Source organism: Eucalyptus grandis, chromosome 3 (genome assembly GCF_016545825.1).
Source record: "Eucalyptus grandis isolate ANBG69807.140 chromosome 3, ASM1654582v1, whole genome shotgun sequence".
NCBI lineage: Eukaryota > Viridiplantae > Streptophyta > Magnoliopsida > Myrtales > Myrtaceae > Eucalyptus > Eucalyptus grandis.
The window spans coordinates 42,968,605-43,040,693 of NC_052614.1; the positions used below are offsets into that span (position 1 = coordinate 42,968,605).

The following is a 72,089-nucleotide window of genomic DNA, read 5'->3' on the forward strand; positions in this document are numbered from 1 at the left end:
GGCAAGGATCAACCCTCAACCGCCTCCTTCGGCCTCCCTTTTTATTATTATTTTTTAAATTTTTATTTTTTAATTTTTAGAATATTTTAAATAAAATTAAGTTTAAATTTAATTTAATAAATTTTTATATTATTATTTACACATCGGACACAAACGGCGTCTTTTTGCATTTTCTCGCCACGTCACCGTGCAAAACGACGCCGTTTTGGACCAAACTCGCGGGAAAATCACGTCGGCCATTTGGCCGGTTTTCGCCGGAGTGGCACATGTGTTCCATTTACTTTTTAAACGGCACTTAAGTGTACATTTTCGAAGTTATAGCACTTAAGTGTCCCCCGTGCCAAGTTATGGCACTCTAGGTGTTCCAAACTCCAATTGATCGGATAGTATTGATGCACAAAAAATGGGAGTCTAAATGCAAATTGCAATAATGACCTAATTAGGGGCAATTTTGTAATTTCATGAAATATAGGGTTATTTTCGCAAAATTTGGAAAATTAAGGGACGTACGAATAAAGTACACATGGCAAGGAGTCGACGGGTGATCATCGGTGATTGAAAATCGACCAACATAGGATAAAGTTGGCCTCCTCTGCCGGCGGCCAATCAGACTTGCCGGATCGGTTCAAGCTAGTTCGATCGGTTCTTGGTCAACTTAGGTTGGCCGGTCCTTGGGGGGCTAAATTTTATGCAATTTAGTCCCTCACTAATCAAACTTGGGGGGCTAAATTTTATGCAATTTAATCCCTCACTAATCAAATTGAAAGAAAAACTTACTCAATTTGAGGAAAAATGGTCCAAATCTAAATAGATTAGGCCAATTAAATCACATAAATTGCATCCATTGATTTTTTATTGGCCTAATTACTTGATTATCATGAAAATAATGGACCTATACCATGGGTACACATAATTGGATGTTAGGCCAAATTAGACAATTCCACATAATTTCTCGATCGAAATCGCAAATTAATTGAAATTGAATTCAATTAATATTGTGGGACACATAGTCAACTAATTGCCCATGCTTTGGATAACCTATCGTATCCAAATTGATTTCAAATTGATGTCACGACTCTTATGCCAAAAATGAATCAAGGTTTAATAATGAAATTGAACTTTGATTTGCAAAATTAACCCTTAGAGTCAACTTGAATTTCTTGAATTGAAGCTCATTAACTTGGTTTTCCTATATTCAATAAGGTTAAATTCTTCAAATTGAAAAGTTCTCAAGTGAATCTCTTACAATGGACCCTAGATTTAGACGTATATTTAAGAAAATGAGTGGAATGAAAGTGTCTGTTTGCAAATCATAAAGAATTGATTCAGACCCCCTCATTAGGGCTAAAAATGGCAATTGGCCTTTCGACACAACTTGTTCTCAAGATTGAAAAGCCTAATTATGACTAGAATGAAGGTAATTTTATTTTTGGCCAATTTCGAACCTATAAACGAAAAATTCGAAAAACAATATTCTTAATCGGTTTTCGGAAAAAAAAATTTACACGAAGTTAAATTGAAACTAAAATGAAGTGTTTTTGTTGATTTTTTATTTTTTCGATTTTTTAGTTAAAGGTTTGACCAAATATCAATCTTTTAGTTAATTTTTCCTAATATTTTTATTTGTGTGTCAAATTTTTGAAATTTTTGAAAATTAACTTGGCTAAAGTGAAAATAAGACCATTTAGCATCTTTTTGTGCTAAAAACCAACTTTTGAGCTAGGATTGACTTTTTGGTCAAGGGGTTGACTTTTAGTCAAAGGATTAACCAAAAAATCAACCCAAAATCAATCGTTTGACTTTTTGGGTGTTTCATGAAAATGAATAGGAAATCACTTAAATATGACAAAGCAAAAGAAAGAAATGAAAAACAACACTTTTTGATCGAAAAACGGGTTCCGTTGTGATCGTAGGGATAGAGTTTTTAGAGAGAGAAGCTTTGTGGGAAAATGTACTCCTATTGCCCGAATGTTTGATGATACAATTGAGGGGAAGAGTGCCCCTATTTATACATGTGAAGATCCACTCTTCTCAACTACCTTCTATCCTATGAAATATAGCACTATCATCTACCTCATTAAATATCTTAAATACACATAAACATTTTCAAGAAGTAGTTCAAAGCTTATTCCATTCCCCGGGATAATTTCTTGCTACTTCGAATCATGAGAAACTTAGGACCGTGACATTCTCCCCCATCCAATTGAGTGAGGCCCTTGGTGCTCTCAACACAAAGTCTTTCTCTTGCCTTAATTACATCCTTCTCTTGGATCGTCGGTTCCCTTGAACATTGGCGATTCTTCTATTTCTAATGCTGCTCGGTCTTTCTCCTCTTGACTTGTTGGTTAGGCTACTATCGAATCCCAACTCAGTCCTCAAACAACTCATTATTTTGTATGGCCATTTCCATGTTGCTTGGCAAGCTGTCCACTTCTAGAAAAAGCACATAGATTGTAGGGTTGGCGTAGGTTGTCCCAACTCCACCTTTGGCTCATCCAAAGGTTGTGGTTTTACTCTTGACTTGGCTGCGAGTTCCTCAACTCTTGGTCTTTCATCCACAAGTCGGATTGTGGAGATGCTCTTGGTTTTCATCAACCCAAGAATCATTGGTACCACCAATGGGCATTATGGGTTGGTAATGATAATTGATTTGGTTCTCAAATCGATCATGGCCATTTTATTATCAAAGAATTCCAAACCCAAGATAATATCATATTCATCAACTGGAATTACCTTGAATTATAATTTGTCATTCCAATCACCGATCTATAGTTCCACATTCCGAGCAATGCCAATGGTCAGTACATCATTTGAGTTGACCACCTTAAACCGATGTGCGGTTGGTTTTACTCGAAGTCCCAAACTCTTTGCCACTTCTCTTGACAAGAACATCTCACGCCTGTGCCAACCAAGGCATAGAATTGTGTTACTAACCTTTCACAAATGTCAAGCTAGTACTGGGAGGTTTCTTGGGTAGAGCTTGATTCTTTGCGAAGTTGAGAAGTTTTACTTTTCCAAGTCGCACTTCCCTCCTCTCTAGCTTCAGTTCCTCTTCTTCTATGATGAGTAATGCCGTGATCTTCTTTATCTTCGGATAGTCTCGGGTCCAATAAGGACTGTCGCAAATGAAGCATGGGGATGGTGGTGGCGTCTTCTTCCTTTCTTTATGGGAGTCACCTTGGGGTTGGTTCCACCTTTGATTGGGTTGTTCAAAAGGACCTTCTCCCCATGATTTTCTTTATCGATCTTTTTTTTACCATAGGTAACCTTCCTTGCCTTCATTGTGGTGGCAATCTGTTCTCCACTGATTTCCTTGGACTTGGAAAGTTTGCATTTGGTGAAATCAGTGAGAGACTCGGCTATAGTGAGTGCCTTTTGAAAGAGCTAGTATGAACACCTAGAGGAGGTGAATAGGTGTTAAAAGAAATTGTTGCGGAAAAGTTTATGAATACTTTTTCGTTCGAACTGGAATCTTCAAAGTAATGGACTAGAGCAAGTTCGGCAACTAAATAAATTTTCAAATGAATAAAAGAGTTCAGGGAAGAGAATAGAAACACAAAGTTTATAGTGGTTCGGCTTAGATCAAGCCTATGTCCACTCTCCCGCGCTGACAGCCTACTGGCTGGATTTCACTATGAATCAAAAGAGATTTTACAATCTCACGATCTTAACTTTTTAGTGTAGAAACTTTACTACACTCTTCCAAAGTCTCACATGTGTTTTTTTTTTTTTTTTTGGTAAAGCAAAGTCTCACAAGTGTTTGCTCTCTCTTTTGAGAACAAATTGAGCTCGACAATTGAAATAGCAAAGAACTAGGAAGTTTCAGACTTTGAAAATTTTCTTTCATGCACACACTCGAACAATTGGAGGGTGTGCCTTAAATACTCATTCATGCATTCACGACCGTTGGCACTTTTCTAAGGAATTCTTTCAATCTACCCATTGGACATAATCAATCAAGGAGATCTCGAGTCATTTTAGGAATGTGATGAGAGCCCATCAATCCTGCTCGCCTATACAATCAGGATCTTAGTTTCCATAAGTAGAATCTTCCAAGTATACTTCGTCTTTCAAAAGATTTGATTATTCGAATTGATTCCAATAAAGATAATTGATCATAAGGTGCTATATCCAGCCATAAGGACTTCCAAAACCATACGAAACGAATCCTTGGAGATAATCATGTATCTGAATAAGTCTTTATTCTTCGGTCTGAAAACTGTCAGTGAGGGAAGATTTTGAAACTTATGTCTAGCGGTCTTCAGACTTTGACAGTAGAGTCTGGAGTTCTTCAGACTATAACACATGAGTCTGCAAGTCTTCAGACTAGACTTTTGAAAACGTTTTGTCAACTTTAAAACAGTTAAGGAGTTTTCTCTAACACCTTTGAGATACTTTGGACATCTTGTCATTTAAGCTCGAGTTGAGCCAATGCTTCAAACCATCCATGAACACTTCAAGAGCTCCCTCCTCCCTTAAGTTGGGAATTTGGAGCTTGAGTTTGGAAACTCCTTCACGTACTCACAGACCACGCCCTTTTGTTCAAGGCAATGAAGTTTGCTACAAGCCTCTTGTGGGGCAAATTGGGGAAGAAGTAATCCCGAATTCTTTGACAAAATCATCCCACGCGTTGATGGGATCAGCACCTCGCTTGGTCTCATCGCACCAATTACACCACCAAAGCATGGCATTATCGATAAGAACATAAAGATGTTTCTTACCTCGGCCATCTCATCTTAAATGCCAATGTCACCAAAGTATTGTTCCATGCTCCAAATGAAACTTTCCACATCTTTAGCAGATTGGTTGCCCTTGAACTCCTTGGGCTTCGGTGCGTCCATCTTGTGTGCCGCTTGAACAGGTACAACACAGCTCGTGATACTAGTCTTGGACAAGAGTAGTTCGGTCTTGAGCTCTTGGACCTCCAACTTCAAAGCTTTAAACTCGGCTTTGTAGGAGTTGTGCACTTTGAGATCAAGGACTTCCATCTTCAGAGCCTCGATTATGGCTTTGAGGGATTCATTCTTCAAGTGTAAGGGGGCCATGAATATGTTCGCGATGGTCGTTAATTCGAGGAGGAGCATCTCTTCGACCTCGTGGATTCACCCTTTACCTCATTGAATCCATCCATGAACTCCAACATGGTGGTCTTCATTCTAGCGAACCTTTCTTCAATGGCGGACATGATGTCTGTCGAAGCGGCCCTCCTCTTGGCTCTACCGCAGGTCTCATTGCCAACTAAGTTCTACATTCTCCTAAGCTTTTTGCTAAATGGAGGGACAAGGGTTACAGTTAGTACAGATAAACTTATCTAAAAATTAGGTAACAAGAGATACTGATTCGAATTTGTAAAACGTTTCTTTTCTTTCTTTATCTAAACTTAAATAAAAAGAGACACTAGTTCATAAGGTCCAACTAGTAATATCCTTACTTGACAGATTTTTTTCCGCTTTTACGAAGGATAAATTCATTGGGAAAAGAACTTCATCAGTAACCAATTAAACATTAGTAAATTCATTATTATTTTTGTAACTTATTGACCATATCGACATAGTTTCAAAGATACCGGTAGCATCTGTTGGAGAATTCATGGCAATATTGTTAAATTATTTGGCACACTCCTAAAATTTGTAAGAAGCTTGTAATGTACTAATCCTTTTTTTTTTTTTAATGTAATGTCCGTAAACTACTAATCTTGCAGGTAAAATATGAGAGAAATTTGCAACTTTTAAGATATTGGTACACTCATAATGGTATTAACAGTTTCCTAAGTACACTTGTAAAATCTAAATTTTTTTTAAGCTACTAATTTATTTTAATGTTGGTAAAATTCTTATATGGTTAGTAAACAAGCTAGCAAAATTCAAAAGAAGTTGGTACTTTACCAATTTATTGGAATGTCTATATATTCATTACAATGTTGTTAATTTAGTAATCACACTTGTAAAACTTCGAAGAATATGGTAATATGCTAAATTGAGATGTGATTTCGTTATAGTGCCAGTAGTTTATTAACTACACAGGTAAAACTTAAAATTAGTTGTAAGCCTTAATCATTCAGACGTTGACAAATTCATTATAGTGTTTATAATTTTAATTGAATACACTTAAAAAATCTGAATGAAGTTGATAATTCACTAATTCATTAGGATGTTAGTAAATTCATTATAATGCTGGTAACTTACTGACAGGTTAGCTAACAAAAAAGTTGTGGGTCATACTCTTTTTGATTATGAAACCTTTATCATTCGGATGTTGATAATTTAATTATGGTGTTTATAATTTTGATTAGATACACTTAAAAAGTCTAAAAGAAGTTGATAATTTTTCATCAGGATGTTAGGAAATTCATTAAATGCCGGTAACTTATCGACAGGTTACCTAACAAAAAAGTTATGGGTCATACTCTGTTATAAACGTCATTTGCAATTTACCTACAACTTCAGAAATACACCGGCAAGGAAAATTTTCAGTTTTCCCAATGACTGGACCATAGACTTGTCTACAAAGCTTGTGATGAGGATTGCTCGGAACGATAAGATGAATCAACAGAAAAGGAGTGTGACTTACAGAAATGTAACTTTTGAAGGAAAGAATTGTTTTATCAATGTGCGAAGAATGAGCAGAGTATAGATAGCTGCAGAAACAGAGATGGTAGTGGTATTTCCTCCATAGGAAGTACTTCAAACATCAGGATGAGGTGAAGCAGAATTACTTCACAATGGCTATGAAAAACCACCGTATCTAGGCTCCGGTGGACTTGCTCCTGGAGAGATTTGCAATGACTGGAATCACATAATACCTGGCCACAGAATTCGACCTAGACGAGTTAGTATTGCTAAAGAACAGCGGGTAGGAGGGGAAGATTATAAAACAACAGGGATATCTCAATGACTCACTGGTGGTTCTGAGGTTGATAGATCGCCCCGGCCAAAACCTGACAAGGGGTTGAAGTAGTGATTCAGCATGAGGATTGTCCCACTCCAGAGACTCCCACCTTTCCTCATCATCCATCAGAATCTCCTGAAGAGAAGGCGGAGCTGATGGGAGCTGATCATTGTTGTTGAGTCGGGGCAGATGCAATGGGATCCTCCTCAGCATTGGACAACGGTACACCATGATCTTCTCAATGGAGTCGCAGCTCAAAGTCCCATCAGATATGCTCTGTAGCAGTGGTAGATCCAGCAAACACAAGGATTTTAACTTTGGGAGAGGGAATGGGGAGGAGGAACGCATGACGTTTGGACTGGCCCCTCCATGTTCTCGTCCTCCACATATAATCTCCTCCATCGCTTCACAGCTTTGGACTCTAATCCACTGGAGGTTTGGGAGGTGGAGCGAAGATTCAAGCGTGAACAGCTTCTTGATGTTACTGCAGAATTGTATTTCCAGGAAGGCAAGATGGAGAAAGGCATTCAGTGGGATGTTCGAGGATGATCCAGCAATTATTTCCTCCATTTTCTCGCAATTGTCTACTCTTATCTCCTTCAGATTTGGAAGGGAAGCCAGACATTCAGATTCCAACAATTTCTTCATCTCAGGACAACTAGAAGCTGTAATCTTTTGGAGACGAGGGAAGGCACCGGGTAATGCGACTCCAGTTATCCCCTCTAGTTCCTCACACCCATATAAACTAATCTCGCATAGATTTGGCAGGGAGAAACTTACCTCCGACATACCTCCAAATAGCTTCTTCAGTTTTGGACACCCTTGGATAGATAATCGCTGTAGGCATGGCAAGTGGAGAGGGGTGAAGCATGAATATGGAAACGGTGCTGTGGAGCTGTGGATTAAAATTCCCTCATCTGGTCCACCAGAGAGCACTTGTAAATTGTCCCATCTTCTTATGTCTAGCACCTCCAGGTCTTCAAGCGGGCCGATGTCACACAAATTTGTCATACCACCGCAGTTTCTGACAATCAATTCCTGCACATTTTTGGGAAGCAGAACGCAGCCATTGCTGCTTTGTCCTTGTCTTCTTGTGGTAATATGGTTGCAACCGCAAAGAACTACACGCCGATCATGATTCACATCATCACTGTCACCTTGTTCTTCTCCATTTACCTTAAGTAGGTACTTGTGGGGGCTATTTAGCCCAACGAAGCTCACATAAGTGTTGAATGCTTTGATATCTAGAAAGGAACAATGTAGTGTTTCCAGCATCTTCAGTTCTGTCAGGTCCTCTGCGTTTACTTCTTGAATTTTAAGGTGTTGTAGATTTCCAAGGTTTGCTAACATTCCTTCTGGTAATTTCTCAATTTCTGTGTAGAGAAGATCAAGGTATTGCAGGTTCAACAGCATTTCCAGGCCCTCCGGCACTTCTTCAAGAACTTGACACCCAATCAGGTCCAACTTTCTTAGAGATATCAGCTTTCCCACATAAGGAATACGGCGTAATTCCGAACACCAGCTAAGTGACAACACTCTCAAGTTCACCAAGTCCGAGAAGGAGTTTGGTAGTTTGGCGATTCCACATCCACTTAGCTTTAGAATTTTCAGCTTATGAAGACACATGAAGAAAGAGTCCGGTATCATCCCCAAGCTCTCATTTTTACTCAACAGCAAAGTTGTAAGCTTAGGACAATCAGGAGACATATCCGGTGGAATTTCTCTTAAATTATTCCCTGCCAAAGAAGCTTTCTCGAGACCATCCGTCCAGAATTCACTACCCGGTATGCCTTCCAACTCCATCTTCGCCTTTACCATGTAAGCTGTGCTCATCATATGCAGGCCCATGTCCCTAATCAAAGGATGCATCTTTACTATCCTTTTTCCAAAAGGAGACTGCTTTTCCAATAGGCAAGCATTTTCGAGTTTATTCAGTATGGCATTGCCCTGGCTGTACAGCTTTTCTCTGCTTGCAATTCCAAGCAAACCCTCGTCAATAAAACACTCTATCAGATCCTCTCGAGAGATAAATTCTCTGAGCAATAAAGTACACAAACCAAGAAGCATTGTTGAACTTGATGATCTACCAAATTCACGTAGCTGAGTTTCAGCCTCTCAAACGCCTCCAGTTCCATTTTCGAGTCACCTAATTTTTGGAGCACGTCTTGCCATTCATGTATATTCTCCACTCCCCTCATGCGAGTTGCGATCTCGACAATGGCAAGGGGTAAGCCCTCGCACTTGCCCACAACAAGCTTTGCAATTTGCTCGACTTCTGTTGGGAGATCTGGGTTAGACCTATTTGTGAGTGAAAACAAGGTCCAAGCTTCATCTGGCCAGAGAGGTTTTATTTGGATACACTCTTGGCAGAGCATCCTACGACACACGTCTAATGATTGAGTTGTCAGTACCAATTTAATCCTACCGGCTCCAACCAAAATTCCCACATCCTCGAGCGTAATGTGTGTCAGCAAACCATCTAAAATTAGGACCGATATCTTCTTCATTGCCAGATGTCTGGACAACATGCTTGCCCTTTTCTTCACATCCTTCTCCTTCGAGAGGTCATCCAGATTTACCATATTCGCAATCTCATTTTGCAGTTCATATACACTCATATTTTGTGGCACAGTGACCCAGAATACGTCCTCGAAGGCTGGATTCTCAAGCATTTTATTATGGATGTGCATTGAGATGGCTGTCTTGCCAACTCCTCCCATTCCATAAATGCCGATGATCCAAACCTCATCCTTCATCAGGTGGCCGCAAACCTCATCCACCATTACCTGACTCGTCTCTCCTACTAGCTTTGTGGTCATTAAAGGAGCTGTTCTGCTGCCTTCTGCTCTTACAGCAATCGTCCTGGACCTACTGGACAAACTAGCTTGGAGTTGAATCTCTTCAACTTCTTTGATCAGTTGTTCAACTCGCGCCACATGCTGAATCGGGAGAGATCTTCCTTCTCTGATTGCCCGCACCACCCCCCAGTATTCTCCTTTTACACTCTTCACTTTCTTCCACCGTGACTCCAACTCATTCATTTCCACTTCTCTGCTGCAGATAAACTCTTCCAGCTTTCTCCTGAGAGTTCTCATATTCTGGCCAACAAGGTCGCAACTGCTATGTACTTGACACTCGAAGGGCACATCATGGGTTCTTCTCACATCTAGCATCAAGAGGTGTCCACAACCACAAGCGAGACAAACTTAATTAGAGATAAAGAAGAAGGAAGCAGAAGAAAACTCTGCAATAAATATCCAATTGTATCATGATTAGTGGTTTAGCAGTTAGCTTGCTATGTTCTATTTTTTTTTTTTTTTTTTTTTTTTGGTAATTAATAGTGGCATTTTCTTTATCATCGGTGGCATCCTGGGATCAAAGTTTGCAGACTCTGTTTTTATCAATATCATGCTGTCAAAGTATTATGCAGAGCAGAGCTAGAAGGAGAAGGATTGGCTATAGAATGAAGAGACAACAACAGAGGCCAAGACAATAGAAGCAGACTTAATCCCAACGTTGTATAGGTTTAAGCCCAGTGCCGGCTGTTGGTGTATTGAACCCCAGTGAACGTGTAATAACTCCTTGTGAAGCTAGTGACTAAGAATTAAAGAAGAGAGGTTCTTTTGTCAACTTGGACCTGATAGGTTTACCTCTAGGGGTGAGCATGGTCCGGGTTGGTCCGGGCCACCCCCTAACCCTAGGACCAACCCGTACGGTGTCGGTCCTCAATTTTAGGACCAAGGACCGACCCTATTAAGCCTGGGACCAAGGACCGGACCAACCCAATGGGTTCGGTCCGGTTCCAGGGTCAACCCGGGACCGATCTATAATTTTTTTCATCTTTTTTTTTTCGTACTCCCTAAAAAAGTAAACATACAAAAGTATCTCAATCAGTGTATGAAATCGACAATGTAGCATATAAGACGAAAAAAAGTATCTCAATAATTTTTTTTCGTCTTGTATATACATAACTAGATCTAATGAATTTTTTTCATCATGCATATACATAACTAGATCAAACACAAAGCTTCCCAGGTTCTTCTCCAACAGTAGATAAGCCACTAGGACAGAAGGAAAAAACAGGCCTAACTCTACGGTCTATCTAAATGCCCGCATTCCAAAATTGCAAGAGCCATAGTGATTTGAATAGAATATACATTATACAGAAAAGGTATTAGTTTTACAGACAGATTATTCACCGGAGGGGGAGAACCCATTTTCGCATTGCAAGATCTACAACGCTCCTCGGACAGTACAACAGTGTCTCGGATGTCGCTGATAAAGCCTCGGCACTAGTCACAGGACATCTTTTCTGCGACAACTATAGCCTTGTCCGGCTGCTCCTGTGCTAAATCTTCCTTTTCAGCTTCTGCAGCTACTTCAAGATTTGCTCCCGAATGTTGTCGATGGTAACGCAGAACCACGACAGATATGAACGCTGTCAAGAGACCAATACCAAACTGTCAAGTTAAGTAGACACTGATGCTCTGAACAAGTTTAGTCGTCAACAACTACTTCACAAAAGTCTACACCGTGTCTTAAATTTCAGAGACTCGTCTTTTAAGTTCACCTGTGAGCAAGCGAGTTTTTATAGTCGTCAGGTTCCAGAAGGCCATGATTGCTGATGCGGCCACGATTTTCTTGTGGGAGCAAGCAACCCACGCTTCAAGAACCCACCATTTGGAGCACTCAACTATACAAACCGAGGTACGCTTAGTCTATAAGCATAAGCAGGTAAAATTTATATACGTTATCAGCAAACGTATGTACCTTTTTGGCTTATCCGAGCTGAATAGCGCAAGTATAGTTTCGGGGCGGTGAAGCTGACAAAGAACCCTGCTCAAAGTAAAAAGAATAAGGCATTAATATTCATTGCAAAACAGGTTCTCACTTTGGTGCAGTACAATTATGAGCTTGCTCTCACTAACCAATTGCGCATAGCCTCCGAAGCGTGATGAGATGGCCATATTCAGCTCCAAGAAGGAGAAACGGAGCTACCTGATCAGGAAAAAAAAAAAAAAAGTCGATCAAGGATGAACGACCTAAGCAATCTGCACATAAGGATTGAACATGAATATTGAATACTAGCCCACCACCACGACATACTTTTAGGGTCATGGATGGCTCTCCCGAGAAAAGCTCTCGCCTCTTTGAAATTGCGAGATTAGCAGCAGGAAGTATCAATCTAGCCACTCTCAAGATGTCATCTTCTTTTAACTGGATGTCACGCCTCTTCTCAATATTATTCCTGCATCAGCGCTGCACCTTAGCTCACAAATTTATCCAAATGGAGAAACAGAGCAAACACTAGAGTGAGACTATACCTTTGACAGATGGAATTGGAGAAGAAAGATAACCCCAACAAGAGAAGCCCCAGTTGGCAAATTGCAGAGAAAATGCTTATAACATAAGCCATCACGAAGATAATCAGATATCACCCTTCACCAGGTGCTCTTGCAATCAAAAACCCATGTAGACATAAGCCAAACAAACAAAAAATGACTTCATCACACCTGAAGCTGATTCCTTGAGCAAAGCAAGAAGACAAGAAGCAGAGAGACCCTACACCAAACCAGAGTGTCGATTTCGCGACATCTCTCCACAATATCAAATCAGTAATCCCCTGTCCGATTCGGTCCAGATTCTTATTGTCCCTCAGTAAAATCAGTTCCTTCACAAAAAGCAAATCGAACATCCAACTCTGCAAGATTAGGAACATCCATCAACAATGCGGCATTGTGCAACTAAACTATAAATACCATTAGGGTTTCTAATTAGGGATTCTTCTTTTTCCTTCTGATTTACTCGGCGATAAGCAAGGCGACCGGCGCGAGTGGTGAGCGGCAAGTGCGAGCATCGAGTGGGGCGAGCGTTAACTGGCGAGCGGCAAGAGTTGAGCGAGGCTAGCGGCGAGCGGCGAGCGTTAAGCAAGGCTAGCGGTGAGTGGCGAGTGGCGACTAATACCTAGCCAAACCGGTCACGTACACGAAGCAAACATGGAAAAAACAAATCAACACAAATCAAGAGCATACATGAGGTTGAAGATCTCAAATGAAGCACAAAGTAGAACTCACTAGCCAAGTTGTGTTCGGAAAGCAAGGGCGAGCTGAGCGTTAGGGTTTCTAATTAGGGCTTCTTCTTTTTCCTTCTGATTTCCTCGGCGATAAGCGAGGCGACCGACGCGAGTGGCGAGCGCGAGCGGCAAGTGCGAGCATCGAGTGGGGCGAGCGTCAACTGGCGAGCGGCAAGAGTTGAGCGAGGCTAGCGGTGAGCGGCGAGCGTTAAGCAAGGCTAGCGGTGAGTGGCGAGTGGCGAGGGTTGAGTGAGGCCAGCAACGACAGCAAAGGGCTTGTAGCAAGCGGCGAGCGGCGCGAGCGGTGAGCGGCGCGAGCGGCACGGGCAACCAGAGGCGAGCAAGGATGCTGTTACTTTTGATTTTGGCAAATTTGAAGAACAAAGAAGACAAAATGGAAGAGAACATACCTTGGGGAAGGAAGCCGCGAGGAGATTTACGGCGTAGACTTTCCACCGTTTTGGACGTTGCGAGTCCGTCACTGTGAAGACTCCATGGTCTTCACGGTGAAGAACACTCTGGATTGTGGACTCTGGAGAACATTCTTTGGAGTTTGGACTCTGGAGGACGCCGTGAAGACTGAAGACCTTGACGGCGTAAATCACGCCTTTTGGATGCCGTTTGTCCAAGACAGTGAGCTGAGGAGTCAACTTTAACCTAATTTTACTTAGGTTTGACCGTTTTAATATATAAAAGAATTATTCCTTACCAAAAAAAAAAAAAAATATAAAAAAACATAAATAATATAATATAAATAATAAACGGGGTTGGTCGGGTTGGGCCAACCCAAAACTTCTGGGGCCAGGGGCCAACCGCGCACATGTTGGTGCTGAAATTCGGGGCCCAAAGGGCCAGACCGTCACCCCTTGGAAACCGGACCAGGGACCAGCGGGGTTGGGCAGTCCGGGGTGGTCCAGGGGTCGACCCCGAACCGCTGCTCACCCCTATTTACCTCCCACTTTTCTACTTCTGCTTGGACAGTGTTTGGGAAGGACTTCTCAGAGGCTATTATGGTGTTTTTCAAATTATGAAAATTGCTGAAAAAGGTGAATTTTACTATCATAAACCTTGGTTCCCAATGTTGCAAATGCCTCCGAGAAGATGCATTATGGACCTACCTTTTTAACATCAGTGTAAGTGTATTACCAAAATCTTGGCAAATATACTCAAAGCAGATTTTGCCCGGTTTTATCGGTATCAACCTAGCTGTTTTTGTTGAAGGCAGATCTACCTCTGAAAATGTGCTCCTAGCCTCTGAGTTGGTTAAAAATTATCAGAGAGCAAAGGTTTCTCCTTGAGGCATGGTAAAGGAAGATCTCAGGAAGGCCTTTGACTCTGTCATTTGGGATTTCGTAATTGTTGTTTTGAAGATAATTCAAATGCCTGGCCAGCTATTGCGGGGATTAAATCTTGCATATCATCTCCCTATCTTTCCTTATCTGTTTGTACATGCTATGGAAGTTTTCTCAAAGACGTTAGATGCGGCAACAGCCTACAGCAAAGCACTTGTCTCATGCAGGAGGGATACTTATCCTTTCAAGAACTTGCTAAACATCCTAGGATAATTTTTGGTCAAAAATAGATATGCATCAATTAGGGCTGAGTAGTTCTAAGATCAGTTTAAGTTCCACCTAGAACTTAGAACCTACCTATCAAAATCAGTTTCCAAAATTTTTGGAATTTGAAACCCGCATTACATACTTTAGAACTTGAAACATATCCTATCACAATTTTAGGGTCTACCAGAGTTTTACCTATATTATTTATTAAACAATTATGGTGAACCATCCCTAATCACCACCATTTGCTGCTATAATCCACTAATCGCAACTCATTTAGACATATGAAAAATATGAAATATTAATTAAGTAAAAGTTTCGGTAATGGAAATCATAAAAAATGAAAGCTCAAATTACTATTTCCAAATTACACACATCTTTAGACGTCAAGAAATAATGCAGGATCTTACCAAAAAAAATAAAATAATAATAATGCGGGATTGTGTGAAGACATAGAACAAGAAAAATACAAAGATTTATTTGACCTAAAACCTGGAACCTACCTATTTAAATCGGTTTCCCAATTTTTGGAACTTGTAACCTACCTTGCATATGCTGAAACCAAAACCAAAAACCAAAACCAAACTCATTTTCATCAGTCCGGTTCTTCAGTTCCTAATTCTATCATAAAACCATGCTTACCCTTCATGTCAATTGTGGATAGTTTCAGACTTGTTTTTGTGAATAGAAGTACTAACAACATGGATAGGATTACCCTTATAAATCGAATGTCTTTTTTGTAATCGAAAAACTTACTGATCACCTCCAAAAATCACTTGTTACAAAAACGCAAATACTTACTTTTCCAATAATGATGAAAAAGATAGCTACCATAATTAGAAATTACTTGACGTGGTAATACTTTTTTATATAAAATGTTCCTATGCACATGGATGAGCATTTATTTTTTTAATAGGTTTCTATCTGCTTAAATCGGTTTCCTAACTTTTGGAATTTAGAACCTACCTTGCATCCCCTAAAACCTGAAATTGGACCCATTTTCATTGGTCTAGTTCTTCGGTTCTTGATTCTGTTCTAAAATCTTATCCTTGATGACTTGTTTTTGTGAACAGAAGAAGTACTAACAACGTGGATAGGATTCCCCTTATAAATCAATTTTTTTTTTTTTTTGTAATGAAAAAACTTACTGATCACCTCCAAAAATCACTTGTTACAAATACGCAAGTACTTACTTTTCCAATAACGAAGAAAAAGATAGCTACCATAATTAGAAATTACTTGACGTGGTAAATACTTTTTCATATGAAATGTTCCAATGCACATGGATGAGCATTTTTTTTTTCATAGGTCGACAATTACATTTCCTCATTGAAATATATTGATCACTTAAAAAAACCACCAGTTACTGGCAAGAACAAACTAAGAGCGTTTATTTTTTACCCGAAAATTGAAAAACGCTGTTGGGCTGCTCAACCTATTTTCAATTGGCTAATTTTACGTTTTATGTTATGAACTTTAAAAGGCTTTTTGGTAAAGTTTATTACGAGCTGGTTCTTTCTAGCAAGGGCCTGATCATCTTAGGCCTGATATTTTGCACGGAATTTAATTAAGTTTCCAATTTTCTAAAAGTCCAATCAAATCCTAAACATTTTGAGATTCATTCAATGTAATCCTATCTTCATCTGCAGAGACATCCAGTATCTTGGACCATTTTGATTTTCTTGATATATCAAGCATGATTTTGACCACAACTAAACAATTATCTAACTTGATTAGCACAATTTATTGGACTTAAAACTCGACTTTTTGCTAAATCAAGTGAGATCCAATTTAAATTGTATCCTAGTACAGGATTGTAAATCTCCAATTGAATCATGAAAAGATTTGTTATCAAAGCTTGACTAATTAGATACCAAAACTCGTCAGAATGATATGAAACATGAGTTTATTTTCAACAAAACAATCAAAATCAACAAAATTGAAGTTGTAAAATCAAGTCACCAAAATTCTAGAGCTTTAAAACTTAAATTGTCATTCACTCAACGGGGAGATGATAGGCCAACTATACTCAATATTCAAGAGCAAACTATGCATGATTGATGGATTGAAATTGTAATTGAATGTCAATGATTCAATTTGAGATTTAATGGCTGAATTTAGGTATTTTACATAAAAAAAAAAAACTCAATTTTTTTTATTTTACGTGAAATTTAAATTTTATTTTCAATTGATTATCGTGATCAATTCACATTCAACCAATGATGAATAAGCTTATTATCTTCTACATGATTATGATTGAAGTTATGCTTAATTTTATAAGTTATTCAAGTATCGGCAATTTTCAGAAGTCACTGGTAGTAAGATTAGGACATAATTGCATGGATTTCTAAATACTTTGGTTGCTCTTTGTACAATATGTTTAAAATTTTCGTGTAATTTTTTAAGCTATAATTAACATCAAATTAGTCAAAACATTAATAAAGCCAACATTAATGCAACTCCACTATTCTAATCAGAAGAAAATGTTGAAGCAACATTTTAACATAGGTAAAAAAATATAAATGGGGTATATCATAGAAAATTTACTCTGTAGCTGCGTAGCTCGTGGAAACTCCAAACTGCTGGCACCTAATTCAGCTTCTCTTGAGTAGCCCTGATCGCTGATGGGATTGTCGTAGCTGTGCGTCTGAAGGGAAAAATCTGCATCCGATGGTCCTGCACCAAGCGAAACAGCGCCCATTCGATCGGTTGATCTTCGAGAATCCAGACACCGCGGCATGCCTTGGTTGCTTGTGTGTCTGGATGGGACTTGGGGCATGACGCTGGGATTAATCGCATTTCCTTCTGTCGACTCCGTGGGCGACTCGCTGTCTCTGGTGCTTGTGTCTCTGGAAGCCTCGATGGCTATCCGGAACTTCTCCCTCTCCTCGTCGTTGATACCGTGGCAAATATCGATGCCTTGTTTCCTGATCCCGGCCAGATGAAACTTCATCCTGGTGACGGTTCCGCTGTACTCCTTGCTGCAGAGCCTGCACCTCCATTTCTTGCCGTCGTCCAAGGAAATCATGTACTCCCAAATTGGATCTTTCTTTCTACCCATGTCTGTGTTTATCCATTTACACACAGGATACAAATGCTGCAAGACAGAGTACGAGACTAGGATAAACACATCAATACAGACTCAACGAGATGCAAAGTAGAGCAGAATCAACGACGATAAGCACCTGGACACGCGGCCTGGCCGCAAGGCAGGCAGGTCTAGTCTAGGGACGTCAGGCCCGTTTGAAATAAGGGAAAAACGAAAATGACAACAACAAAAAATTGCAAATGCAGTTTTAGGTGGCGTACCTCTACTCTAATAAAAGGATCACCGATGCTGTTCTTGCAATTCTCATGATTGTGTGAAGTAGCTTTGGAACCAAGAGAATTTGTAGTCTTGATTGAAATGAAGGTGCTGTCAAACGAGTCAGGTCATACTAAAGTCAACTGAAATAAGTGAACATGAGGAATCTGGAATGTGCCTAGGGCTGTCAAATGAGTGAGTCAGGTCAAATTTAGGTCAAATTGAAAATGTTTTGATTTATGTTAACCCATTTTCATACAATATAAATTTGTTGACCTATACTCGACCCAATCCATACTCAACCCATACCAAATCCGATCCACATTACTAAAAACACTTCCATATTTAACCAAATTTAGGAAAACTTATTTCTATGACTTTTTTTAAAGATTATATTGCTAAAATACTTCTAAATCCATGAAATATTTTTTTTATGATTTTTAAATGATATTGCTAAAAATATTTCATTAAATACAAATTTAATGGACAATTTTTATAATTTTTTTTTAAATTGAGGCTCTCTTTTTTTCTTGAAAAATATTTTTATGAAGTCATTTTATCAAAAAAATAACAGTATTTTTAGATATTGCCTAAAATTTGAAAATAAATTAAAATTTTGAAAAATCTGATTGCATTCCTTTTCATTTTCTTTATTTTTAAAAAACGAATTTACAATTATTTTTTATTTTCATTTTTTTAAAATCAATTTTTAATTATTTAAAAAAATCGATTTTTAATTATTTTTCTTTTTATTCTCTTCTATTTTTTCCCTTTTCCTTTTCCTTTGCCAATCGCCGGCCACAGTGACAGTCGATGAGCTGAAGCTTGTCAACTTGAGGCAAGGCTTCATCTTGCTAAATCCGACAAAGTACTAGCCTTGCCCGATTGGCGAGCTTGAGCTCGCCGAAGCTCACCCAAGCCCAGCAAGCTTAAGTCTTGCCGAATTAGCGAGATCTCGGCCTCGCTAATCCTCAGCAAGCTTGAGCTTGCCGAAGCTCGCCTGAGCCCCACAATCTCAATTTTCATTGGATCGGCGAGGCTTGAGCCTTGCTAGTTATCAATCAAGTCTCGGCCTCGTTTGATTGGCGAGCTCGAGCTTGCTTAGTTAGTTGTCACTATCGCCAGCCATAGGCGTAGGGAGTGGAAGAAGAAAGAAGAAAGAAAAAAAATAATTTATATTTTTAAAAATATTTTTATAAGAGGGAGAGAGTGTGTGGATGAGCCTGATAGGTTGAGTTAATATTGAAAATGGGTCTAAACTTAACTCATTTAAGATTCATTTATTTTAACTTTTAAGCTTCAAAATTGAGTGACCCATATATAATTCACTTATATTTTAAATAGAATATACGGATTTAAGATCCATTTAAGAGGTCTAACTGTGCTTCAGTGGGGGAAATCTTTCCTTGTTTATGTCAAAGAAAGAGCGGTGGGTTGATTGGTTCTTCTAACCTGATCAGTCGTTGAAGGGACGCCCGGGAAGGGACAAACAGGGACAGCGACCTGCTTCAGTCAGAAGATGAAACAGAGGCCTAAACAAATCCCCTTTCATTTGGCTCTTCGGGGGAGTGCTCAAGTTATTTGACATACAGTGTCCATTTCATCTATATTATGCCATTGTTAATAGGAATTTCTCATTTTGCTTGTGAAACTTGGCCCGAGTTTATGCGAAAGCGAACCTGTCAGGGAATGGCGTGACGTTGCGTGAAGCGAGAACTGGCGACGGCAACTGGCAATGGACGCCGAACCGAGATAGAAGCCAAATGGTCACCTTAACAACACTCCAAAACGAGCCCCCGGACCTCGACTTCAGGACTTGCACCAGTCTTTCCTCTAAACAAGTTGCTTAAGGGCTAGACCGTGCTTAAAGTCTCTGTTTCACAGATGCAGCCTCTAAAACTTGTACTCTGCTTGAACCAGACCGTGCTTGACGATTGTCGGCTGAGGATCGCCGCGGTGGCGGTCGTCGCTCGCTTCTAGCGAGAGCGGCAGCGGCTCACGGAAGAGAGAGAGAGAGAGAGAGAGAGAGAGAGAGTAAAGGTGTGTGCGGGAGATATTAGAAAAAAAAGAGAGGAAGAGAGAGGGGGGAGAAGAGAGAAGAGAGGGAGACAGAGAGCGCACGCAATTAATGAAGAGAGAGTTTCGAGCTGGAATAAGAGAACCATTCTCTCCGTGGGGACATGCCGTCGGATAAGAGAATTCGGATTATGCCACATTGAAATCCGAGTTTAAACTAATATTTTCTCCAGTTGTCCAGCTTAATTTTAGGAGACTTTCGGCGTATGGAATCGTACCGGTTGTTGAAAAATGATAGTGGTAGGGCTAATTTTCTTTCTTTTTCTTTTTCGAAATGACAGTGGCTTACTTTGTTGGAATGAAACGACAAATTGGAGCGACAATTGGTTTCCTTATCCTGTCCGAAATTAACGGACTTTACACGCCGACCACGTGTGCTATCCGCGTGATATCGTAAACATTTGGAAAGTGTTTTGTCGATTGGAATCTAGTTCGAGTGCTGCTTGTTGCACATGGAGTTGGAAAAGCATGACATTTGCCGCAGCATCACCTTTAAATAGTTCGGAGTGCAGACGCCTACTTTGTCACTTGAATGTTTTTCACTAGGTCACACCGATCGACCATGACCTCTATCGGAGATTCACGAGAACGCTCCTAAAAAGCATCCGAGGTATCTAATAGCTTGAGATTATAGCGATTCTCCCAGCGATGGAAAGCTTGCCGTCAGTCACCCAAAACATTGTTAGATTGGATTTTTGACGTCAAGGTTTCTATTGCCAAACGAACTACAATCAATCCCTGTCAAACAGAAAGCGAACTTAGCATGGCCGACTCATCCTTAGTCCAGTTTAAGATAAAAATCAATTCAGAAGTTCGTATGGGTAGAGACCAACCCTCTTTCATCTTGTGACGTCTCGTATGTTTCACATCCAATCGATGTGATTCTCAATTATATGAAAAACTCGTAACTCCTAATCTCAACTAAAGTCATCTGATTGAGAAAATTATATAACCCTTGCTATTATCAAGATTGAATGGCCGAGATTTGACAGCACGATTGTAGCATCTAAAGCTCTCTCCAAATTGTATCCTCTTATATCATCCATCAAATTTTGCAACAAGTTAGATCGCAAGCCAATTTGGTCAAACCATGAACAGATTAGGTGTAAAATAAGAATATACATGATCTTCAATTTAGCAATTATCCATACAATTGGGGGTCTGATGATGCTTAATGTATGTAGCGCCTCCAAACCAACAAAAATTATCTAGGTGTTTGTGGGCCGCTACGTCCAGGCTTTTTTCATTTTACGCCAACCTTCTTTGATTGACGATGGTCCGATAACTTTAATTTAAAGCGAGGGAAATAGAATATACATTTATTAAAAGCAATAATCAAACTGCTGGCACCTAATTCAGCTTCTCTTGAGTAGCCCTGATGGCTGATGGGATTGTCGTAGCTGCGCGTCTGAAGGGAAAAATCTGCATCCGATGGTCCTGCACCAAGCGAAACAGCGCCCATTCGATCGGTCGATCTTCGAGAATCCAGACACAGCGGCATGCCTTGCTTGCTTGTGTGTCTGGATGGGACTTGGGGCATGAGGCTGGGATTAATCGCATTTCCTTCTGTCGATTCTGCAGGCGACTCGCTGTCTCTGATGCTTATGTCAGGCGCTCTGGTTAGCCTCGATGGCTATCCGGAACTTCTCCCTCTCCCCGTCGTTGATACCGTGACAAATATCGATGCATTGTTTCCTGATCCCGGCCAGGTGAAACTTCATCCTGGTGACGGTTCCGCCGTACTCCTTGCTGCAGAGCCTGCACCTCCATTTCTTGCCGTTGTCCGAGGAAATCATGTACTCCCAAATTGGATCTTTCTTTCTGCCCATATCTGTGTTTGTCCATTTACGCAGAATATAAATGCTTTCAACACAGAAGTACGAGACTAGGATAAGCAGATCGATACAGACTCAACGAGATGGAAAGTAGAGCAGAATCAAAGATAATACGCGTGATAGTCATTCTATTTATCTGTTTTTCTATTTTTCTATTTTGATAAAAAGTTCAAGACAGAAATTCGTTTAGTAACGCAATTTTATTTTTCTATTTTTGAAACAAAATTTTTGTTCATAAATGAGTTTGAAATAGAAATGAAAAGTAAAATTTTTCTACTTTTACATTTCTAGAATAAAAATAAGAAATAATTTTCTTTTCTCATTGCTTGCCTTTACTACTAGGCAACCACTCACCCACCACTGTCGCCACACGTCGGGGAGGAAAAAATTTTATGTCATTATCAAACGAATTTTTGTTATTGAAGTAAAAATTTTGTGTCATTATTAAATATATGTTTTTACTCAGAAACTCATATAGGAAATAGAAATCTATTTCTAATTAGAAATTGACTTATGGAATATAATGGTTATCATTTGTATCCTTAGAGTCTAATCTAGCAGCCTGGACACACAACCTGGCAGCACGACAAACAAGTCTACCCTAAAGACATCAGGCCTGTTCAAAACAAGGGAAAGCCGAAAACAAAAAAGAAAATTGCAAATACCGTTTTGAGTGGAATACCTCTACTCTATTAAAGAATCACCGATGACAGCTTGCCAATCTCAGGATTGTGTGAAGTAGCTTTGGAACCAAGAGAATTTGCGATCTTGATTGAAATGAAGGTGGTATTAAACTAGTCGGGTATTGCTGAAGTTAATTGAAATATGTGAAATTGGAAAGACGTGGGCAATCTGGACTGTATTTCAGTGGGGAAATTTCCGTCTTTTAGTCAAAGAAAGAGCGGGGGGTTGATTGGTTCTCCTCAGCTGATCAGTTCTCAAGTTTAATTTTGGGAGACTTTCGGGGTGTGGAATCGCACGGGTCATTAGAAAATTGATAGTGGTAGGGCTAATTTTCTCTCTTTTTTCCTTTTTGAAACGATAGTGGCTTACTTTGTTAGAATGAGACGACGGACTTTTGCGCAGCGGCAGTTGGTTTCTTTGTTCTGTCCGAAATTAGTGGACTTTACACGCCGACCCCATGTACCATCCGCGTGATATTTCTTGTCGTGAACATTTTATTTGCTTGAACCTTGTCCTCAGTTAACATCGAAAGTGTTTTTCGACTGGACTCTAAATAGTTCGAGTACTGCTTGTTGCACATAGAGTTGGAAAAGCATGACATTTGCCGCAGCATTACATTTAAATAGTTCAGGGTGCAGACACCTAATTTTGTCACTTGAATGTTTTTCACTAATGCACGCCGATTGACCATGACCTCAATTGGAGATTCATGAGAACGCTCCTAAAAATCATCCGAGTGGTCTAATAGCTCAAGATTATCGCAATTCTCTGGCGACAGAAAGATTGCCGTGTCAATTGCCGACAGCGTCATCAGATTGGATCTTTGATATCACGGTTTCTTGTGCCAAACAAACTCAAATCAATCCCCTTGAGACTGAAAGTGAAGTGAACTTAGCATGGCCAGCTCGGCTTTAGTCCAGTTTAAGATCAAAATCGATTCAGAATTTTGTCTGGGTGGAGAGACCTACCGTCTTTTGCCTCTAATTTCTTCTTATAGCCAATTTTGACTCGTGATATCTTATATGTTTCAGATCCAATCGAGGTGATTATTGATGATATATAAAACTCGTAGCTCCTACTCGACTAACGCCATCGATTGAGAAAATTACGTAACTCTTGATATCATCAATACTGAATGGCCGAGATTTGGTGGAATGAGTTCTCGAGATGCAATCATCACGTTTCAATAAATTGGTATCATCTGAAAGCTCTCCCCAGATTGCATCCTCTTATATCGTCCATCAAATTTTGAAACAAGTTAGGTCCCAGGTCAATTTGGTCAAACCATGAATATGTTAGGTGTAAAATGAGAATTTACATGTTCTTCAAGTTATGCAATGATACATACAAGTGGAGTCTGATGATGCTCAATGTACATAGCGCCTCCAAACCAACGAAAATTATCTAGGTCTTTGTGGGCGGCTGCATCTAGGCTTTGCCCCCTTTTACGCTAGCTTCTTTGATTGGGAGGGTCCTAATACCTTTAATTTAAAGCCAGGGAAATAGAATAGATGATGTGTGAATTACCCTCTTGTCTATATTATTACGTAGATATATCCTAAACAATAATCAAAAGTCAAGCTTTGTTACTATATATGCTTTGAAAGAATGCAACAAAGTTGGAAATACTTGATATAATGTGATTTGCATAAACTGATGTCACAAATTGATGATTGATGGTCCGGACATGCATTTTTCAACCCCTTCATACGACCAAAAAAAAAAAAAAAAATCTTTCCAACTCTGAAAAATAAAAGAAAGAGAACTTTGCCCGACTAACTAAAAATCAATATATTCTTTATTTTTTTCTCCTTTTGAAAATTATAAAACGAATGTTGTAGAATTATATTTCGCATTACAAACGCATGACATTGGACTACGATTTATGTCATTTATAGCTAGATCAAACTTGCCATTATAGTTTAATTGAAATTGGAACTATAGTTTCCTTAGCCCAATTTATTTGTATTTTTCAAAGTTATCTAATATAATTAGAACAAGCGAGGGAATTCAATGGAATTGATTACACATAGTGCAAGTGGAGAGTTACTCTTTTTCTTTTAGTTAATGGCACTGGTTGTGTGAGAATAAGTGCAATAAAAGCCCTAATGTTTTGATGGTTGATTAATTAAGTCCTAAATGCTTTGTTTTCAGTCGATTGAGTTCTAAATGTTTTGACAAAGATACAATTAAGTACTAATATCTTTGTCAATGACCTTTAGTGACAGGACAGCTCTACTCTTAAAGATTACTATGAAATGAATCATCATTTTAACCACATGAGAGATAAAGCATATGAATCTTATTGATCCATGGTTAGAGAACTCTATGTGATTTATTCTTGATTATTAAAAAAACAGTTAATTTTGTGAAAAACTAAAATGACATGATTTTTCAATGAGTTAATTTAGCAGGGAATTAGGACGAAATTACATCTTTTCCAATAAGGCTTAGAGTTCAATTAACTAAATAGGATGTTTAACACATGATCAACAACCAACCCAAAAGGCTTAGGGCTCTATTGAGTGTCGTATATAAGTTATGGCACTCAAGTGGTCGAAAAAAAAATTTATAGCACTCGTGATGTTATTTTCCCCTTTGTCATTCCCAATCTACTTACTTTACTGGCATGGTTCAACCTTGGAAGATTACAAGGCTACTAGGTTCGGGAGAGAGGACTAGACATGGACGGAAAAACCTAAGTACGTACTTGACTCATCTTGAAAAAAATGACATAAATGATCCATGAACTTTTGCTTAATGTACAATGTCATCCCTAAACTCTCAATTTGTTTAATGTGATCTTTGAATTTTAGTCCAATGTGCAATGTCGTCCCTAAAATTTTAATTTATTCAATATAGTTCCTAAACCATTAAACATGTTCATATTGTCTAAGGACTATATTGAACATTTGCCAATAGCTTAGGAATCACGTTGAATAATTAAAAGTTCAAGGACGACGTTATGAATTGAGCCAAAGTTTAAACATCACATTGCACAAATTAAAAGTTCGGGGATGACATTACACATTAAACCAAAGTTCATTGACCATTTGTGCTACTATCCTACTCATCTTCTCTTATCCATTTTAACATGGAAGGGGGAGGTGGGGGGTTCGAATCCCCACCTTCTCAAGGGGGGTTAGGGTGTAGACGAATTAATTTCAGGAGTGGGTTTTGACTCCCACGCTTTGCAAGGAGGCAAGGCAAAAGTTTGAGAGTGAGAGTTAGAATAGGAGTAAAGTAGGACCGACAAAAAAAAATAATTCATGTTTTTGTTATTTACGACATAGCATCACTGAATGAAAACAATGCGACCTCGTTTATCTGTTCATTTCACATAATCGTCTTTCTATTTAGCTTGCCAAGATGTCATAATATATATATATATATATATATATATATATATATATATTCCCCCCTTAACTCTTGTTTGTTGTAGTGGGTTTTCATATATTTGCAACTACATGTTCTTAATCTAAGAATTGTTTTTCAAGCCAAAAAGTCTTTTCTCTCTCCCTTTCTCCCTCTTTTCTCTTCAACATCTACTTCAACCTTCATCCATAAGGAGCGTTTGAACTAATCTCACCCTCCCTCCTCTTTTGTTGATTTTCTTTGCATTTTATTGTTTTTTTCTTACTTTTTCTTCTCTTTGGATTTAGATTTGAGAGTTATCTTCTCCAGTCTAAATCTCAACTAGAGAGTTTGAATTTTTGGCGTGTGCTCCTCACTAACAAAAACACAAGATCCAATTATTGGCCACCGAGTATTTTGCTTGACAAATTCTTATGGAATAAGTATGTGCTTAACTTTGCTGGTTTTCCATTGATCCTCCCTATTTCTTGGATTTGACTTTGCTTTTGAGTATTCTTTCTCATATATATGCTTTTGAGTAATGAATACAATTTTCTTTTGATAAAAAAAAGGGACTTGTTTACTAAGCTTTGCTAATCTATTGGGACAATTTTAAAGTGTCACACCTCAAATCCTATAGGGGTGAAGGGGTAACACAACTGTCCTTTTGTAAAGGACGCAGTCTCAAATTATATCCCAAATATCTAGCTACCAATAGTTCTCACAATAAGGCTTAGTTTATCAATTACTAACTAAGGCACCTAAAAGACATATTAAGAAAAAAGAATGAGCTACCACAACTCAGTAAGTAATATATTTCTTTTAAGCAATTGATCAATCACTATGCACATTTAAAATACAAATATAACACACTTTTACTAAAACCATAATTTAACAAACCTTCAAGACGAAAATAATGTAATATTTCTTACTTTAATATAATATGTTCAAAGCAAAAATATTCAAGATAATAACAAACATACACCAATGATCCAACCCATTGGTCGATCTCATAAAAATACACGTCAATAGTCTATTCCATTGACCAATCTCATAAAAACACACGTCAATGGTCCATTCCATTGGTTAATCTCATGTTACACATCAATGGTCTATCACATTGGTCCATCTTATATGAAACTACATGTGGACGGTCTATACATCAACCAATTTTTTGTTCAATATCAAACCATGGTCACTCATAACGCCCGTGACAAGACGACTAATATTCCCCCCTTGGTTATGTGACATCCTGAAATTCCAGTTTTGTTTTCAATTAAATGAATCAGGCCTTTCATCGACGCGCCTATAGTTATATTTCCTGAGTTGATCACTCAATAGATAACTAGATTATCGGGTGAAGCCATTAAGGAATTTTAATGCAATAGACTTGAGAATTTGATTAGGAACCGACTGTTCAACCGTGCTCATTCGTAGAGATCATTACAACACAGTTAAAAATCGATCAGAGATTAGAAATAGGTCAATTTGACTTAGATATGTGACTAAGTGTGGGTGATTCTACCAAATTGCAAAATTCTCATCAATCGGTAATTTCACAAAATTGCAAAATTCTCGTCAATTGGTAATAGACTGATTTTTTCTGTCGTTTTGGTATCCTATGTTTGCATTTGAAACCTCGAGATTTTCACGACAACCGAGAGTCACCAATGTGTCGAAGATGTACGTTATAGCTTGAAAATAATCAACCACGAGTCAATTGTACTAAAAATTTCTAAAAGCTACCTGATAAGTTAGGTCACACTAAAATCGTGGCAAATTGAAATTAACCACGAATTTGAATCCGATTTCAAAAATTGAAATTTCTGTCATATAACGATTTATTTTAGGATCATCGATTCATCCTCCAAAGATTTTTCTATAACCCAAGATTTTTGGCAGAAATTCAAAATGAGGCCGTTTTTGTCTAGAAAATTCAAGGGATTGTTTTTTTATCGTGTTTTTGAAATGCAAGTTGGTTTTCTTGGCGAGGAAAAATGTCAATTTGATCATGGACAACTTGGTGGGATTTATGGACTTCGAATTGAATTAATTTGAAGGAGAATTGGTAGGGAATTGAATCCAATTGAGTGGACAATGCACAAATTCGTAGCCCCCCATGGTGTGCAACTTTTGTACCCTTAGGAAGCTTGCCAAGGAAGCCTTGGCAGCTGCAAATGGCTGAGGAAGCCAGCCCATGTTGGTGGGACCTCTTAAAGGGGGATAAAGGGATAGAAGTGAGACTTGAGGGACCCTCCAAGCTTGGCTATCCCCTTTCTTCCTCCCTCATCCCTGCTTTCCCCATTTTCAGACCCTTAGAAGCTTAGAAAGTGTAGAAGAAATCGGCTAGCCCTTCCCTTGTCGCCAGCCCTACCGGATCACCACCGCTAGCCGCCGAAGCTACTCGCTCATGCGCCCAAGCCCGCGAGGCCCTGCTCGCATCCACGCCCTGCTCACCATCATCCAGCACTATCCAGCCATCTCGTAGCTCGCCAGGCCACCGTGCGTCACCATCATAGTCACCATAGTCACCGTCGAGCGCCATCATCACCTGCTGTAGCCTGTCCACTCGCCTCTCACTATTTTCGCACCAACCGGCCTTCGTTTGGCCCTCTTGGCCCAAGGAACAGAAACGAACCCCCTTAGCCCAACCGTATACTGTTTGGCTCGCTTTGGACCACTTCCAGACCTTGTAGTGCATCGCCGCTTTGGAGTTTGTCGCTCGTCTCCGCCTTGCCGTCGCTATGAACTCATCGGATTTCAAAACCAGTGAGTTTACTCACTAATCTCCACTTAAGGAGTTAATTATGCTTAAGGGTTGATTAATTTAGGCTAAGTATGATTTAGGTGGTTAGTTAGAACTAATTAGCAATTTAATTATTCGTTTATGCATATTAGGTGGTTAGAGTAGCGTAATTAGAGACCAGATAAGTTGTAGTATTTATCTAGATTGGTTCGAAAATTTTCCGAGCCCGTTTTGGTATTTAATTAGGTATTTTCAGCCTAATTTTGCATTTATGTCATTTAATTGTATTTATTTAATTAATTTTGGTAATTAATTAATTAATTATTTTTTTTTTGGAAATTATACCGGAGCCGAAGACCAAAATTTTGTGCTCATTGCAATGGTATGAGTGGTTTATTTAATTGAGTGTTGATTTGTGCAAATTGAGTGAGAATTATAATTTTGGGTATTTATTATAAAATTAAGTAATTTTGGTATTTAATTAGAAAATACCGAGCGTTGGTTTACAACACCAAAAATGTATTTATGCACTATATTAAATAGTGGGATTTTCTATAAAAAAAAAAAAAGATATTGTGTTTTGGCTCAAGCCAACCGTGTACTTACACACGATTATTTTCAGCGTGTATATTTTAACATGATGAAATTAGGCCAAGTGTGTTATTTAATTGAGGAATTGGTGTAAAGGCACAAAGTTCTTGGCCGGAATTGGTTTATTGTAGTTCATCTTGTGTGAGCATTGTGATTTCAACTTGTGAGAGCAGTATACTTTATTAGCTTGTGTGAGCAATGATCGCTTATTAGCTTGTGAAAGCAACAATCCGTATATTAGCTTGTGGGAGCTACTATCTATCTATATCATCTTGTATAAGCTACTATCTATCATCTTCAACTTCTGTGAGCATGGTCGATGTTGATGGTACCGGATAGATAGTATTGAATTGATAGATAGTATTGCTTGGATTGAACGATTGTTGGATTGGACAATCGTTGGTATTGAATGATTGATTGGTTGAGGTTTATGAACTTTATTGACTTGCAAGAAGGAACTGAGGCTCAGGTGAGTCACCTATCTCTTGTGTGCATAAGTAGCCTTTAGGCGTATTTCCTTCCTAGTCGAAGTTTAGGGAGTAGACTTGCTGAGATGTTGTCTCACCCCGTCGTGGGCGAACATTTACAGGTCTTTAGATGGCTGTACCTCCTAAGCGTTTTGGCTAGCCGAAGAAGGTCACCAAGCAGATCTCTCAAATTCCCCTTCCTGAGAGCCAAGGAGCCTGGGTCTACGAACTCATGAGATCCATTGTCTGGGTTAGTGCGGGTCTATTCTAAAAGGTACCCCATCAATTCAGATCGTGGTATCATTACGGGTGAGATGGACCTAGAGAAGGCCCCCTTCTAGAGTTTGAGATTCCTAGGTTGGTGCTGGAGATCGCTTTTGGCAAGGGTATGACTAACCCTCCTAGTGGCTCAGTGATAGACTTGAGTTTTCTGAAGCCAAAGACCTCGAAGTATTCGGTTGAGAGTTCGAATGCTTAGAGAATCTGTAGCCCCTCTACCCTTTTCGGCAATGTTTATATCGGCTAGTATTGTATATGACTTAGTATGATATGTATAAAGGTGTGATGTGGTTTTCCAAAACGTGGCTCTACTTTTTCTATCCCATCTTCGTGTTGTTTTGGGATTTAATTATTCGCTTCCACATGTGCATTAAAATGAATGGGTGGGCAACGCATCCTGGAACATCATAATTTAATCGACCACCGAGAGATGGGCATGTGCTCGGAAGATTGGGGCGTGACAGGTTAGGTCTACACCTATTTTTAGTTGATGGCGTGGCCCACAAAAATATCCTAGAGTAGTACACGCATACCCACAAGCCTCTTGCCAGGCTCATAGCAATCCTAAGCATCAATCCCAATCCATGACAGCCTCCACAATTCACAAAGCCAAACCAAAGTATATATCATAAATCAATTTCACAAATCAAAACACATAATCTTTCTGCAACCTGGCTCATTCACCATAAATGCTTTTCATAAAACATTTCTCAAGTCATTTTAAAACTTGTTTCTTAAACCGAAATAAATTCTATATATATTTTCACAACACATTTCATAAACCAAGTTCACAAATCAACATATATACATATAATCTTTCGCAACAACTTTCCAAAAACATTTTGCAAATCATTCACAAATATCAAATCTTAGTAAATGTTCAATCCAAATTCTATGCAATAAAACATACTTTCAATTATTTATGATACATCAAATCTCCATAACTTTCAAGACATGAGTTTTCAAACTCATAGAAGAAATAGTATCACTCAATTGGGAAAGTCGAAAATCAACCACAATGATCACTCGAGTTGACATACTCGAATTCCTAACAAATAACCGAAAAACAATATCAAATGACCAAGTAACACAATATTCTAATGAACGACTCAACTATACTACACATATTTTTCGATAAAACGATACCTACATGCCAACGAAAAGCTTGCCTCTAGCAGAACCCTATTGTTGTCCATGAGCCGCGTTAAATTTCATCACACCGTAACTTCCTCCATAGAATTTTGTTTCAAACTGACTTATAGTCCTTAGAAAGCCATTTAGACATACTATAAGAACCCCAACTTAGCTGCCCCAAGCTCTTGCCAAAAATGACTGAAATTCGGCTCAAAAGTTACTATTCGTAACATTATCAAAAATGCACGCCAAACTTGAAAATTCCGTTCCAGGCAAATCATAAGCTTAAATTGAGATCCGTAAAATACTATAGCTTCACAATATCCTAAACTATCGGTTCTATAAAAATACACTGCCTGAAAACTCCCTAATCAAACGCAGCAAGTCATAATCGACCTAAAACCGAATTTCCAGCCCTAATTTTGACAATTCCTTCAAATAGACGGTTAGGGGCCTCGATCACTTACCAACATTGCAAAATGGATATAAGTCGGCTTAGCGAGTCATATGGATCATAAGCACACAAGAAAATTTTCACCTTCCTTCTTTCTTCTTTCTTCTTTCTCCTTTTTCTTCTTTCTCGGTGAGCTCCTTTTCTTTCCTTTGTTTTTGCTTCGACTTCTTCTCCTCTTGTGCTTCATTGCACAAACTCAAATGAGAAGAGAGAAAGAGAGTTGGGCTTGGCTTTTAAGAGACAGGGGTTGTTTGGGCTTTTATTGGGCTTGTTGTTACATAAAGTGAGTTGTAGATCATTTAGAGCTTAAATGGGGAAAAATCTATTTTTAGGCTAAAATTATATAGAAGTGAGCAAAAACCGTGAATTGTCTTAAATCTTTTGAAAAATGCGTGGAGGGCATTGCCGCATCGCCTCTAGTATGTTCAATCTAAGTCCGCACCTACCATTGCATGTCCTCTAAATACACATTATCATATTGGGAAAAAATATCAAAAAATTCATAAACTTATTGCAATTATATTAATTCAATAATATATGTTTCAATCGTGCCAATTTAATTCTAAATCTGTTCACATTTTATCAATTGAGTTCATTTTGCCAATTTTAACTGAGAATCATTAATGTAGACATCAGCCATCGTTTGTGATATGATAAGGAAAAGCAGTTGAAGACTTGCAGCCTCAATTCGATAAGATATGAAGTTGTGCAGGAGGGGCATTGTCATAACAGGACTTGCTCAACCAGACTCTGGATTTGATTATGTCAATCGGTTCTTCAGTCCAAAACTAGGGGTGAACGAGGATTGATGTATCTAATTAATCGGCTGTCAAGTGACGTGCAAGAAGGAATTACCAGTTTCCTAGTTCTTGTTCACTTATTGTTTTGTCGATGATTCGTTCATGTATTGACAAGACTGAGATAGCTATCCGGATCAAAGTGCCAAGGCTATCTCATTGTCGATACACGCCCATGATGCAAAATGCTAACTGACAAATGAATTTTCCAGGATCACGTGTGCGGGAGTGCAAACTGTTTTCTGGCGCCTTATTGGAGCAAAAAGCTGAGAAAAAATGAATTCGTTGTTTATGCTGTAATCTCTCTCTCTCTCTCTCTCTCTCTCTCTCTCTCTCTCTCTCTCTCTCCCTCTCTTCATCCCCACGCCCAGGCGCTTATTTGTGAGCAGTGCATCTGTGGTTGCTCAACTTCTTATTAGTCCATTTCAATAGAATTTCACGCGTTTCCTTAATCAGCTTTGTGCATGTGTTGAGTAGGCATCGCCTAGAGGAGGAGTCGTGAACGTGTGCCTGGACGAGCAAAACCAGAGAGTCACGCTGCGTGGGAAAGCTGTAACTGTAATGACGGGTTCTATTCTTGTTTAAAAATACTTCGAGCAAGCAAGATTCGTCTTGTAAACAAGGCACAGGGCGAGATGGAATAAGTATTCTGATGGCATGAATTCGAGATTGTCAGTTGTTTAATGCTGCAGACCATAGCTGAGATTCTCAGTATGCTTGGAGCTGTAGCCTATGTAGCATAATCAAAGAGACGACCGAACAACCATTTATCTCGCTCTTGCTTTTATGTATTTGAGGGACAGTGCATCAATCACTTTGTCTCGTTTATGTGCTATCTCTGTATTGCTGCTCATACGGTTGATAATATCCCTTGTTGTTGGTCGAGTTTCTCGGAGAATGTGCACAGGTCAAGACTCGAGTTGAGGAGTCCCATGTCGAAGAACGACGAGATGGTCGAGTTGCTTATGATCCTGGTTGACCATTTGAAGGGGTCGAATCTCATTCCCATTTAGGAACTCGCACGTCGGCTTCTGTAAGCTCTAACCAACTCTCAGCCACAGGAAAGATGATCACGTGATCCTACGCGAAGAACCGGTTACTTGTATCAGTTTCCTGTTGACCTTGCATTAGGCCACTCGAATTATGTCAGAGACTTCTAAGAAAGCTCCTGATCCATCATTTATAACAGTCGCGGCTAGGACAAACATTAAGCGGCAAACCATAATTGACAGTTTCCAAACAACACCGTTGTTCAGGTGCCGAGAAAGGAACAGGAACAAGGGTTACAGGATCGCTCGATGGCTAAACTATAGCTGGTCCACAACACTCGATCCCAAAGTACAATAGCAAGGGTTGATGTCATGGGAAAACATATAGACAAGTAACTAGACAAAAAATTCGTTTGAAAGTAACGCAATATATATTTTCCACCTATTGAAGGACGAATCTAAAGGGATTTTAGAGCACTTTAATTGAGTACGATATGACATTTCTTTTTCATATGATTAGTCTTATTGAAAAAGAACAAACACTTTTTCCATAACTTCTAAACATGTGTAAAAAACACGTGTCAATAACATCACTACTCGTAGATACCATCAATAGGGTAGTCTATTGCTAAAAGGTCGCATTCTTTTCCACAAGTTCTCAATTCATCAATTCGAGGCATGTCATGAGCGAATTTTTATTTGTTTTGTGCTTCAAACATTTACTATCTCATATAGAAATCTCCAAATTTCCAGCACATTAGTGAGAACTAATTCCGGCTAATACAATTACGAGTGAATTGAATAGTTATAACTCAGGTAAAACATTTAATAATGGACGTGGGTAGGGGTGTGCATGGTCCGGGTGGACGGTTCCCGATCTAGAACCAGGAATCGCTTGCTAAGAACCGGTTCCGAAAAATTGGAACCAGGAACCGCCCGCTAGTTGCATGGATCCACCCGGGAACCGGACCAGACCTTCCCATATCTATTTATTTTGGCTCTCCCAACCATGGTAGCTTTATTCTCCTCAAGTATTAGCGCCACGGCGGTGGCGGCGGCGGTTGCAACCCTCACGCCCCTTCCGTCCCAACCACCAACAGATCCCTTCCCATTTGAACCTTTTCTCATAACAGAATTCACCAACCTTCAATCAGCATTTTCCGAAGATTTACTAGTCTTGTTCAAACTTGCATAACTTGCTGCTGCATTTTCGATTGAAGTAAAGGTAGCTTCTAACAATTTATAGGACACTAATGAGTGGCAACGAAGAATGAAGAGGAAAGATACACTACCTGGAACTTTTGGTCCTTGTGTGTTTTCGGTAGTGTTGGATGGCTCGGAGAAGCATTCAACAGCCAAGATCAAAATGGTTTGAGCAAACACTATGAAAAACAACCACACAAGAAGCTTTGTTTTCATTTTGTAACCTCTATGTGCGCACGCGTGCGTGTGCGCGTGTATGTCTGCAGAGTTGAGCTAGAAAAGAGCGAGTGATTTAGTGATTTGCATGAGAGAAAGCGAGAGAATGCTTCAAATACCAGAGGGCTTTAGAGAAAGATGTGCAGTTTCTTTTTGCTAATTAAGAAAGATTGCGTTGTCGGCTCCACGGGATAATATTTTTGATAGAAGTATCAGAGAGAATAAACAACTATGCTAGGGGGGAAAATGAAAAAAGGTGTGGAGGATGGCCTAGTGATATGCTGCTTGAGGGAATTAAAAGAGAATGGTCCATAATCGGTCCGGTCTGGGTGGGCGGGCAGGCGAATCCGCCCATGGAACTGGGACTAGATCGGTACCCACCGATTCCCATAAATTTGGAACTAAGAACTGGACCGGTTCCCATAAATTTGGAACTAGGAACTGGACCGGTTCCCTTAAGAACCACCGGTTCCGGGCGATTCCGGGTCCGATTCCAAGTGATTCGGCGTGAGCCCCGGTTCTTTTGCACACCCCTAAACGTGGGACCATCATGACATTGCATATTATGTATAAGTAACACTGACACCAATACGCGACATGGAACAACACAACATGATATGCCAACACATCATTTTTAAAAAAATAGAGAATTTCAACACGTTGAGATACATTATATATTAAATGTGTATTTTTATATAAACACAATAAATTATCATTTTTATGATTATTTTAATCAAATTAATTTAATTCAAACTCACAAATAAATAATAATAATAATAATAATAATAATAATAATAATAATAATAATAATAATAATAATAATAATAATAATAATAATAATAATAATAATACTAATAATAATAATAGAGCTTAGATTGATATTAAACTAAAAATATTAATCCATTATTTGTTAATATCATTCATTGTTTTAATTTGACAAATTTAACTCCGTTCTAATAATCTATAAAACTTGTATGAAAAAAGTAAACAATCCACAGTTTAGACTCGCGTGTCAGAGTATGTCGGAAGAGAAAAGAAAAAACAAACTTGGAGAGTGAAGTTGGAAAATAAGAGAAGAGAGGTTTTTCTTCTTTCCCCTTTATTATTTTTATTATTTTTATTATTTTTTACATATTTATATTTTGACCTTTCTTTTATTAAAAATTTTAAAAATTGACCCAGTGCATGTTAGAATTCTAAACTTGCATGTCAAAATTCCGAAATCAAGTGCTAGAGAGTGTCAGAAGAGTTGATCAGCTATTGGAATTACGTGTCGGAGTTCCGAACTCACACATCAGAATTTCGAACTCGAGTATCGAAGAATGCTGGAAAAGTTGATCATATATCGTATTTTTCAACACATATTAATCGAGTGTAGAAAAGTGTTTGACATGTGTCGTGTCCGACAGAATACAAAGACTTCTTGAAAGTGTCAGTGCTTCGTAACCTTTGTTAGATGCGCTGGTTACTTTTGACTTGTCAAGAAATAAACAGAACTCTTAGATGACGCTTAGAATGAGGTATGAAAGACAGGGAGACCTTTCAGGTTGACCTCTGCGGTCATGCGACGCTAGCTGCTGCGCACACTCTCTTCACATCTGGGATGGTAGATTCTGACACCATCGAGTTTATGACATTATCCGGAATTCTGACTGCCAAAAGGGTTCCCGAAACGAAGTCATCCCACATTTTGAAGATAAAGGTGGTGATGTGCCCGGGATATGGATTGAATTGGATTTTCCTGTAGTCCCGATCGCTGAAGATGATGCCGAGCGGATTTCATGTGTCTCCAAAGTTCTCAATGGCACTTCCATTGTTGAAATCAAGAAGACAGCAAAGGGCGACTATTTCATAATTCCTCAACTGCGACCTGATCATTTTTTTAAATATTAAAAATTAATATATTATTATAATATAACCGGTCCAGTTTTAGTGGACGGGTGGGCGGATCCGCCCACAGAACTGGGAACCGGACCGGTACCCATTGGTTCCCATAAATTGGAACCGGGCACCGAACCGGTCTGGGTGGATGCCCATGTGTTTTGGTTCTCTTGTCTCTCAAATGGTATGTAAATGAATGATGTTCGATGGCCTCATCATTTTCACGTCTTGCAGGCATCGCCCAGAGGTGGAGTAGTGAAGGTGCACTTGGACGAGCAGAACCAGAGAGTGTCATTGCGCAGGAAAGCTGTAACTGTAATGAGGGGCTCTCTTCTTGTTTGAATTTCTAGCGCTTCTTCATGTTTCTGAACTTAAAGCACGTGAAAATAACTACGTGAGAAGGAATTGAAATAAATGAGCTTATGTTGTGGGTTCGATGGTACCGATGGAGTAATGTGAAATACATGAGATCGCGTCCTTTCCTGTATGACAGGTTCTTAATTTGCTTGCAGTGGAGAGTGAACTGAATAAGTGTTGAACGGATCTGTTGTTTCATTCCCAGAGGACTCTGTCTGCAGAATTCTATCTGCAGAAGAAGCGCATATTTGATTGACATAAGTGTTTATCAGCACGGCTGGGAAAATAAACAAGTGGCTAAAAGCCTCCATTGGACTAAGACATCAGCGACGCACAGTTTCTGTTCCCGTAGAAACTAACGTCCTACAAATTCGCCTTCGAGTAGTAGGATGGCCGTGTCATTTCCTATACTTGATGTGGAGTCGGGTTGTGAATTGCAGCTACACTAACACGTACATGTAAGTTCGCACATGAAAGTTTCTGCTCTCATCGACAACTGGTCTATGAGATCTGTAATATTTTTCAGTGCGGACGGTACAGTTGACTTAGTAAAGCGAGTCTTTCTTATAATGGCAAGTCTAGATGTGAGTCTACTGATAATCTTGCAAGCAAACAGAACACAAGAAGAGCTTACGGCAAATGAGGCTTTAAAAGCTCTAAAGGACCTTTATGGCCTGAAAAAAAGAAGAAGAAGAAGAAGGTGAGCGAAAATAAAGTAGTCTACGCCACGCAAGTCCAGCCTTGTTAAGGCGATCACGAAGCAACAAAATATGAGGCTTAAGCAGGGCAATAGAAACTTCGAATAAATCAACTGGAGATCGTGACAGACATCCTGCCGCTACGCTTTCTGGTCCAGAGTTGTAACCATTGTTGCTTGGGCGCTGTGATAGTGAGCGCATCTCCTCTCATGACAGCAGTAGAGTCGCTTGCCCTAACATTCTTAGGAAGGACCATCTGGATCTTATTGTTTGCCACTTCGCTCTGGTTGCATGAGATACAAAGCGACTCGCCATCAATGATCTCAACCTTCAATTCGTCCTTCCTCAGTTGTGGAAGCTGTAGGCGAATGACATAGTCGGTTGCAGTCTTTTGGCTCTCGACCGACTCATCAGGAGAGAATGGATCGCTGTAAAGGAAAGAGCTCGCTTCATGGTCATGCCATTCCATTCTTATGATACGAATTAATCTCTTTAAGAGCCGGATTCGAAGTGGGCAATCCATCGGAATGGGATTCGCAGTTCTTCAATATGGAGTCAGCAGCTGTGTTGAGAATACATACACAGCTGCAGTCTAAGGCCCCTGCACTCTTTAGGGCAAGTTGGCAACCTTGTAGTTGAGTATCTGATTCCCACTAAATTAATGAAGATTAGTACAAAGGACCGTAAAGATTTTAGAGGACCATGGCCACCTCTTCTGAAATTTTAAGGTGTCAGATCAAGGCGAGTGTTTATATCTTTAAGGACCGGGAAAGATTTGAAGTCAGAATCTAATGCTCTCATACCTTGTAGAGATTGTTTGGCACCATTATCTACTTTTTTAATAGTTATATAATCGGAGAAAAACATGGTTTAATATTTATATATATACTACCAAGGACTAGGCCAACTTATGATCTAGTCATCTACGCATCATCTCGCATTGAAGGAAAGCTTGCTTTAATTTCTCATTCTAAGAGATGAACACATAGATCAATTTAGCTATTAAATTAGGTCCACCCTATTTCCACCCCTTATTGGCTCCCGACACTTCCTATAATTGACTACATTAATCATTGCGGGACGCATTCTTGATTAAATATTATTACTTGTCTTTTTCACCCTTTATTATTGGCTCTTGACACCCGCTATCACATTAAATTAACTACATTATCCCTTTATTTCTTTATTTTTGTTCAATTTTATTAAAAGAAAAACTCACCCACATCACTTTCAAACAATTTTTTTTCACCCTAGCCGATTAAGCCGATTCATCCACACTTGCTACATTTTAACATTTCCTTCATGTTTCTCCTCTTCAATCCCAATCCACAACAACCTCCACAATTCACAAAGTCAAATCAAAATATATATCATAAATCGATTTCACAAATCAAAATACATAGTTTTTCTGCAACTCGGCTCATTCACCACAATTACTTTTTGTAAAGCATTTCTCATGTCATTTCAAAACTAGTTTCTTAAACTGAAATAAATTTCATATACATTTTCACAACACATTTCACAAACCAAGTTCACAAATCAACATATATATATATACATATAACCTTTCGCAATAACTTTCCAAAAACATTTGGCAAATCATTCACAAGTACCAAATCGTAGTAAATGCTCGATCCAGATTCTATGCAACAAACCATGCTTTCAATTACTTATGATACATCATATCTCCATAATTTTCAAGACATGAGTTTTCAAACTCATAGAAGTAATAGTATCACTCACCTGAGAAAGCCGAAAGTCAACCACAGCGATCACTCGAGTCAACACACTCAAATTCCTAACAAATAACAAAAAAAAAAAAAAAAACAATATCAAACGACTAAGTAACACGATATTCTAATGAATGGCTCAACTATACTATGCCTATTTGTCGATAAAACGATACCTACACGCCAACAAAAAACTTGCCTCTAGCGGAAACCTATTGTTGTTCGCGAGCTGCGTTAAATTTCATCATGCCAAAACTTCCTCCATATAATTCCGTTTCAAGCAAGCTTATAATCCTTAAAAAGCCATTTTGACATACTATAAGAACCTCAACTTAGCCACCCCAAGACCTTGTCTGAAATGACTGAAATTCGGCTCAAAATTTACTATTTGAAACTCTGTCCAGAATGCACGCTAAACTTGAAAATTCCGTTCTATGCAAATCACAAGCTCAAATTGAGATCCGTAAAATGCTATAACTTCACAATATCCTAAACTATCATTTCTATAAAAAAAATACACCACCCCAGTCAACGTAACAAGTCATAATTGACCTAAAACCTAATTTCCAACCCTAATTTTGACAATTCCTTTGAATAGATGATTAGGGGCCTCAATCACTTACCAACATTGCAAAACATATTTAAGTTAGCTTAGCGATTCATATGAATCATACGCACACGAAAATTTTTGTGGCACCCCTCGAACGGCCTCCGATCCGTTGGGATCGCCACAGTGCGCTTACCTTTCTCATGTCCTGATAATATCTCGCTCTGATACCATAGAATCATAATAGGTCCATAACTCCTGGGGGTTTATATCTTTTAGATCGGTCCTTGCACAGAAATATGGCAGAAGCATATCCATCAACTCCCCGTCCTGAAATTAAAGCGATGCACACCAACTAAAACTTTTATAAGTTAAAGCCGAACACTTTTATTTACATAAAACTAGATGGACATTTTTAGTCGGTACACCAAAATGACATAGTCTTCTATACTCAGCTATACTTCAAAAGATGACCGACATCTTTTGCAACAGTTGTATACTGAAAGTCCATCGATCAATGTCAGCATCCAAAAGTTCATTCATTTGCTGTCCTCCTCCTCGCAGTCATATCCAACCATTCGGTCCATTTGCTGGTAGTGGTGACAGCAGAGACATCTTATCTAGTCTGAGATGTTAGTCCCCAAACGGGGTGAGTACAATCACTCAGCAATAAAAGATTCATCAAGCTATATCAAGCAGTACCATCAATATCTAGACTCTTGCAGGATAGACAAAATCAGGTAGTCGATGGATCAATTTACATCAAAATCATGAAATCATTTAATGCAATGGCGAATGCAATTTCAAAAGATTTAGATGCATCATGTCCAGTTACACTAGTTCCGATCATAGGGTCAAACTGTTATGACACATCCCATTCCCTGGCATGCAGTTTAGTCCCATAACCAGACCACATGCACTCTTAGTAGAACCATCATTTTTAACATTCGAAAGGTTTCATTCCCCTAGAGGACCAATGTTTGCATCATTTTGGGATTTCGCACCCAACCCTGGCATCGCAGAAGCCTCCGGCACACACCTTCGGGCATTCGGCACACACCTCCGGGCATCTCGCACCCCACTTGGCATCATGAGGAATCGCTGGGGCTCGCCATGAAAATGGTTACTCCTGCCTTCTGGAATTATGTACCGACATACCACTAGGCATCCCCGGAATTACGTATCGACATACCACCGGGCATCCCCCGGAATTACGTACCGATATACCACCGGGTATCCCGAATCTCCCGGGGAAAAACCTTTGGGCATGTATTCAAAATACAACCAAGCATCCAAAAGACATTGACTCATTCAAACCTCTGGGCATCCCGACTCTCGGGGCATCGTTGACCTGAGGGTCCAACGGCAACAGTTAACATCTTAATTTCCAAAAACACTTTTCAATGCAATGACAAAATGTCTCTTGAGTCTCTTCACATCTCAATATTGCATGACATGTCAATGCCAGTATCATCATGTCACATAACAACCCAAGATGCATTCACTTTTGAAATCAATTGAGCAAAGTCGAAGTAAAACAGCTTAAAAACCAAAATGTGCAGCTTTAATGAAAATTTCGAAATAACTCCTAAATGAACTCTGAAAGCTTTGAAATTTTGATATGTTATACATAAGACCTAAAGGAAGAAATTTCATGCAGGACACTAAGTCAGATTCGTTGTGTATAAAGAGTAATAGTTTGCTGTTTCCTTCAAAATTCTGCAGTAACTTTTAGATTCAGTACCTACAGAAGAAAATCCGTTTCACCAACTAAATCTTGTCCGCTTGTTCCCAAATTTTGATATGTTATTACTAAGCATATGTCCTACAACTTTAATTAAGGGTTCAAAGTCCAATTATTTCTATAAAATTACAGAAAATTTGTGAAATCATCAAAGGTCATGCTGTCTTCTACAATACAGCTTACTGGTTCAAGGTAAATACTCTTACCAACACGTTTTCTCTACCAATTTCTTTTACAGTGACCTAATACTCTTCCACAGCATCTAAGGTAAAGTAGGTTTTTACTCTTATAAAAACCTTCCACAGTTCGATACAAGGCAAATATTCACACTTCAGCTCACCTACCACAACATACCTCACTCGACAATCACCACTACACCTTCCTCGACCAACACAGCCATCTTACACTCAATTTTCGAGACATGCAAGACCCTAATGCAACATGCAATGACTGGTAGCTTCAATCTAGTATTCATCTAGCTCAATCCAACACTAAACAGAAATATCCCATTTAATCCTCCACAGATCGGCATTCAATCTTCATCTCAATTATCCAAAAACCCAACATGCAGTTTCCATTTCAGCATTTTCTCAAATCTACCAGCACTTTACCAGATAATCACAGCATGCATCACATAGATTAATGAACTTCTACTTGCCTCACTCCTAAGCTCGATCAGCAAGCAAAACAGAGGGCTCGTGAGTCTCGGGCGCGGCTCAATGGCGGCGAAGAAGAGCGGCGTCGACGCAGCAGTGCACCCGTACAGACAGAGGGCGGTCTCCTTCTCTCCCCCCCCCTCGCTGGCTGCACGCTTGCGAACTCTCTCGTTCACTCACTGCCCTCATTCGCTCGTTGATCTCTCTCTCTCCCTCTCACTGGTTTCGTACGAAGCTCTCCCTCACTCTCTCGACTAATCCGCCCTTTTGTTCCTCACTTTGTTGACAATTTAGTCAACTGCATGGGCTTCTTTCGGTGGCTGCAGGAACCGAAGACAGCTGGGGTGTACGTGGCCTCCTGCATGCGGATCTCCCCCTCTTGCCGAGCCAACACAACTTCTCCGTGGCTTCTTCTTCGCTGGCAATCAAGTGGGAAGCCACGTGGCCTTTAGTCAACAATTCCTTCAATGGTTGACCGGTTGCACGATTCTTCACGTGCGGAAAGAAGGGGCTGCATAGGTCGAGCTTTCTTTTTCTTCTTATTGACTGACTTCGACACCGTATGGCCGTGCATGGTAGGTCAATGGACTCCGAGAAATTCTTACGTGAATGTATGGTCACACATGTAAAGAAACGTGCATGATCCTTACACACGGATTAATTCCTCAAAAAATCGACTCTTAACTTCAGCTTGTGCAAGTGCTGAAAAATAATTACTTACGTGGCTGCACGGGATCGCAACAATGTACATGGGAGATTTAGTTCGTAGAGTACACAACTAGACGGTCAAATTTAGTATAGGAAATATCTTGTCAGCACATTACTCGGAATAAACCTCGGCCTTGCTAGTAATGGTACATAGGAACGAAGCTATAACTCACTCATGGTCGAACCATTTATAATCGTGACTCATCGGTCCGATGGTGGTAACAAAACAATGTCCGTACATGATACCGATGACACAGTCCAACGATACCTCCGTCGATCAGTCACGGCCGTCACATATCCAAGGGTTGTCAAAATTTTCGGATGCCACAATTTTCCCCTTCCTTCTTTCTTCTTTCTCAATGAGCCCCTTTTCTTTCTCTTGTTTCTACTTTGACTTTTAATAATATTTAAAAAAAATATTTTGAATTATATCGGTTTGTTTTTTCTTTTCTTTCCATTATGTTTTTTTTTTTTGGGGGGGGACTTAGGGCCACAAGAGTCTCTAGCCAATTCTCACTAGCCACAAGAGCGAGGACCACACACCCTCAGTTTGGCCGATGAGGACGTCTCAACCCTTGCCTAGCCCTCACCTGCCACAATGAGGGCCCACGAGCCTTCACATATTGGCTGATGAGGACGTCTCAACACTTGCCTAGCCCTCACCTGCCACAATGAGGGCCCACGAGCCTTCACATAGTGGCCAATGAGGATGTCGTGGCCCTTGGCCAGAGCAGATAAGCACTGCAACCCCTCACCCAATGCCAACAAGGGTTGTTAGCCCTTGATCAAAAAAAGAAAAAGAAATGTAAGGTAAAGTAGAATAATTTAAAAAAACCATAAAAATTATAAAAAAATTCAAAAAAATAAGAAAATATCATTTAAAAATGTTTAGGTCTGTGCCAACTGTGCTATATAGGATGGTTAGTGTCTATGTCAGTAATTCTCTATCAAAATTGACTGGATGAACTTAACTGACAAAAATTGAAAATATTTAGAACTAAATTAGTATAATTGAAGGTCTATGATTGAATTCACACAGACGTAATATATTTATAACATTTTTCTACAATTGTCCCGTATAAAAACAGTCACATTTAAATCACATTAAGTGCTATTGCACAGATTGCAAAGTTGCTTCTCTCATGATTTCCCGAATAGTGGCTAAGACCAAAATCACAGGCATGCTATTTAGATTAAGGAAATCAAGGCATATTTGGAAATGGATCGGGTTAACGAGCGTCGAAAGGCACTTGCTAAAAACCAAAAGATGTAGAAAGAGCAATTGTCGATGCACATTAGAAAACTTAATCGATACTTCTTTTTTGTTTTTGCTGAACCAAGAGGACAATGAGGGGCGAGTAGTGGTGACTATACCCACTTGATGTTACCTTAAGAAAGTATCGCACCCATCACAAAATGTTCAATTTAGGTGAGGACGAGCCTCTGGTACTCAACACAATAAAGGTAGGCGACCCAGATTCGGGACACCACTGTAGTACTAGAAGCCCAAAGCCCATTCCCAAGCCAAGTTAGAAGACTAATCGACATGAGCAAGGTCACTGGATATGGGAATACAAGCGCGAGACCAACTTGAATACATCCGATGGTATAATTAATACTTTTTATCATACAAGGTTGATCTTTTAGTTTCCACATAAACGGAGTAGGTGATGAACAAACTTCGCAAATCATATAGCATATGAAATTACCTGGACAAAGGACTCTTGAATTGCACTAATGTCATACACGGACCTAGAAATGATAGATTAAATACGAAAAATGTCGGATATTCTAAGACATCTTATTAAAATTTACTTATCAAGTGATGTAGCAAGTATTAATTAGATAATAAGGAATAGGATTATATTATATATTACATTATTAGTTTCTTTCAATACACAATTGATAATTGTCAAATCACTCACTAAAAGTAAGTTCAGTGTTTCGTCCATTTACTTTGCTTAATAAATAATGTAGTTTATTTCTAGTGTGTCTCGGTCAATCCAGTTAGACACATTTAAAAAAAAAAAATCTTTAACCTTAAAGCTCGCTTTCATTCATTGAACCCCCATCAACCGAAATTTAAAGGTTACTTCTCTGGCAAAAATTGGTAGAAAGAGTAAAGACAAGAAGAAGAAGAAATGGAACACACTATATTATTTAATGATAACTATTAAATTAATATCTTGAATTTGAGCCATGTATGAGACCCCATCCAATTAGAGGATATAGACCGCTCTATATTAGATGAGGTGTAAGAGAAAGAGTCCTAATTGGACTTTGATTTTTCTTGCCTTTCTTTCAAAAGATAATCTTGAATTTACTTGGGCGGTGGATTCAAATAAAGAAGAGAACTTAAACAAGAAAAGTTGTTGGTGATTTATTACTCAAGGTTTTGATCGATCAAGGCTAGAAATTTTTCATACAGTAAAGGAGTAGAGAGAGAGAGAGTAGTGGGTTAGAGGGTTACTTGGGGTCGGAGGATTTTTTTAAGGGAAAAGAAAAATACAAGCATGGAAGTTTTGCTTTTAGGCCCTATTTGGTAATTGACCAAATAATAACATTTTCTATTATTTGTTTATAGGAATAGTTTTGGAACATAATCGCGTTTGGCAAAATTTTTGTTCCCGGGAACAAATTTCTATTTTTTTTGTTCCCGAAAGTAGATTTGGAATAGAATCAAGAATAAAAAAAAAAAAAAAGTTGATTCTTGTTCTCGGGAACAATTCTAAAATCAAGCCAATGTTTTCTCTTTTTATTTTTTTCTTGTTCTTCTTCCCTTTTCTTCTTCTTCATCTACTATCATTGCCGCAATTGCCGTCCGCTGCCATCCGCCATCCATCGCCCACCGACGTCGGGCGTTGGCAATCGGTCTGGCGGCCTCACCTAGCCCCTGCCGAGGCTCGACCGGCCGACGCTCCGGTGAGGTCGTCAGCCCTCATCTGGCCGGTTCTTGGTCATCCCAAGGCCAGCAATCGACCACTTGAAGAAGAAGAATAGGAGAAAGAAATGAAAAAAAGAAAAGAACAAAAAATAAATAAATAAAAGAAAAAAAGTAATAAAATTATTTAAAAATTAAAAAAAAATGATTTGTAGTAGAAATTTTGAGCACGATACCAAACACAATTCTATTTTGGGAATTGAAATTTTGGACACTTACCAAACGACTTAAAATGCTTAGAAATTCTTCCCGGGAACAGAAAAAAAATAATAATTCCTGATCAGAAATTGTTTCCGATAACAGAAGCATTACCAAACACGCCCTTATTGTCTCCATCGGCCATAGCCATACAATACAGTAGGGGATTTCTTTGAGCTGCTCATAAGGAAGTTTCGAATGGTGATTTGTGCAAATGATATGGCGTTTTCTTTATGAAAATGTAAGTATTTTGAGCAATGAGATAATTCTATGTGAGGCTAAAGATTATGGGTTTGGATAATAGGCAACACTCAAGTGAAATGTGTGAGTAATTGTAACTCGTACTTGTCCGATTGATTCGTGGATTATTTACTGCCGACTTTCTCTCGTGAAATAGGCATTGACATTCGTATTGAATTACGTAAATCTCTCCATTAGTGGTCTTCTTCCTCCCACCATTTTACTTCAGGTTGCTTAACTTTTTTGCAATTCAATGGTCTTCTTCCTCCCAAGCTTTCTTATTGTTCTTCTTTTAGATTTTCATTTTTTTTATTCAAGCCCTTATCTTTTATCATAAAAAAGCACTCGTTTTGCTTTTCAAGATTATGTTGGCCAAATAGGATGTGACATGGGATGCTAGCAAGACACTTAACAGTATTTTAACAGCAATGTCAGGATAAAATGAATTAGAAATAAAAACATAATATTTAGGGATCTTAGTGCTCACAAGAAAATGTTAAAAGATCTTATTGAACAATTTGAAACATTTTAAAGGCCTCCAATGCCATTATTCCTCTCTTTTAACATAAACATAATATGAATATTTTTCGATTTTTTATTGATCAAATCGATAAAGTAGACAAAATTTTAGATGTCAAATTGCATATACAACAAAAATTCAGTGTAGAAAGGAGTCATCCTTGTCCCAAGTTGTCTTGTCACTAGTTAGAACGTACCTTGGTCGACTGGGCTCCACAATTATAAGAATCAGATGCACGGTCGCTACACAGGACACATCTCATCCCTTATTTGAGTTAAAAAGCCTAGAGATTCCTAACATACGTCGGGACAAAGTAGTAAAATAGAGGAAAGTAAAGTGGTACGCGCAGGCACAGTAACCACGTGGGCGGTCCGCGGTGGTTGTTTGGCTTCCCGTCGTTTAGCTGATTTTCTCCGGCCTCGATTGGCAAGAGAGACTATCGCCTGTTGCGAGTACACGTGAGCCCAATTCACATGCGCCGTCGATCGACCGAAGCCAGATTCACATGGACCTCACCTGATCTACGGTGGGCCCGCGGTTGGCTAGCTGGGAGGACCCATGCAAGGCGTCCCCACCATCACAGCGGGGAGGCTGGAGGTTGACTTTCAGCCGGGACTCGGTTTTGGCCGATCTTTCGATCTTCCCCTCCCGTCTCCTCTCATCTCCTTGCTTTGGTTCGCACCTCCAGTTCTCGCTCTCGCTCTTTCTCCCATGGCAAAGAAGCTCGTGCACTACGTAGTGGTATCGACATATCTTCTCTCTCTCTCTCTCTCTCATATGGTTTCTGTCAGTCTATAGAGATGAACGTCGATTGAACGTGAGGCTTACGGTTGTGGTCGTGAAGATCAGCTCTTCCGGGATTGAGGTGGCATCGTTTAGTCGTCCGTAGCTCATCGTCGATCCCTTTTGCAGGTCGACGCATTCACCGAGACCGCGTTCAAGGGGAACCCTGCGGCGGTGTGCTTCCTGGAGGAGGATGAAGAGAAGGACGTGGAGTGGCTACAGGCAGTGGCCAGGGAGTTCAACATCTCCGTAACTTGCTTCCTGACTAAAGTAGCTGCCTCGGGGACGGAGGACTCGAGCCCGAGGTTCCGCCTCAGATGGTTCTCTCCCGTCACCGAGGTGAGTTCCGAATCTCTGTCGGCTTATCAGCATGATGGACTTGCTCGGTACTTTTCTTATCTTATGTCGGACTTGGCATGAATGGAAACGCCTGGATGGTCCCTCCCTCATTGCCCAAAAGCACGTGACTGTATATGTTTTCACTTGTTTAGCTTTCCAAAAATTATTGCCTGAATATAGTATTGCTTTCCCCCAATGGATTGGAAATCTTTTTGGCAAATTAAAAAAATATGGCAAACGAAAATTCATAGCTCAATACAAAAATATGTTAGAAGAAAACTATTAAATATTGATAAGTTACTCAAATGAGAGTTAGCATTCGAATATTAGTTTTTTTTTTTTTTTTTTGTCAGAATAATTTGACAAAAGTTGGGAGAAGTTGGGAAGTCACAAAGTTGGTAATTTAATCCAACAAAAGTTTGGGAAGTCACTTCAACGTGGATTGGTAATTTTATACAAGAGTTAGTAAACTTAGACGATTGGTAGCTTATGCAAATGAAAATTAGTAAGTTTTACAAACTATTAAAAAAAATTGTAATTTCATAAAAGTATGTAGATTACTTAAGTGGGAAAAAAAATTTCTAGTCATTTTTTGACTTTAAGTTTCTTGGCGCATATTGAGGAATCAATATGGGAAAAAATATCCATATTTTCAGGCACACAATAAATTTCTGCTGCTTGGAAAGTCTTCTTTCCCCTTTTTCAGTAATTAATTCTTTATATGAGATTGGTAACTGCATGAAGAAGATCGGCTCGCTCACATGAGATTAGGCTGTTTAAGTGTATTGGTGGATTCCAGCGTCTTTGAGCGTGGAATATACGCATCGTTCTCCAGTTTTCTGAGTCGTTTATCGATCTGATTGGGATCGAAACAATCGGATAGCTCCCTTTACTCGTCAATATCAAGTTGAATTTTCGCAATTTTCATTCAAATCATTGGATGGTGGCACCTGGATACCATATAAATACGAATCTCCTTTTAGGTTAACCTCTGTGGTCATATTATCTAATCACAAACTTGACCTTTCAGGTTGATCTCTGCGGTCATGCGACGCTAGCTGCTGCGCACACTCTCTTCACATCTGGCATGGTACATTCTAACACCATCGAGTTTATGACATTATCCAGAATTCTGACTGCCAAAAGGGTTCCCGAAACGAAGTCATCCCACATTTTGAAGGTTCAAGATGGTGATGTGCCCGGGGTATGGATTGAATTGGATTTTCCTGTAGTCTCGATCGCTGAAGATGATGCCGAGCGGATTTCATGTGTCTCCAAAGTTCTCAATGGCACTTCCATTGCTGAAATCAAGAAGACAGCAAAGGGGATCATTTCGTAATTCCTCAACTGTGACCTGATCATTTTCTTTTCCCCATAAATACTGTTTTGAGTACATTGAACCCCTTGCTTCCTCTTTGAGGCAATCGTTTTCATTCTGTTGATTCCAGGATTTGTACAGCAGCAGCTGGCATTGAGCTGATTTTCATTAGGAAGAGAGTATTTAATTCCTTAATTTCTAATTTCTTCTGCTTATTTTCGCAGATTGTTATCCCGTCGGGGAAAGAAGTTGAAGAATTTCAGCCCCAGTTTGACGAGATGCAGAGATGTCCTGGGAGGGGTATTATCATCACAGGATCAGCTCAGCCAGACTCGGGATTCGATTTTGTCAGTCGATTCTTTTACCCAAAAGCTGGGGTGAATGAGGTATTAAAGTTCATACCTTGGAAAGTTTCTTGAAGTATCGATCATAATTAGTTATTCAATTGTCCGATTAGCTGGTCATATGTCGAAAGCTGTGTTCTATCAACCAATTTTATGCTCTTACCGCAAACCTCTGAATGAATGATCTACTTTCCAGGATCCTGTATGTGGCAGTGCACACTGTGCTTTGGCACCTTATTGGAGTGAAAAGCTGGGGAAAAAAGATCTCGTTGCCTATGCTGTAATCTCTCTCTCTCTCTCTCTCTCTCTTTGTCTGTGTTCATCCACACATGCTTGTGCCCATGTCTCTGCCCTTGTGAATGCCCATGTGTTTTTCTTCTCTCGTCTCTCAAATGGTATGTAAATGAATGATTTTTGATGGCCTCATCATTTTCACGTCTTGCAGGCATCGCCCAGAGGTGGAGTAGTGAAGGTGCACTTGGACGAGCAGAACCAGAGAGTGTCATTGCGCGGGAAAGCTGTAACTGTAATGAGGGGCTCTCTTCTTGTTTGAATTTCTAGCGCTTCTTCTTGTTTCTGAACTTAAAGCACGTGAAAATCACTAAGTGAGAAGGAATTGAAATAAATGAGCTTATGTTGTGAGTTCGATGGTACCGATTGGAATAATGTGAAATACATGAGATCGCGTCCTTTCCTGTATGACAGGTTCTTAATTTGCTTGCAGTGGAGAGTGAACTGAATAAGTGTTGAATGGATCCGTTGTTTCATTCCCAGAGGACACTGTCTGCAGAATTCTGTCTGCAGAAGAAGCGCATATTTGATTGACATAAGTGTTTATCAGCACGGCTGGGAAAATAAACAAGTGACTAAAAGCCTCCATTGGACCAAGATATCAGCGACTCATAGTTTCTGTTCCCGTAGAAACTAACTTCCTACAAATTCGTTGTTCAAGTAGTAGGATGGCCGTGTCATTTCCTATACTTGATGTGGAGTCGGGTTGTGAATTGCAGCTACACTAACGTGTACATGTAAGTTTGCATACGAAAGTTTCTACTCTCATCGACAACTGATCTATGAGATCCGTACTATTTTTCAATGGAGACGGTACAATTAAATTAGTAAAGCGAGTCTTTCTTATTATGGCGAGTTTAGATGTGACTCTACTGATAATCTTGCAATCAAACAGAACACAAGAAGAGCTGATGGCAAATGAGGCTTTAAAAGCTCTAAAGGATCTTTATGGCGTGATAGCCTGAATTTTCAGAATTTGTTTTCAATTAAATAAATAGGGCTTTTCATCGACACACCAATAGTGTTATTCTTTGAGCTGATTACTCACGAGATAACTGGACTATCTGAATAAGCAATTAAAGAATCTAAATGTAATGGACTTGGGAATTTGACTAGGAATCAACCGCTTGACTGTGTTAATCTGCAAGGTCATTACGGCACCGTCAAAAATCAATCAAAGACCCGAGATACGTCGATTCGATGGAGAGATGTGATTAGTGTGTGGGTAATTCCACCTAATTGCAAAATTCTCGTCGAACGGCACTAGATCGATTTTTCTATCATTTCGTACATGGTGTCCATATTTGAAATCTCAAGATTTTCACAACAATCGAGAATCACTAATGTGTCGAAAATGTACGTTGTGGCTCGAAAATAATCGACTATGGGTCAATTGCATTAAAAATTCCTAAAAGCTACCCGGTAGATTAGGACGCGCTAAATCACGTTAGATTGAAATTAACCGTGAAATTGAACTCAATTTTAGAGATTGAAAGTTCTGTCATGTCACGATTTAGTTTAAGAATGTCAACTCATTCTTCAAAGAATTTTCGGAGATTTCGGGATTTTTATGGATAATTGATTCGGATGTGCGAAAAAATAACGAAAATTCGGATAGGTCCAAATTAAAGGAAATTTGGATTTGGATTAATTGGGAAAATTCCAAGAAAGAATTGGGGACAAAGAGCCTTTGAATGTTGGGGACTTGCAGAAAATTGTATGGGGTTTTCTTCATTGAAATTGGACCTTAATTTGAGGAATTGAGTGAAGAAATGAAACCTAAAGTGATGAAATTCGGTTTTGGCAAGGGGCTGGAATTTTTGGCTTCAAATCAACCGTCCCCTGCATCTTCCTCTTTCACGTGTCTCCACGCCCGCGTTTCATTTCCCTGCAGCTGCTTCACGCGGCCTCGAAGTCCCGCTGCCGCATCCAGTCAGCCCAGCAGCAACCAGAAGCCCCCATCGTTGACCCTCTCCACTGATTTTTTTTGCTTCCAACATCAACATCGAAGCGGCATCTTGCTGCCAGGCGTCTTCCACCGTCAACCGAGCAGCCACGAAGTTGATTCCCCCAATTCATCAGCCCACGCATTTTCAGCGATCCGGCCCGCAAGCCCATTTGAAGCCCAACCTAGCAGAATTTGGCCCATCTTCACGCAAGCCGGCCCACGAATTTTTCTTGCTCAGCCTAGTGGATTTCAGCCCGTGTCTTCAGCCCATACGAATTCAGCTTGGCCCATTTCCAGCACACATCTCAGCCCAGTCTTGAAGCCCGCGAAGCAGCTCAAGCCCAAGCCAAGCCCAGCAATTTGTTGTGGGCTTACAAGGCTTTTAGGCCCAATCCGAGTGTTCGCCGACGCCACCAAAAGTTTGGGTTTCGGCCATCGTCCCGTCGTCGTTGCGGTGAACCAGTTTCCGCAATAAACCGGTGAGTTTATGCACCAAACTCTTCTTAGTAGGCTAATGATGTTTAAGTGGTGTTTAGTTTAATTTAATTAGGAATTAGGTGGTTAGTTAGATTAAATGAGTGATTTAATTATACATTTATGCATGTTAGGTGGTTAGATTAGATTAAGTGATGACTAGATAAATTGTATTATTTATCTAGAAGGGTTCGGTAATTTTCCGGGCCCGTATCGGTATTTAATTTAGTGATTTTGGCCTAGGTTGGTATTTTTAGAATTTAAATTGAATTATTTAATTAATTTTATAAATTAATTAATTATTAATTATTTTTCCAAAATTAGGCCAGGATGGCCGGGATGGAATTTCGTGCTAATTGCAATGGTGTGGTTAATTTCTACAATTGAGTGTTAAATTGTGCAAATTGAGTGGTGATTGGAAATTTGAGTGTTTAATTCTAGAATTTATGAATTTTCAATATTTATTCAGAAAATCCCGAGTGTTGGATTTTAACATTGAAAATGGTTTTATATACTATATAAAATAATGGGATTTTAAATTGGAATATATCAATTTTTCTAGTTCGAGTTGACCGTGTATTCACATACGACTATTTTACTATGTATTTCTAATACGAAGAAAAATGCTAGGTTCACCATTTTAATTGATGCATTTGAGTGCAATGTACGGTGCCCTGGACCATAATTGAGTGATCGTATGTTGATTAAGAGAACTCGTCTCAGGCTGTTAAGCTGGACGATAACCCTTATATGGGACACTCCTAGACAATGGGAAGTCGGTCGCAGTAGATTCTGAACCCTATGCTCCTTCAGAAAAGCCATCTGATGGAGACGTGCTGTGCTCAATAGGGTGAGACGATACCTGGCTATGCCAGAAGACCGCAAAACTAAGAGTAGGCCGTGCTATATGCTGAGATTAAACTAGGAACGCATGATAAATTGAGTTGAATGTGTCGGATTAAGGGACAAAATTATGTGGCACAAGATGGGACGTGTCATAATGATTTGGCCTTATAATCGGACCCATGTACTTATTTGAGATTGAGTATTGCGTTCCAATTAATTGAGCTTGAATGTTGCTCTGGTTTGTGATATGAATTGCACTAACCTGCAGGATGGATCTGAGACGAGGTAAGTCTCCTTGTTTGTTTGATTGTGTGGTTAGGATGATTCTTGGCATATTTTCCTCATAGTCGAGGTTTAGAGCGTGAACTTGCTGAGATTTATATCTCACCCCGTCGTGGGCTTAAATTTTTAGGGTCGTCAAGTGGAGGACCTAGAGCCGAGAGGAGGTGATCGGAAGTGTAGGTCATTTAGGACCGCTTCTTTTTGGAAAGCCAGTCTCTATAGTATTTTGGTCATAGACCTTGTACATGACTCAGTGTGTGTATAAAGGTTGTTTTGTTTGTGAATCTGTTGTCCTACTTTTCTATCTCGAGATGATTACTGTCAGGGGATTTATTATTTGCTTCCGCATGTCCATTAAAATGAAAAGGGTCGACGACTCATCCTAGGAAGTCACAAATTTTATCGACCAGAGAGGGATGGGCATGCACTCGGGGTTCGGGGCGTGACATATGGCCTAAAAAAGAAGAAGAAGAAGGTAGGCAAAAATAAAGTAGTCTATGCCACGCAAGTCCAGCCTTGTTAAGGCGATCACGAAGCAACAAAATATGAGGCTTAAGCAGGGCAATAGAAACTTCGAAAAATCAAATGGAGATCATGACAGGACATCCCGCCGCTACGCTTTTGGTCCGAGTTGGAACCATTGTTGCTTGGGTGCTGTGATAGTGAGCGCATCTCCGCTCATGGCGACAGTAGAGTTGCTAGCCCTAACATTCTTAGGAAGGACCATTTGGATCTTATTGTTTGCCACTTCGCTTCGGTCGCATGAGATACAAAGCGACTCGCCATCGATGATCTCAACCTTCAATTCGTCCTTCCTCGCCTTGTAGAAGCCGTAGGCGAATGACATATTCGGTCGCAGTCTTTTGGCTCTCGACCGACTCATCGGAGAGAATGGATCGCTGTAAAGGAAAGCGCTCGCTTCATGGTCATGCCATTCCATTCTTATGATACGAATTAATCTCTTTAAGAGCCGGATTCGAAGTGGGCAATCCATCGGAATGGGATTCGCAGTTCTTCAATATGGAGTCGCAGCTTTGTTGAGAATACATACACAGCTGCGCTTTAAGGCCCCGCACTCTTTAAGGCAAGTTGGCAACCTTGTAGTTGAGTATCTGATTCCCACTAAATTAATGAAGATTAGTACAAAGGACCGTAAAGATTTTAGAGGACCATGGCCACCTCTTCTGAAATTTTAAGGCGTCGATCAAGGCGAGTGTTTATATCTTTAAGGACCAGAAAGATTTGAAGTCGAATCTAATGCTCTCATACCTTGTAAAGATTGTTTGGCACCATTATCTACTTTTTAATAGTTATATAGTCGGAGAAAAACATGGTTTAATATTTATGTATATACTACCAAGGACTAGGCCAACTTATGATCTAGTCATCTACGCATGATCTCGCATTGAAGGAAAGCTTGCTTTAATTTCTCATTCTAAGAGAAGAACACATACATCAATTTAGCTATTAAATTAGGCCCACCCTATTTCCACCCCCTTATTGGCTCCCGACACTTCCTATAATTGACTACATTAATCATTGCGGGACCCATTCTTGATTAATTATTATTACTTGTCTTTTTCACCCTTTATTATTGGCTCTTGACACCCGCTATCACATAAAATTAACTACATTATCCCTTTATTTTTTTTTTCAATTTTATTAAAAGAAAACTCACCCACATCACTTTCAAACAATTTTTTTCACCCTAGCCGATTAAGCCGATTCATCCACACTCGCTACATTTCAACGTTTCCTTCATGTTTCTCGTCTTCAGGCTCACAGCGATATTGAGCATCAATCCCAATCCATAACAACCTCCACAATTCACAAAGTCAAATCAAAATATATATCATAAATCGATATCACAAATCAAAACACATAGTTTTTCTGCAACTCAACGGCTCATTCACCACAAATACTTTTTGTAAAGCATTTCTCATGTCATTTGAAAACTTGTTTCTTAAACTGAAATAAATTTCATATACATTTTTGCAACACATTTCATAAACCAAGTTCACAAATCAACATATATATATACATATAACCTTTCGCAATAACTTTCCAAAAACATTTGGCAAATCATTCACAAGTACCAAATCGTAGTAAATGCTCGATCCAAATTCTATGCAACAAACCATGCTTTCAATTACTTATGATACATCAAATCTCCATAACTTTCAAGACATGAGTTTTCAAACTCATAGAAGAAATAGTATCACTCACCTAAGAAAGCCGAAAGTCAACCACATCGATCACTCGAGTCGACACACTCAAATTCCTAACAAATAACTAAAAAACAATGTCAAACGACTAAGTAACACGATATTCTAATGAACGGCTCAACTATACTATGCCTATTTGTCGATAAAACGATACCTACACGCCAACAAAAACTTGCCTCTAGCGGAAACCTATTGTTGTTCGCGAGCCACGTTAAATTTCATCCCGCCATAACTTCCTCCATATAATTCCATTTCAAGCAAACTTATAATCCTTAAAAAGCCATTTTGACATACTATAAGAACCCCAACTTAGCCGCCCCAAGACCTTGCCTGAAATGACTGAAATTTGGCTCAAAATTTACTATTTGAAACTCTGTCCAGAATGCACGCTAAACTTGAAAATTCCGTTCTAGGCAAATCACAAGCTCAAATTGAGATCCGTAAAAATGCTATAACTTCACAATATCCTAAACGATCATTTCTATAAAAAAAATACACCACCCGAAAACTCCCCAGTCAACGCAACAAGTCATAATTGGCCTAAAACCGAATTTCCAACCCTAATTTTGACAATTCCTTCGTATAGATGATTAGGGGCCTCAATCACTTACTAACATTGCAAAACATATTTAAGTCAGCTTAGCAATTGATATGAATCATAAGCACACGAAAATTTTTGTGGCACCCCTCGAACGGCCCCGATCCGTTGGGGTCGCCACGGTGCGCTTACCTTTCTCATGTCCTGATAATATCTCGCTCTGATACCATCGAATCATGATAGGTCCATAACTCCCGGGGTCTATATCTTTTAGATCGGTTCCTGCGTAGAAATATGGCGGAAGCGTATCCATCAACTCCCGTCCTGAAATTAAAGCGATGCACACCAACTAAAACTTTTATAAGTTAAAGTCGAACACTTTTATTTACATAAAACTAGATGGACATTTTTAGTCGGTACACCAAAATGACGTAGTCTTCTATACTCGGCTATACTTCAAAAGATGACCGACATCTTTTGCAACAGTTGTATACTTAAAGTCCATCGATCAATGTCGGCGTCCAAAAGTTCCTTCCTTTGCTGTCCTCCTCCTCGCGGTCATATCCAACCATTCGGTCCATTTGCTGGTAGCGGTGATAGCAGAGGCATCTTATCTAGTCTGAAATGTTAGTCCCAAAATAGGGTGAGTACAACCACTCAGCAGTAAAAGATTCATCAAGCTATATCAAGCAGTACCATCAATATCTACACTCATGCAAGATAGACAAAATCAGGTAGTCGATGGATCAATTTACATCAAAATCATGAAATCCTTTAATGCAATGGCGAATGCAATTTCAAAAGATTCATATGCATCATGTCCAGTTACACCAATCCCGATCATAGGGCCAAACTGTTATGACACATCCTATTCCCTGGCATGCAGTTTAGTCCCATAACTAGACCATACACACTGTTAGTAGAACCATCTTTTTAACATTCAAAAGGTTTCATCCCCCGGAAGACCAATGTTTGCATCCTTATGGGATTCCGCACCCAACCCCGCATCGCGGAAGCCTCCGGCACACACCTCCGAGCATCCGGCACACACCTTCGGGCATCTCGCACCCCACTTGGCATCACGAGGAATCGCCGAGGCTCACCATGAAAATGGTTACCCCTGCCTTCCGAAATTATGTACCGACATACCACCGGGCATCCCTCGAAATTACGTACCGACATACCACCGAGCATCCCCCGAAGTTACGTACCGATATACCACCGGGTATCCCGAAACTCCCGGGGAAAAACCTCTGGGCATGTATTCAAAATACAACCAGGCATTCAAAGGGCATCGACTCATTCAAACCTCAAGGCATCCCGACTCCCAGGGCATCGTTGACCGGAGGGTCCAACGGCGACAATTAACATCTTAATTTCCAAAAACACTTTTCAATGCAATGACAAAATGTCTCTTGAGTCTCATCACATCTCAATATTGCATGATATGTCAATGCCAGTATCATCATGTCACATAACAACCCAAGATGCATTCACTTTTGAAATCAATGGAGCAAAGTCGAAGTAAAACAGCTTAAAAACCAAAATGTGCAGCTTTAATGAAAATTTCGAAATAACTCCTAAATGAACTCAGAAAGCTTTGAAATTTTGATATGTTATACATAAGACCTAAAGGAAGAAATTTCATGCAGGACACTAAGTTATATTCGTTGTGTATAAAGAGTAATAGTTTGCTGTTTCCTTCAAAATTCTGCAGTAACTTTTAGATTCAATACCTACAGAAGAAAATTCGTTTCACCAACTAAATCTTGTCCGCTTGTTCCCAAATTTTGATATGTTATTCCTAAGGATGTGTCCTACAACTTTAATTAAGGGTTCAAAGTCCAATTCTTTCTATAAAATTACAGAAAATTCGTGAAATCATCAAAGGTCATGCTGTCTTCTACAGTACAGCTTACTGGTTCAAGGTAAATACTCTTACGAACACGTTTTCTCTACCAATTTCTTTTACAGCGACTTAATACTCTTCCACAGCATCTAAGGTTAACCACAGTAGGTTTTACTCTTATAAAAACCTTCCACAGTTCGATACAAGGCAAATATTCACACTTCGGCTCACCTACCGCAACATACCTCACTCGACAGCCACCACTACACCTTGCTCGACCAACACAGCCTCCTACACTCAATTTTCGAGACATGCAAGACCTAATGCAACATGCAATGACTGGTAGCTTCAATCTAGTATTCATCTAGCTCAATCCAACACTAAACAGCAATATCCCATTTAATCCTCCACAGATCAGCATTCAATCTTCATCTCAATCATCCAAAAACCCAACATGCAGTTTCCATTTCAGTATTTTCTCAAATCTACCAGCACTTTACCAGATAATCACAGCATGCATCACATAGATTAATGAACTTCTACTTGCCTCACTCCTAAGCTCGATCAGCAAGCAAAACAGAGGGCTCGTGGGTCTCGGGCACGGCTCAATAGCGGCGAAGACGAGCGGCGTCGACGGCGGCAGCACACCCGTACAGACAGAGGGCGGTCTCCTTCTCCACACCCCCCTCACTCTTGCTCGCTGCACGCTTGCGAACTCTCTCGTTCACTCACTGCACTCACCCGCTCGTTGATCTCTCTCTCCCTCTCACTGGTTTCGTACGAAGCTCTCCCTCACTCTCTCGACTAATCCACCCTTTTGTTCCTCACTTTGTTGACAATTTAGTCAACTGCACGGGGCTTCTTTCGGTGGCTGCAGGAACCGAAGACAGCTGGGGTGTACGTGGCCTCCTGCATGCGGATCTCCCCTCTTGCCGAGCCAACACAACTTCTCTGTGGGCTTCTTCTTCGCTGGCAATCAAGTGGGAAGCCACGTGGCCTTTTAGTCAACAATTCCTTCAATGGTTGACCGGTTGCACGATTCTTCACGTGCGGAAAGAAGGGGCTGCATAGGTCGAGCTTTCTTTTCTTCTTATTGACTGACTTCGACACCGTATGGCCGTGCATGGTAGGTCAATGGACTTGGAGAAATTCTTACGTGAATGTATGGTCGCGCATGTAAAGAACCGTGCATGATCCTTACGCACGAATTAATTCCTCAAAAATTCGACTCTTAACTTCAGCTTGTGCAAGTGCTGAAAAATAATTACTTATGTGGCTGCACGGGGTCGCAACAATGTACATGGGAGATTTAGTTTGTAGGGTACACAACTGTTAGTTGGGTTCACTCCTATGTGGAGGAAACCCAATGAGTTGTAAGCCCAAAAAAAGGGCTTGAGCCCATATAATAAGTTATATGAGAAATAGGGTTTCTCACTATCTATATAAAAGAGGTAGCAAAAAAAGGAAACAAGTAACAAGAGAAAAAATAGAAAATAGAAAATCCGGGGTTTGGGGCAATATCTGATTTACATCAAGCTGGCGTCGAAGGTCGATTCGTGGTCCGATTGAGTTGAAATTTTGTCAGCATGTTCGTGGCGCAATTTTATCGAATCTAAACGGTTTGATTTTTGTTTGAAGGTCCATACATCATGCTTTTCGTAGATTGATCAAAACCTGCGTTTTTGATCAGATTTATCCTTGATCTTTTGTGAAGTTTATGTGTATTGCCAAGAATTATGTTCTTGAGGTCTTTGCTGCTATGTACCTCTAGTATTTGCTAGAGAAGAACAATTTTGTTGATAGTGAAGATTTTCGGGTGGACTTCGGTCCCGTGGTTTTTTATCTCCTCACATCGAGGAGGTTTTCCATGTAAAAAATTGTCTTGTGTTCGCGTGCTTGGTATTTATTTTACTATGTTATATCGATTCCAATTAGATTTACACAAGAGGGGAGATTATTTTATTTCGCTACGTTGATTCAATATTGTTCGAATTGTTACCGTTCTCCCATCAGAGTGGTAGCAGAGCATCTAGTTATTGCTTGATTTTTCTGCCTTGTGTTAAACAATGGAAATGAATACGAGTAGAATGATTACACTGAATGGTTTGAATTATCATATTTGGAAAGGGAAAATGGAAGATCTTTTATATGTGAAAGATTTTTATTTGCCCGTATTTGCCAAGGAGAAACCGGAGAATAAAACTTATGTTGAATGGTCTATATTTCATCGTCAAGTGTGTGGTTATATCAGGCAGTGGATAGATGATAATGTTTTGAACCATATTATTGAGGAAACACATGCACACAGTTTATGGGATAAGCTCGAACAGTTATATGCTCGAAAGACTGGAAATAATAAGTTATTTTTGATAAAACAGATGATGGCTCTGAGATATCATGATGGTACTCGTTTGACTGATCATTTAAATTCTTTTCAAGGAATTATAAATCAGTTGGCTGCGATGGGAATCAAGTTTGATGATGAGATACAAGCACTATGGTTGCTTGGTACTTTGCTGGACTCATGGGAGACGTTCTGAACATCTTTGTCTAATTCTGCCCCAGATGGTACAATTACCATGGATTTGGTCAAGAGTAGTATTTTGAATGAAGAGATGAGAAGGAAGACACAAGGATCGTCCTCTTCACATTCTGATGCCTTGGTTGTTGAGAAAAGGGGGAGAAGTGAGTCTCGAGGTCCGAGAAATAGAGATAAAAGTCGAGATAAAAGAAGAGGTAAGTATAATAAATTTGCTAATGTTGAGTGCCATTATTGTTATCAGAAGAGACATATTCAGAGGTTTTGTCGCCAATTAAAAATAGAGAAACAAAAGGAGAAAGGTAAAGAGAAGAAAAGTGATAATGACAGTGATGGCAATCATGTCGCTGCACTTAAAGAAGACTTTCTCACTATTTTTTATGGTGATGTGGTGATTTTGTATCTCATTAGACCAGTTGGGTAATTGATAGTGGTGCATCCGTTCATGCTACGTCTCGTAAATATTTCTTTACATCATACAGGTCACGTGACTTCGGATCTGTGAAGATGGGAAACAATGGACTAGCTCAAGCTGTAGGCATCGGTGATGTGTGCCTAGAAACCAACAATGGCACGAGGTTAGTATTGAATAATGTTAAACATATACCTGATATCCGCTTGAATTTGATTTCTACAGGCAAGTTGGATGATGAGGGGTATTGCAGCACCTTCAGTAATGGTCAATGGAAGCTCACCAAAGGTTCTCTTGTTGTGGCTAGAGGTGAAAAATATTCTTCGTTATACATTATGCAGGCAAAGTTGTCCACAGACAAAATTAATGCAGTAGATAGTGAAGATGCAGCTGAATTGTGGCATAAGAGGCTCGGTCACATTACTGAGAAGGGTTTGTCAATATTGGCCAAGAAGAAGCTCCTTTCAGGATTGAAAAGTTCAGCTCTAAAGAAGTATGCTCACTGTTTAGCAGAAAAACAGAACAAAGTTGCATTTAAAAGCTCCCCTCCTTCAAGAAAGTCAGGTATACTAGATTTAGTGCATTCTGATGTTTGCGGTCCTATGAAAACAAAATCACTTGGTGGCTCTCTTTATTTTGTTACCTTCATAGATGATTTTTCAAGGAAAATTTGGATTTATACCTTGAAAACTAAAAATCAAGTGTTAGATGCTTTTAAGCAATTTCAGGCTTCAGTTGAGAGACAGACTGGAAAGAAATTGAAATGCATCGGGCGATAATGGGGGAGAGTATATTGGACCTTTTGATGAATACTGCAGACAACAAGGTATTCGACATCAAAAGACACCTCCCAAGACGCCTCAGTTAAATGGCTTAGCTGAGAGAATGAACAGAACATTGGTTGAAAGGATAAGATGCTTACTTTCACAGTCAAAGCTACCTGGATCCTTTTGGGGTGAGGCTTTAAGTACAATTGTGCATGTATTAAATCTTACTCCATGCGTTCCTTTAGAGTTTGATGTTCTTAATAAAGTTTGGACAAGCAAAGACATTTCTTATGATTATTTGCGTGTCTTTAGGTGCAAAGCATTTGTGCATATTCCCAAAGATGAGAGGTCTAAACTTGATGTGAAAACACAACAAAGTGCATATTTATTGGTTATGGACAGGATATGCTTGGCTACAAATTTTATGATCCGCTTGAAAAGAAAATTGTAAGAAGCAGAGACGTTGTGTTTATGGAAGATCAAACAATAGAGGATATTGAGAAAATAGAGATGATTTCACCACCACATGTTAGTGATAATTTGGTTGATTTGGATCCAGTTCCTCTTACAAATATTCGTACACAGGTTGATGAAGAGCAGCAGGAAGTCAATGTTCCAAATAACGCACATGTTCCTGAACATGTTGAAATAGATAATACTATTCCTGAACCAGAGGCTCAATTAGATGTTCCACTGGATGTTCCAGTCCGGAGATCCGTTAGAGACCGACGACCTTCCACCAGGTATTCTAAAGATGAGTATGTATTATTGACTCGATGCGGGTGAACCCGAGTGCTATGCGAAGCAATAGAAGATGAGTACAAAAGCAATTGGTTCAATGCTATGCGAGATGAGATGCAGTCACTTTATGATAATCATACTTTTGAATTGGTGAAGTTACCTAAAGGTAAAAGGGCTTTGAAGAACAAGTGGGTATATAAGTTGAAGCAAGATGAACATACTTTACAACCACGGTACAAAGCTAGATTGGTTTTAAGGGATTTGGTCGAGAAAGGGTATTGATTTTGATGATATATTTTCTCCGGTAGTGAAAATGTCTTCTATCCGTGTGGTACTAGGCTTGGCAGCTAGCCTAGATTTGAAAATTGAGCAAATGGATGTTAAAACAGCATTTCTACATGGTGACTTGGAGGAAGAGATATACATGGAACAACCTGAGAGTTTCAAAGTGAAAAGGAAAGAGGATTATGTGTGCAAATTGAAGAAAAGTCTCTATGGCCTAAAACAAGCACCGAGGCAATGGTATAAGAAATTTGTGTCAGTTATGACAGAACAAAGTTATAAGAAGACTTCCTCGGATAATTGTGTATTTGTCCAAAAATTTTCTAATGATGACTTTATTATTCTCTTGCTTTATGTTGATGATATGCTGATTGTTGGCAAGAATGCTTCAAGAATTGAGTTATTGAAGAAGCAGTTGAACAAGTCTTTTGCCATGAAAGACTTAGGCTCGGCAAAGCAGATTCTTGGCATTAGAATTACCCGAGACAGAGATGCTAAGAAGTTATTTTGTCGCAAGAGAAATATATCGAGAAGATCCTTCAGAAATTTTACATGGACAAGGCTAAAGTGGTAAGTACTCCTCTTGCTACCCACTTTAAGTTAAATATGAAGCAAAGTCCTACCACTAATAAAGAAAAGAAAGATATGGAAAGTGTTCCATATGCTTCAGCTGTAGGAAGCTTAATGTATGCGATGGTATGTACACGCCCAGACTTGGCGCACGCAGTTGGCGTTGTTAGTCGCTATTTGTCAAATCTAAGCAGAGAGCACTGGAATGCAGTGAAGTGGATTATGAGGTATCTTTAGGGAACTTCAAAGTTGAAACTCAGTTTCGAGACCGGGAAACTTGAGTTAGTTGGATACACAGATTCCGACTTGGTAGGAGATATTGATACTTGTAAATCTACTTCTGGTTATTTGATTTCTTTTGCGGGTGGAGCTGTGTCATGGAAGTCAAGATTGCAGAAGTGCGTTGCACTTTCTACAATCGAAGCTGAATTTATTAGCGACTGAAGCTAGTAAAGAGATGCTTTGGATGAAGAAGTTCTTAGAAGAACTTAGGTTCACGCAAAAGAGGTATGTGTTATTTTGTGATAATCAAAACGCAATTCATCTTGGCAAGAATTCATCTTTTCATTCTAGATCGAAACATATTGATGTTAGATATCATTGGATAAGGGATGTTTTAGATGAAAAGTTGTTGGAACTTGAGAAAATTCATACGGATCATAATGGCTCCGATATCATGATGAAGACTCTACCAAGAGAGAAGCTTGAACATTGCCGATTGATAGTAGGGATGGTGAATCCCTCCACATTGTCGTGAGGGGAGATTTGTTAGCTAGGTTCACTCCTATGTGGAGGAGACCCAATGAGTTGTAAGCCCAAAAAAAGAGCTTGAGCCCATATAATAAGTTATATGAGGAAATAGGGTTTCTCACTATCTATATAAAGAGGTAGCCGCAAAAAAGGAAACAGTATCAAGAGAAAAAAGAGAAAGCAGAAAATCTGGGGTTTGGGGCAATATCTGATTTACATCAAGCTGGCGTCGGAGGTCGATTCGTGGTCCGATTGAGCTGAAATTTTGTCAGCATGTTCGTGGCGCAATTTTATGGAATCTAAATGGTTTAATTTTCGTTTGAAGCTCCATACATCAGGCTTTTCGTGGATTGATCAAAACCTGCGTTTTTGGTCAGATTTATCCTTGATCTCTTCTGAAGTTTATGTGTATTGCCAAGAATTATGTTCTTGAGATCTTTGCTGCTATGCACCTCTAGTATTTGCTAGAGAAGAACAATTTTGTTGATAATAAAGATTTTCGGGTGGACTCCGGTCCCGTGGTTTTTTATCTCCTCACATCGAGGAGGTTTTCCACGTAAAAAATTGTCTTGTGTTCGCGTGCTTGGTATTTATTTTACTTTACTATATCGATTCCTATTAGGTTTACACAAGAGGGGAGATTATTTTATTCCGCTGCGTTGATTCGATATTGTTCGAATTGTTACCGTTCTCCCATCAACAACTAGATGGCCAAATTTAGTATAGGAAATATCTTGTCAGCACATTACTCGGAATAAACCTCGACCTTGCTAGTAATGGTACATAGGAACGAAGCTATAACTCACTCACGGTCGAACCATTTCTAATCGTGACTCATCGATCCGATGGTGGTAACAAAACAATGTCCATACATGATATCAATGACACAGTCCAACGATACCTACGTCGATCGGTAGCGGCCGTTACATATCCAAGGGTTGTCAAAATTTTCGGATGCCACAATTTTCCCCTTCCTTCTTTCTTCTTTCTCAATGAGCCCCTTTTCTTTCCCTTGTTTCTACTTCAACTTTTAATAATTTTTAAAAAATATTTTGAATTATATCAGTTTTTTTTTTTCTTTTCGTTATGTTTTCTTTTTTTTTTTGGGGGGGACTTAGGGCCACAAGAGTCTCTAGCCAATTCTCACTAACCACAAGGGCGAGGACCGCACACCCTCGGTTTGGCCGATGAGGACGACTCAACCCTTGCCTAGCCCTCACCTGCCACAATGAGGGCCCACGAGCCCTCACATAGTGGCCAATGAGGAGGTCGTGGCCCTTGCCCCGAGCGAGATAAGCACCGCAACGCCCTCACCCAATGCCAACAAGGGTTGTCGGCCCTCGGTCAAAAAAAAGAAAAAGAAAAGTAAGGTAAAGTAAAATAATTAAAAAAAACCCATAAAAACTATAAAAATAATTAAAAAAAAATGAAAATATCATTTAAAAATGTTTAGGTCTGTGCCAATCGTGCTATATAGGATGGTTAGTGTCTATGTCAGTAATTATCTATCAAAATTGACTGGATGAACTTAACTGACAAAACTTGAAAATATTTAGAACTAAATTAGTATAATTGAAGGTTTATGATTGAATTCACACAGACGTAATAGATTTATAACATTTTTCTATAATTGTCCCGTATAAAAACAGTCACATTTAAAACACATTAAGTGCTATTGCACGGATTGCAATGCTGCTTCTCTCATGATTTCCCGAATAGTGACTAAGACCAAAATCACAGGCATGCTATTTAGATTTAGGAAATCAAGGCATATTTGGAAATGGATCGGGTTAACGAGCGCCGAAAGGCGCTTGCTAAAAACCAAAAGATGTAGAAAGAGCAACTGTCGATGCACATTAGAAAAATTATTCGATACTTCTTTTTGTTTTTGCCGAACCAAGAGGACAAGGAGGGCGAGTAGTGGTGACTATACCCACTTGATGTTACCTTAAGAAAGTATCGCACCCATCACAAAATGTTCAATTTAGGTGAGGACGAGCCTCTGGTACTCAACACTATAAAGGTACGCGACCCAGATTCGGGACACCACTGTAGTACTAGAAGCCCAAAGCCCATTCCCAAGCCAAGTTAGAAGACTAATCGACACGAGCAAGGTCACTAGATATGGGAATACAAGCGCGAGACCAACTTGAATACGAATCTCCTTTTAGGTTAACCTCTGTGTTCATATTATCTAATCACAAACTTGACCTTTCAGTTTGATCTCTGCGGTCATGCGACTCTAGCTGCTGCGCACACTCTCTTCACATCTGGGATGGTAGATTCTGACACCATCGAGTTTATGACATTATCCGGAATTCTGACTGCCAAAAGGGTTCCCGAAACGAAGTCATCCCACATTTTGAAGGTTCAAGATGGTGATTTGCCCGGGGTATGGATTGAATTGGATTTTCCTGTAGTCTCGATCGCTGAAGATGATGCCGAGCGGATTTCATGTGTCTCCAAAGTTCTCAATGGCACTTCCATTGTTGAAATCAAGAAGACAGCAAAGGGGGACCATTTCGTAATTCCTCAACTGTGACCTGATCATTTTCTTTTCCCCATAAATACTGTTTTGAGTACATTGAACCCCTTGCTTCCTCTTTGAGGCAATCGTTTTCATTCTGTTGATTCCAGGATTTGTACAGCAGCAGCTGGCATTGAGCTGATTTTCATTAGGAAGAGAGTATTTAATTCCTTCATTTCTACTTTCTTCTGCTTATTTTCGCAGATTGTTATCCCGTCGGGGAAAGAAGTTGAAGAAATTCAGCCCCAGTTTGAGGAGATACAGAGATGTCCTGGGAGGGGTATTATCATCACAGGATCAGCTCAGCCAGACTCGGGATTCGATTTTGTCAGTCGATTCTTTTACCCAAAACTTGGACTGAATGAGTTATTAAAGTTCATACCTTGGAAAGTTTCTTAAAGTATCAATCATAATTAGTTATTCAATTGTCCGATTCACTGGTCATATGTCGAAAGCTGTGTTCTATCAACCAATTTTATGCTCTTACCGCAAACCTCTGAATGAATGATCTACTTTCCAGGATCATGTATGTGGCAGTGCACATTGTGCTTTGGCACCTTATTGGAGTGAAAAGCTGGGGAAAAAGGATCTCGTTGCCTATGCTGTAATCTCTCTCTCTCTCTCTCTCTCTCTCTCTCTCTCTCTCTCTCTCTCCATCCACATGCTTGTGCCCATGTCTCTGCCCTTGTGAATGCCCATGTGTTTTGCTTCTCTCGTCTCTCAAATGGTATGTAAATGAATGATTTTCATCATTTTCACGTCTTGCAGGCATCGCCCAGAGGTGGAGTAGTGAAGGTGCACTTGGATGAGCAGAACCAGAGAGTGTCATTGCGCGGGAAAGCTGTAACTGTAATGAGGGGCTCTCTTCTTGTTTGAATTTCTAGCGCTTCTTCTTGTTTCTGAACTTAAAGCACGTGAAAATCACTACGTGAGAAGGAATTGAAATAAATGAGCTTATGTTGTGGGTTCGGTGGTACCGATGGAGTAATGTGAAATACATGAGATCGCATCCTCTTTCCTGTATGACAGGTTCTTAATTTGCTTGCAGTGGAGAGTGAACTGAATAAGTGTAGAACGGATCCATTGTTTCATTCCCAGAGGACTCTGTCTGAAGAATTCTATCTGCAGAAGAAGTGCATATTTGATTGACATAAGTGTTTATCAGCACGGCTGGGAAAATAAACAAGTGGCTAAAAGCCTCCATTGGACTAAGACATCAGCGACGCACAGTTTCTGTTTCCATAGAAACTAACTTCCTACAAATTCGCCTTCGAGTAGTAGGATGGCCGTGTCATTTCCTATACTTGATGTGGAGTCGGGTTGTGAATTGCAGCTACACTAACACGTACATGTAAGTTCGCACATGAAATTTTCTGCTCTCATCGACAACTGGTCTATGAGATCCGTAATGTTTTTCAGTGTAGACGGTACAGTTGACTTAGTAAAGCGAGTCTTTCTTCTAATGGCAAGTCTAGATGTGAGTCTTCTGATAATCTTGCAATCAAACAGAACATAAGAAGAGCTGACGGCAAATGAGGCTTTAAAAGCTCTAAAGGACCTTTCTGGCGTGTTCATATGATTCTGTTCTTTTATTACTATATTATGTTTGGTGAATTGTTTGCGAGCGTTATTTTTCTGGAATCGACGTGCGATTTCGTAACAACTGATATCAGAGCCTGGGTTGGCTAATCGAGAACATCGAGGGTTTTTCAGTGACATTCGATTGAAAGCAAACAGTATGGCAGAAGATAAAATCATAATCGATAAGTTCAATGGAGAGGATTTCGGATGGTGGAAATTAGAAATAGAGGATTATCTTTATCAAAAAGATCTTTATGCACCACTTGAGGGTTGGAAACCCAAGATGGCGGAAGTGGATCCGACAGCAGAAGCCGAATGGAAAATTCTTGATCGAAAGGCATCGGGTGCGATTCGTCTAGGGTTGACGAAAAAGACAGGGTACCACATCACGAAAGCAAAAATTGCAAAAGAAGCCATGGATATTCTAACGAATATTTATGAGAAGCCGTCCACATCAAATTAGGTATTTTGCTGAAGAAACTGGTTAATATGAAGTTATCGATAGAGGTTACGTGGCAGAGCATATTAATAGTTTCACGTAAGTCACGGGTCAATTGAAATCCGCAGGCATAAATTTAGATATGATGCTTCAAGCTTTATTATTTTTATGTTCTCTTCCAGAAAGCTATAATACCGCAGTGTAGGGAATTTTGAGCACCATGAAGGATGATTTAACTCTTCATGATGCTGTGAGTAATATCATGGATGAAGAGATGCGAAGGAAAGTCTCGGTGGAGATAATTTTTTTGCATCTACATCTTCAACGGCACTTGCAAAGTGGAGAACCGTGGAAGAAGTAAAAGTAGAGGAAATTTCAGCGATCGTGGCAGATCACAATCAAGGGGTAAGAGACAGGTTGCAAAGATGAGTGTTGGTTTTGTCACAAACCGGACACGGAGGTTTCAATGTGAAGCCTACAAAAGAAGTAGCAAGATGAGAATCAAGGTGCTAATGTAGTTAATGATGAATCTTTGCTAGATAACTTGCATTTGTCTGCAGGGTTTGACTCGACAACAGATAAATGGTTTATTGATTCTGGCGTTTCTTTTCATTGCACCTCGCAAAGAGACATATTTGATGATTATGCGAGTGGAGATTTTGGACAAGTGGTTGTGGGAAACGGCCACATGTGTCCAATTGTTGGGAAAGGAACTGTGACTGTGAACATCTCAGCTGGAGGACGTCTAGTTTTGCGTGAAACTAGGCATATTCCGGAATTAAAGAAAAATCTGATTTCAACCAGTAAACTTGACTAAGAAGGTTTGGTAATAACCTTTGGCTGCGGAGAGTGGAAGATAACCTCAGGGGTAAGAGTAGTAGCAAAGGGAAAGCGTACGGGTACATTTTACCTTCTCCAAGGAGACAATATCAGTGATATGGTTGCAATTACAATGGCTACAGGTAATTTATCTACTCTTTGGCATTATCATTTGGGACATCTTGGTGAAAAAGGTGTAAAGCAGTTACACTCGAGGAAATTACTTCCGGGTTTACAAAAAGTTGAGTTAGATTTTTGTGAGAGTTGCATTTATGAAAAACAGAAGGCAGTTAGTTTTCAATTGAATGGACGACAAAATAAAGGCCAGAAGCTAGAGTTGGTTCATACTGATGTATGGGGACCTGCTCAGGAACTCTCTTATGGTGGAAAGAGATATTTTGTCACCTTCATTGATGATGTAACAAGGAAGACTTGGGTCTATGCTCTTAAAGAAAAATCAGAAGTATTTGGGATGTTTAGAATGTGGAAGACCATGGTAGAAAAGAGACAAAGTTATCGATTAAAGCTCAAATCGATAATGGTGGCGAATACACAAGTAAGGAATTTGCAGAATATCTGAGTCGAGAAGGCATACACGGGCTAAAGACTGTTTCTAGAACTCCTCAAGAGAACGGTGTAGCTGAAAGAATGAACATGACTATTCTAGAACGTGCGAGATGCATGAGACTACACACGGGTCTCCCGCTACACTTATGGGCCGTCACAGTTGATGCAGCTGTTTATCTTATCAACAGAAGTCCATCTAGTGCGTTGAATGGAGAAACACCACAAGAGCGCTGGTCAGGTAAAAAGATTAATTATTCACATCTAAAGGTGTTTGGTTGTATTGCATATGCTTTGATTGACAGGGAGGATGGGAAAAAGCTTGATGCTAAGTCCCAGAAGTGCGTCTTTATCGGATACGGTGGCGACGAGTATGGCTATAGGCTTTGGGATTATGAGAATAACAAAGTCATCCGCAGTCGCAATGTTGTATTCCATGAAGAAAAGATGTACAAGGATCGTCAGACAGAGACAGAGCATGAGAATGTAGTACAACCAGAATATGTTGAATTAGACACAATGCCCGTGAAGATGTTTCTAGTAGATCAAAGTTCACCTGAAAGAGAGGTTCAAGATGAGCCTATTATCAGTGAAAAGGTAGTTCAAGAAGAACGTAGTGATTCAGAGCAAACGAATGACCCTGAAGTACCTGTCTTGAGAAGGTCTACACGTGTGAGAAAGCCAAAGGTAATTTTTGATCCATCAGCTAATACTATTCTGAGCCATGTCTTATATATAGATTCGGGAGAACCGGAGACTTACGATGAGGCAAAGGCAAACACATTTCACTTGCAGTGGGAGTGTGCTATGAAAGACGAGATGAGCTCGTTACTTTAGAACAAAACTTGGGAGTTGACCAAGTTGCCCACAGGTAAAAAAGATTTATTAAACAAATGGATGTACAGGGTTAAGAGTGAAGCAGATACTAGTATTGGATACAAGGCGAAACTTGTAGTCAAGGGCTTTTCTCAAAAAGAAGGGAACGACTACTCTGAGATATTTTCACCTGTAGTGAAAATGACAATCAATTAGAGTTATGCTGAGTATAGTTGCAGTGGAGGATCTTTATCTTGAGCTGTTAGACATAAAAACAACGTTTTTACACGGTGACTTAGATGAAGAACTATATGTGGCACAACCTAAAGGTTTTGAAGTCAAAGGTAAGGAGCACATGGTATGTCGCTTGAAGAAAAGCTTGTATGGCTTGAAACAAGCTCCGCAAAGATTGGTACCTAAAATTTGATGGTTTCATGCAAGAAAAAGATTTGCACACTGTGAGTCTGATCACTGTGTTTATTTTCGCAAATATGATGATGGTGACATTGTGTATCTATCTTTATATGTGGATGACATGCTGGTGGCTAGTTCCAATATGAAGAGAATCGTAGAAGTGAAAAAGATGTTATCATCACAGTTTGCTATGAAAGACTTGGGAGAGGCCAAGAATATTTTAGGCATGAAAATCATCAGGGATAGGAAAAATAAGAAATTATGGTTGTCGCAGGAAGACTATGTGAACAAGGTGTTAAAGAGATTTAACATGAACAAAGCAAAACCGGTTGCAACTCCTCTAGTGAGTCACTTCAAACTTTCTAAGGATATGTGTCCAAGCACTCAGGCTTTGAAAGATGAGATGGCGGTAGTTCCATATGCATCAGTAGTGGGGAGTTTGATGTATGCCATGGTGAGCACGAGACCAGACATTGCACATGCAATGGGAGTTGTGAGTCGATATATGCAAAACCCAGGCATAGAGCATTGGAATGCAATAAAATGGATATTGAGATATCTAGTAGGTACTTCCAATTACTCACTTTGTTATGGTGGTACATTTCTATAGTTGCAGGGTTATGTAGATGCAGATCATTTGGGTGATCGAGATAGTGGTAAGAGTACCACTGGATATGTCTTTCAGTTGCAGGTACAGCAGTGAGTTGGGTATCTCAACTACAAAAGGTAGTGGCTTTATCGACGACAAAGGCAGAATATGTT

At 39.6% G+C, this 72,089-nt stretch overlaps 4 protein-coding genes across 9 annotated transcripts; 1 reads left to right on the forward strand and 3 right to left on the reverse strand.

Moving 5' to 3' along the window:
* Positions 1 to 6,422: 6,422 nt before the first annotated feature.
* On the reverse strand, positions 6,423 to 19,883 carry LOC120291560 (disease resistance protein SUMM2-like). Its single transcript, XM_039309207.1, is given in 6 exon segments — positions 6,423 to 6,802; positions 6,900 to 8,913; positions 8,916 to 10,054; positions 17,068 to 17,617; positions 17,830 to 17,935; positions 19,277 to 19,883. Coding segments are annotated over 4 exon segments (3,678 nt in total). The 5' UTR covers positions 17,582 to 17,617; positions 17,830 to 17,935; positions 19,277 to 19,883; the 3' UTR covers positions 6,423 to 6,791.
* LOC104426413 (reticulon-like protein B18) lies at positions 10,820 to 13,519 on the reverse strand. Of its 5 annotated transcripts, none has more exons than XM_039309204.1 (9): positions 13,372 to 13,519; positions 12,963 to 13,236; positions 12,402 to 12,852; positions 12,213 to 12,287; positions 11,995 to 12,136; positions 11,817 to 11,886; positions 11,659 to 11,724; positions 11,459 to 11,581; positions 10,820 to 11,326 (listed from the first exon to the last, which is right to left on the reverse strand). In XM_039309204.1, exons 3-9 carry the CDS (start codon positions 12,605 to 12,607, stop codon positions 11,181 to 11,183), a joined length of 828 nt encoding a protein of 275 aa, XP_039165138.1. In that variant the 5' UTR covers positions 12,608 to 12,852; positions 12,963 to 13,236; positions 13,372 to 13,519; the 3' UTR covers positions 10,820 to 11,180. The 5 variants fall into 5 exon arrangements, with proteins under 5 accessions (XP_039165138.1, XP_039165140.1, XP_039165139.1 ...); XM_039309206.1 differs by lacking the exon at positions 13,372 to 13,519 and having other exon boundaries at positions 12,402 to 12,559; positions 12,648 to 12,852; positions 12,963 to 13,357; XM_039309205.1 differs by lacking the exon at positions 13,372 to 13,519 and having other exon boundaries at positions 12,402 to 12,589; positions 12,694 to 12,852; positions 12,963 to 13,356.
* Positions 19,884 to 37,694: 17,811 nt separating the features above from the next.
* Positions 37,695 to 38,054, reverse strand: LOC120291863 (17.6 kDa class I heat shock protein 3-like). The gene has a single exon (XM_039309620.1). The coding sequence runs from the start codon at positions 38,052 to 38,054 to the stop codon at positions 37,695 to 37,697; it is 360 nt and encodes a 119-aa protein (XP_039165554.1).
* A 9,423-nt stretch (positions 38,055 to 47,477) lies between these two features.
* LOC104437463 (uncharacterized isomerase BH0283) lies at positions 47,478 to 67,670 on the forward strand. 2 transcript variants are annotated; one of them, XM_039308370.1, is made up of 6 exons: positions 47,478 to 47,610; positions 47,782 to 47,991; positions 66,386 to 66,691; positions 66,899 to 67,060; positions 67,215 to 67,298; positions 67,463 to 67,670. In XM_039308370.1, exons 1-6 carry the CDS (start codon positions 47,581 to 47,583, stop codon positions 67,568 to 67,570), a joined length of 900 nt encoding a protein of 299 aa, XP_039164304.1. In that variant the 5' UTR covers positions 47,478 to 47,580; the 3' UTR covers positions 67,571 to 67,670. The 2 variants fall into 2 exon arrangements, with proteins under 2 accessions (XP_039164304.1, XP_039164305.1); XM_039308371.1 differs by lacking the exons at positions 66,386 to 66,691; positions 66,899 to 67,060; positions 67,215 to 67,298; positions 67,463 to 67,670 and adding exons at positions 49,022 to 49,309; positions 49,534 to 49,695; positions 49,850 to 49,933; positions 50,099 to 50,352.
* Positions 67,671 to 72,089: the final 4,419 nt, after the last annotated feature.

What these genes read in the sequence shown, in the direction of transcription:
- LOC104426413 (XM_039309204.1), bottom strand. Translation starts at nt 12,607, where the DNA reads ATGTTCCTAATCTTGCAGAGTTGGATGTTCGATTTGCTTTTTGTGAAG. An exon ending in TCCAATTCCATCTGTCAAAG is followed by an intron (nt 12,137 to 12,212) that starts GTATAGTCTCAC and finishes GCGCTGATGCAG; the next exon opens with GAATAATATTGAGAAGAGGC. An exon ending in AGCCATCCATGACCCTAAAA is followed by an intron (nt 11,887 to 11,994) that starts GTATGTCGTGGT and finishes TTTCCTGATCAG; the next exon opens with GTAGCTCCGTTTCTCCTTCT.
- LOC104437463 (XM_039308370.1), top strand. Translation starts at nt 47,581, where the DNA reads ATGGCAAAGAAGCTCGTGCACTACGTAGTG. An exon ending in CAAAACTTGGACTGAATGAG is followed by an intron (nt 67,061 to 67,214) that starts TTATTAAAGTTC and finishes TCTACTTTCCAG; the next exon opens with GATCATGTATGTGGCAGTGC. An exon ending in AGGATCTCGTTGCCTATGCT is followed by an intron (nt 67,299 to 67,462) that starts GTAATCTCTCTC and finishes CACGTCTTGCAG; the next exon opens with GCATCGCCCAGAGGTGGAGT.
- LOC120291863 (XM_039309620.1), bottom strand. Translation starts at nt 38,054, where the DNA reads ATGGAATGGCATGACCATGAAGCGAGCTCTTTCCTTTACAGCGATCCA.